Raw genomic sequence first — 59,286 nt, forward strand, 5'->3', positions numbered from 1 at the left:
CGTTATTCCCATGGGATGGGACCCCAATCCCAGACCTTTTTGGAAGTTGTCACTACATTTAACGGTAAAACATGTTTTTCAACAGTATGGTTATGAGCTAAATTTGTAAAATATATCGAAAATAAATGTTAATCGGTTAAATGTGTCGATTTTTTTAATTAAAGAAATAAGTTATTTTTGAAGAGAGTATAAAAGTGCGTCTACTTTCTTGTCAACTGAACCAAAAATGTGTTCAGCTGAATACACTTTTACACATTCTCTCCAAAAACAATATATTTTCCTAAATTTAAAAACCCTTGACCTATTTGGTCAATTAACTTTTTGTTCAACATATTCAAGTAATTTAACTTGGTTTCTTTTTATTTAATTAAATATTTATTAAATTATAGAGTAAAAATTTAAATGTTAGAATTTATTTAGATTTTCATATTTTTTTTATATATTTGGAATTTAAATTTTAAATTTTTATTTTTAAGAATTAATATCTCTATTTTTTTAATTTAAAAATTTAATTCAATTTACTAACGCTATTAATATTTTTTTTATTGAATTTGTTGGTGTGTCATTTTGAAATAATAATAAAAAACACACTTGACTCCATGTAACAAAAAAAAATATTGTAAGATCTGAATTTAATAAAAAAAATTTAAAAGTACTAACAATCCTAAAAAATTCACATAATCATTTTAATTAAAATAAAACATTTAAACTAATTAATGACATTATAAAAATTGATGTGTCAAATTATATTAAAATTACGTATATAAATTAAATCTCAAAATTGAAAGAGGTGCCACTCTTTCTCCTGCCTCGAGTAAGACAAAATATAATTATAAAAGTTGATGTGCCAAATGTTAGTGGGTCACTCTTTCTCATTTCTAATTATATTTACTTTAGAAAAACTTCATAAATGAGAAAGCTTATAGGGACGAAGATGCGAAAGAGGTCAAGATAAAACTATATTAAAGACGAAGATGCGAAAGAGGTCAAGATAAAACTATATTAAAAATTGAAAGGTTAAAATTTAAATTTTATTTTAAAATAATTATAATTTCAAGAAAGCCTAAAAATAGAAATTAAGAAACTAAAACAAGCGTAAAACAAATTATTAATATTTGATCTGTAGTTGGGTTTGGGCCTGTGGTGGGGATGGATAGCCACAGTTTCTTTTTTCTTCTTGGGTTGGTCTGTCAATTCCCTTTTCATTATAATGCCACTATTCAATCGTTGCGGATGGGAAGACTGTGCCTTCCCGGAAACCTCTTCAAAAATAAAAGTGGTTAATACGTCTGACACCCAACTCATTGAATCCACTATATAATTTTAAAAAATTATAAAATAATTTTTATCTAACTTGAACTTTTAAAATTTTTTATGAAAGTCACTAGAGTATTAAGTTAAGAAAAGAAGGAATCCAATTGATGAACTCTGAATAATGATTCGATAATCGATACAGTTGATCAATGTTCAGTTTTCATTGACAAGTAGAAAAACACATTTTAGATCTAAATCGATTTGATGATCAATGTCAGAAATCGAAAAAAAAGTTGTTTAACTTTTCTATTTACAGATTCCTAACGTTTAAAGTTGCCTGAAAAATAATGAATTGTAGAAGAAAAAAACAAAGAGCTTTCGATTGGGATAACCGGTATAAATTAGTTCATTCCTAGCCAACCATAATGACCAATAAGCAGCCGTCCAACAACAAAGCCACCATCTTCTTCTTCTTTTGTTGCCTTCTTACAGCTACTGGCCTTACCCTGGTTCATGAACTCTGCAACTTCTTTAGCTTAGCGGTTTGCTTAAATGGAACACATGGTCTTCAACTCGCCGGCTTCCCCTGCGCTCTTTCAGGATATGGAACATAATAGCAGACCAAAGGAAGGGTCACATGGTTAAAGCCTTAAGATCTAAGGAAGAGCCTTGCTAATGAAATCCTTCCCACTATTTGTAATATACTAAAGAAAAAGGAGCAAGTATAACCTGAGTTCTGGCACTTCGCTGGATTATGAGCTTAGTTTCCCTCTTCAATTCCTCGCACTCGGATTCGATGATTCCGAATTTCTCTTTCGCTTGCCTTTGCCCTTCCCTGATATTCTTTTGTTCCTCGCTTATTTCTTCATCTCAGATTTCAATCTTTTGAAGCTTTCCTCCACGGTCTTCTCCTTGACCCTCCATCATCTCCACTTCACCACCCCATCCACTGTTCTTCAACTTCAACTTTTCCGTAGTAGAATTGATCAGGTGGGGCCACCTGGTCTAGTGACAATAAGCCAGCTTAAAATATGAGATGGTTTAAATAAAAATATAAGTCTGAAAAATAAATTTAGACAAAAAAATAAGGTCATTTAAAAAACAGCCCGGGTATCAGATAATGCATTTTTGGCCCGAACTTAGTCCAATCCAACCCGAATTCACCAAAAGATAAAAAAATCTGCTCTTTTTAATATTATATTCTTATTATTTTTTCCTATTTTGCTACCATTTTACTATTATGTTGCTACTATTTTATTGTTATTATTTGAATATTGTATAAAACTTATTTTATTATTAATTTTGTTATTATTTTAGAGACATTTGCTTGTTAAGTTATATTTATCTTAGTTTTATTTAAGTCTAAATATTTTTTAAAATTTATTTTTAATTTGTTGTGATATATTTATTTTAATGTTTTTAATATTTTTGATGTATTATATATATTTAAAAATTATATAAAAATAATATAAAAATTATTACGGGCGGGTCAAGTTGGGCCCAAATTTTAACATTTTTATTCGGGCCGGGCTTAGACAAAAAATTCGACTTATTTTTTGGGACAAGCTCGAGCCTAGTAAATGAACCTGAATATTTAATTGAATCTGGCTCAAACTTAGATCAGCCCGACCCATGAGCACCTCTACTCTATAGTTGTACCAACAGATGTAGAGGAGTTCAAAATATTATTTTTCAATTTGTAGGGGACTCAAAAAATTTATTTACCAACTTTTAAGGTACTTAAAAGAATTTTTCTCCTAAGTTTTAAGGAACCTAAAACCCCAGCCTATTTCCCAAAAATATCAAAGTACCAGACCCTCTGTATCTCAGTATATCCTTTTCTGCTACACCAATTGCTAATCCCTTCCATTTTCACCCTTATGGCTGGATTCCTAACCTCATCGGTAACCGGTTCTTTGCCCCAAAAATATGGGGGGGTTAAAACAATACACACTGGATTCTCACCGTCGACCTTTTTCCTTGCTGGTTTTAATGATGATGTGGTGGGCTGTGTTGGCAACGGTGCAATCTCGTATATTAACCGAATTTTAGAACATACCTGGGAGATCCCAGGGATCAAACTTGTAAATATCAATACGTTTGATTAGGTCGATTCTGAGGGGTTTCCTGTCAACTTTTGGTCTAAGACAAAAACGCTACGAGCTCTTCCTCAGATGGATGAAATCGAAGTCCAGGAACCTTGTTATCACTAACACCTTCCCTTTCTCCCACAAATTTCTTGCTTTCTTGCTACACTTCTCCACAACCAATTCTTTTCTTTTTTGTTTTGATAAACCTTTCCATCTTTCCAAAACCAATTTTTGTTAATGTTATTAAGCAGTTCATTTCTACCAAGCCATAATGGCCACACCAATAAAACACAGTAGAAGAGCCATAGCTGCTTAGTTATTCCTTCATTATCTTACTGATCCAAATTGTTTTTATCTGTCAATATCTGGTTTTGTTCTTTCATCTATTTTGCAATGGGATCTTGTTAAAGGTGGCAACAAACAGCAGTATGTATGTTACTCGGATAAAATACATCAACTGTAAATGTACGTATTTTACCCGGGTAAAGTACGTTTTAGTGTAACAGACGACCTGTATATGATTTGACAGAAACTTTTTGACTGGATAAAGTTGGTCAAGTACTTTTCAATTTTAGACAGGTCCTAGGTTATCATTAGAAAATTTAATGTTTGTTCATTTCAACAAGTTAAAATGTTTGTTGTAAGCTCTCTATGTATATCATATATTTTATGAATCAATGTAAAAAAATACTGATCATCTTCTTGTTCTCTTAATTCCTCATTCTTTTTGCTTCTGTCTGTTCTTTTCTTTGAATAAAAAAACTTACTTCATACTTTATCAGGGAATATTACTTTGTTGCTCCAAATTCAACAAGTTGTTCATATTTTACCCGGGTAAAATAGATCTATTTTTCTTCCTGTGTGAAAAACTCAACAAATGGTATCAAGAGCCTAAGTCTTTGAGGACCTTGGTTGTGTTTGAAAGAAAAGAAGCAGAAGCTGTTTTTTTATTAGTCTGTTTGTTTGCTGCAAAATGAGTTTCACACCACCACCACTACCTGTGTTTGCTGGAAAAAACTACCACATTTGGGTAGTTAAAATGAAGACATACCTTTAAGCACATGATTTATGGAGTGTGATCCAGAATGATACTGAACCACCTCCATTGAGGGCCAATCCAACCATTGCTCAGATGAGGTAACATAGTGAAGAGTGTGCCAAGAAGTATAAAGCAATGTCTTGCTTGCAAAATGGAGTATCCGATGTGATTTTTACTAGGATAATGGCATGTGACTCACCAAAGCAAGCATGAGAGAAGCTAAAGGAGGAGTTTATGGGGTCAGACAAGACAAGGCAGCAGCAGCTGATCAATCTTAGGAGGGATTTTGAGAATCTGAAGATGAGAGAGTCAGAGACCATTAAGCAATACTCTGACAGAATAATGGCCATAGTCAACAACATTAGGTTCCTTAGTGATGATTTCAGTGAGAGTAGAGTTCTTGAAAAGGTCATTACAACTCTTCCAGAGAAGTTTGAGTCAAAGATTTCTTCATTGGAGGACTCGAGGGATTTATCAGCCATCTCGCTGTCTGAGTTGGTAAATTCCCTATATGCACTTGACCAACGAAGGGCCAATAGGCAGGAAGAGCATCCCGAAGGAGCTTTCCAAGCAAAGGCCAAGGAAGGTTCAGGTTCTAGTCAAAAGGGGAAGAAACCTTGGGTCGATAGAAGGGAGAAATCAATGAGAGATGCAGGGAAGAATAGATTTCCACCATGCATTCACTGCAAGAAAACTTCACATTTGGAGAAGAACTGCTGGCACAGACCAGATGTGCAGTGCAGGAGCTGCAAACAGCTGGGACATGTTGAGAGGGTGTGCAAAAACAGAGGAAAGGCACAAGCTCAGCAACAAATGTAAGCTAAGGCTGCTGAGGATCTTCAAGCTCAGAAGGAGCATATTTTTACAGCCTCCTATTTTGCAACCTCGAGCAAAGTTAGTTGTGATTGGCTAGTGGATAGTGGCTGCACATACCACATGGCAGCTGATGAAAGACTGTTCAAGGAGCTCGACAGAAGTTTTGTCTCAAATATCAAGATTGGCAATGGGAATCTGATTGAAGCCAAAGGCAGGGGCAATGTGGTGATCAACACAAAGTCAGGTAATAAAGTGATTTCTGATGTACTTTTTGTGCCTGACATAGATCAGAATCTACTTAGTGTTGGTTAGCTTGTAGAAAAAGGTTACTCACTTGCTTTCAAGAATGGCTCATGCATTGTTGAAGACTCTTATGGTCAGGAGTTGGTCACAGTAGCAATGACAGACAGGTGTTTTATGCTTGATGTTAATCAACTAGAGAAGAGGGCTTACACCAGCCTTGTTGATGATGCCATTCTATGGCACAGGAGATTTAGACATGTTAATTACAAGTCACTTGATCAGTTACATAAGCTGAACTTGGTTGAAGACATGTAAAAAGTTGAACCAAAAGACACTGTCTGTGAGGTTTGCCAGCTTGGTAAGCAAACCAGGTTACCTTTTCATGCTAATGTGGCATGGAGGGCTCGAGAAAGACTTGAGTTAGTCCATTCTGATGTTTGTGGACCAATAGAGACCTCTTCCTTAAATGACAGTAAGTACTTTTTGCTGTTTATAGATGATCTAACCAGGTTTTGCTGGGTTTATTTCTTAAAGCAGAAATCAGAAGTGTTTGAAGCCTTCAACAAATTTAAGGCATTGGCTGAAAATCAGTCTGATTGCAAGATTAAGGCTTTGAGAAAGATAATGGCACTGAGTATTTGTCTGAAAGGTTCCAGAAGTTGTGTGAACAAGCTGGGATTCACCATCAGCTAACAACAGTCTATACTCCTCAGCAAAATGGAGTATATGAGAGAAAAAATCGAACAGTACTTGATATGGCCAGATGTTTGTTGTTTGAGAGCAAGCTGCCAAGCAAGTTTTGGGCTGAGGCTGTCAATACCTCAGTGTACCTGCTCAACAAGTTGCCAACTGTTGTTGTGAAGGAAAAGACTCCTTTTGAAGCCTGGCATGGAATCAAGCCTTTTGTTTCACACTTAAAAGTGTTTGGCTGTGTTTGCTATGCCCTTATTCCAGCAGAAAAGAGAACCAAGCTTGAGAGAATGGCTGCTCCAGGAATATTTTTTTGCTACAACAATACCAATAAGGGGTACAGGGTGTATGATCCCTCAACTAATAAGATTCTAGTGAGTAGGGATGTGAGGTTTGATGAAGGTAGAGTATAGAGCTGGAATAATACTGGTGCAAGGTTGACTGATGAAGATCAGCAGGACAGCAGTTTGGAGCTAGCTAAAGAAGGGCCAGCTGATGAAGACTTTGATTAAGAACCTGTGAGAGGCACTAGAACCATTGCAGACATCTACTAGAGATGTAATGTTGCAATAGTTGAACCTTTAAATTTTGAAGAGGCTGCTAAAGAAGAATGCTGGAAGAAGGCCATGGAAGCTGAAATGGAGATGATCCATAAAAATGACACATGGGAGCTGGTTGATAAGCCAGTAAATAGGAAGATAATAGGTGTCAAATGGGTGTTCAGGACTAAGAACAATGCAGATGGATCTCTGAACAAGCATAAGGCCAGACTAGTTGTGAAGGGGTACAGTCAGCAGCAATGTGTTACTTATTTTGAAACCTTTGCACCTGTTGCAAGGTTAGACACCATAAGGTTGTTGTTTGCCTTAGCTGCTCAAAAGAAACGGAAAGTCCATCAGTTAGATGTCAAATCAGCATTTTTGAATGGATTTCTCAAGGAAAAAATCTTCATAGAACAACCTGAAGGATTTAAGGTTGCTGGTGAAGAACACAAGGCTTACAAGCTCAAGAAGGCTTTGTATGGCCTAAAACAGGCTCCAAGGGCTTGGTATGACAGGATTGATGCATACCTGTCAAGGCTAGGATTTGAGAAGAGCATCAGTGAGCCTACACTTTATGTGAAGAAGGCTGAGAAAGAAACCTTGTTGATAGTCTCACTTTATGTGGATGACTTGTTAGTTACTGGCTGCAGAAGTGAGTTAATTAAGGATTTTAAGAAGCAGATGCAAGATGTGTTCGAAATGACTGATCTTGGTTTGATGACCTACTTCCTTGGTATGGAAGTGAATCAGAATGAGCATGGCATTTTCATAAGCCAGCAAGCATTTGCACAGAAAGTTCTAAGCAAATTCAGCATGTCAAAGTGCAAGCCTATGAGCACTCCTGTTGCACTAGGAGAAAAACTCTCAAGCACCAGTAAGCATGATCGAGTAGATGAAAAGGAGTATAGAAGTTTGGTTGGTTGTCTACTCTACTTGACAGCAACAAGGCCAGACATCTTATATGCTGTTAGCCTTCTATCGAGATTCATGCACTGCTGTAATGTTACACATTTTAAAGTTGCTAAAAGAGTCCTAAGGTATGTTAAAGGCACCTTAGGCTATGGTGTAAAGTTTGAGAGAGCTGAGGAACTAAAGCTGGTTAGTTATTCAGATAGTGATTGGGCTGGCTCAGTTGATGATATGAAGAGTACATCGGGATACTTCTTCACTTTGGGATCATGAGTTTTTAGCTGGAGCTCAAAGAAGCAACAAACTGTTGCTCAATCAACAGCTGAAGCAGAGTATATTGCAGCTTCTGGGGCTGTTAATCAAGCCATTTGGCTTAGGAAACTTTTGTATGACTTGAATGAAGAACAAGTTGAAGCAACAGAGATCAAAGTTGACAATCAGTCAGCTATTGCAATTGCCAAGAACCCTGTGTTTCATGGCAAAACTAAGCATTTCAAGATCAAATACCATTTTGTGAGGGAGGCAGAGTTGTCAAAGAAGATCAACTTGGTTCATTGTTGCTCAGAAGTTCAATTGGCAGACATTTTGACCAAGCCGTTAGCTGCCACCAGGTTCGAGTATTTGAAGAAGCAAATTGGAGTCTGCTGTTTTGTAGCCAAGGAGGAGTGTTAAAGGTGGCAACAAACAGCAGTATGTATGTTACCCGGATAAAATACAGCAACTGTAAATGTACGTATTTTACCCGGGTAAAGTACGTTTTAGTGTAACAGACGACCTGTATATGATTTGACAGAAACTTTTTGACTGGATAAAGTTGGTCAAGTACTTTTCAGTTTTAGACAAGTCCTAGGTTATCATTAGAAAATTTAATGTTTGTTCATTTCAACAAGTTAAAATGTTTGTTGTAAGCTCTCTATGTATATCATATATTTTATGAATCAATGTAAAAAAATACTGATCATCTTCTTGTTCTCTTAATTCCTCATTCTTTTTGCTTCTGTCTGTTCTTTTCTTTGAATAAAAAAACTTTACTTCATACTTTATCCGGGAATATTACTTTGTTGCTCCAAATTCAACAAGTTGTTCATATTTTACCCAGGTAAAATAGATCTGTTTTTCTTCCTGTGTGAAAAACTCAACAGATCTCCATTAATATCATTTTCCTATTTCATAATATGCGTGCATTTAGTATAATCTTCAAAACATAAGTACAAATAAAAGGTACTCATATTCGAAACTATGTATTAAAGTATACCATGAAACTAAGGGGGATGATCCTCCGTATATATAATTAATTATACCCATACCACTGTAATAAATATTGTTCATCTCGTTTCCAATGTGTTCCTAATTCCCTGTTAACTCAAGTTGTTTCCAATAAAATCTTTTGCTTCATTGCTTTGCATCAAATATGAACACATTTGTTAATTGTCTTTGTTGGATTCTATATGTATTTATTACTCACTGACGTGTTTACTTTCACTTTCTTGAATGCCAAACAGGTTGTTATTCCGGGAAGCAGCTATTTCATGATGGGATATGTAGGAAAAATAATAATTCGTTGAATTATATCAATGAGACTTTTGTAGTAATGTTGAATTTCAGTGTGTTTATTTTGAGTTCCATTTATATGTCACCAAATTTGTATTTGGGTTGGATTTTTATGACATAAATTATTGAAATATTTGACAAGTTTAAATTGAATTTTATGTTATGTTACTCAAATTTGGATTAATAATTATTATAAAAAATATATTTGGAAATTTATTATGTTATAGAAGGGCTTTTTTATTTTGCCTTAATTAAGTTTAAATGCGAAATCTATTATTTAAAAAATTAAATATTTTATTTTAATTTTTATTTATTTTATAATTAATTTAAATAAAATGTATATTTTTATCGATAACTAGTAACTCGAGCTGGATTGAACAAATAAATATGTTTAATATAAAAAAAATTAGAAGGATTTAATGTCTGACTGTTAAAGAGAAATATAGTATAATTAAAAAATGTATAGAATTATTTGATATTATCATTATATTAAATATTATAATGTTATTGCAATTTTATTTTTTCTCTTACAAAGTAATTTAAGTTTTTCTAAAAAATAAAATTGAGGGGTCAAATATAAATCCTCCTTATTTTTAAATGTTTAAATAATTCTAAAGATTACAAAAAATTAGAGGGCAATACATTAACCTGCCTCTCTCTCTCTCTCTCTCTCTCTCTCCAGATATTGCAATTTATTTAAATAATCAGGAGCAAGCGTTAACCCTTTTAACAATCGCTGCCTCCTCATAAAATATATAAATAAATAACCTGACTTACCATTTTAAGGTGGGGAAGCTGATTTGGGCGTATACAAAAAAGATTATATCCGAATTAAATTTACTTGATTTATTTGAAATTGAGTAATTCAAATAATATTTCAAAATTAAAAAAATATATTTTCAAATGTTATGTAAATATGTCAGTTTTAGAATGTCTGAACTTCATTTAAAAAATTATTGCAACTTGATATTTTAAACTTAAAAATTGATAGCTTGGTTTAATTAGCTTTAATAAATTTTACTCTATCCATGCATATATCATTGATCATCCTAAGACATTTTGGTCATGTGGTAACTATCGTAAAATTTTTTTAAACATTGATCTTATTATAGGTATTTATTATATCTTCTCTTTTTGATATAATGTCTAGAACTACTCATAGCTCTTCCCAATCTTTAAATAAGAGGATAATACGCTTTATCGCACTCGAACCCACGTCCTCTTACACTAATAATAATCATAATTATTAAAAATGAGTTAATAAAAAATATTTAAAAAGGTAGAATTTTTATAAACTTTTATAAAATTGAAATTGATATAATTTGCTGGCTGGAAATAACACTAAACAATGTTACATTTGAAATTAAATTTTAGAAACTTGCATGATCCTTACTTGAAGCCATTCATTTGATATTTTGGTAATTGAAAAATGGGTTCAAAGATTCAACATAGTGTTAATTTTGTTAAAATTGATTACTAAAATGTTAAGTTTCTAAACTTAAAATATTGAAAACCATCACAATTTATTCAATTCTTTTAAATTAACAGTTTCGACTACATGACTTATATGATCGAAATAATTATAACAAACGAAAGTACACAAGATATACTATTAAAAAATATTAAGTTAAAAGTTGACTACTCGAAATTAAATATCACCCATACCTTTTGAAAGATATTGAAAAACCTTTTCTTTGGTACCAACAATGGAATTAAGATATTTCAATAAAAATTGAGAGGCGAAACCTATTTTTAAATATTTAAATAAATTTGGGAAAAATAGATTAGATAAGAAATTAGGGGGAATTTGAATTATAAATTATCTTTATTCCTTAATAATATAGTAAAATATTTAAACAACTTGTTAGAAACTAAAGAGGGGAATTCAGAAGCTTCTCTAGACATAAGCTCTTACCTCACGGCTTCGGGGAAGCCTCGTCTGAGCGCAGTCAGCGGTTTGAATGGCATATTCCTTTTCAGTCCTCGAGAATAACGCTCGTCGACCTTTTCAATCACCAGGCTCTGGTGGAGTTCTCCGGCCAACCTAGTAGCTGTTAGGAATCTCTTCTTCTCCTCTAACAGATCACCTGTTAGCTTTCCTCGTATAACATCAATTCATCATCTCTACCATCTGCCGATTTAACCCAAGTGAGTTTTTTTCCCAGCCAAAAAACCCACTTATTTAACCCCAAAAAGATGCTTTTTTTTATCATCTCTTTCTAATTTTTGAAAATTCTCATTAATTGTTTAAATTTTTTTTATTTTTGTTAAACTGGGGTCAAAAAGGCCAAATCCTTTGATTATTTGTTAACAATCAGTCAACTGAATCGTGACCTTTGCTAGCCTCCAAGTGTATGGGCAAATTTGATGACTTGCAGCAAAGGGTTTGATGTCCCATGGAGCCTTGTGTGTTTGGTTGAATATTTTTACTCTAATGCTCCTGCTGTTTGTTTCTAATATTTTTGCTGGTTCATGTCATGTGCTTAACCTAATCGTGTAATAGTGGAATGCTGGTGCATCTATCGTGTACTTCTCCTTTGGTTTTTAAATGTACTTCTGTCTCTACTTTGGAAGAAACCAAACCCAGCAAGCAATAGTAGTCCATCATCAGTACCGGAAATAGATTTTACTGTGAAAGAAACCCTTAAATATAGGGGGAAAACTTTGGTTCTGCTAACCCTATTTGTTGTTACCGTGGTTTTAATCACATGCAACTGCAGGTGTATCAGACGTTGTTGGAAACGTGATGGGCCGAAAATTTACTTTTTATTACACACTCAATATATTACAATACGAAGATTACAAATATTTTCTCAATGACTAGATAGTCTAGCTGCTGCTAGATTTTAACTCACTCAAGGTTTGCTAACCTTCTCACTCTCACTCACGTTGCTTCTCTTATTTCTTTTTTCTTCTCTTTTTTTTCTTCATTACAACACAAGTTCAAGCCTCTATTTATAGGCTGATAAAGTGACAACAAATGTGGCTATTAATCCACTTAATTTCTAGCCACAAAACATCTCAATAATGGAGCACTTTGTATGGCTAAAATTTCAGCACTTTGCATGGCACAAAATTGCTCCACGTCTCATGCTTCTAGATTATGCTTGGAGTGGGTTTGATTTCTAACACTCCCCCTCAAACCCAACTTTCATACCGAGTTTCTCCTTGAATTTGTTGAATGTCTCCACTTTCAACGGCTTTGTGAAAATATCTGCCAGTTGATCTTCTGTCCTGCAATGGACCAACTCCACGTTTTTGTTTTTCACTTGCTCTCGGATAAAATGATACTTCGTATCGATGTGCTTGCTTCGGCTGTGCGACACCGGATTCTTGGCAAGTGATATAGCGGATTTGTTGTCAACGTAGATGGTAATTGGACCTTCATTTGAAACACCTATTTCTCCCAAAATATTCTTCAACCACATTGCTTGGCATGTACAAGTTGCTGCGGCCATATACTCTGCTTCACATGTTGAGAGAGCAATTGTTTGTTGCTTCTTTGACGACCATGAAAAATTGCGGAACTGATGTGAAATGCATATCCGGAAGTGCTTTTCCGATCATCCAAGTCTCCCCCATAATCGCTATCTGAGTAGCCAACTAATTTTGAATCTTGTGAGTGGGTATAGAATAAACCATGGTTCATCGTACCTTTGATATATCTCAAAATTCTTTTTGCGGCAATTAAGTGGTCTTGCTTCGGCTTCTCCATGAATCTGCTCACCAATCCTACTGCATATGTAATATCTGGTCGTGTGATTGTCAAATACCTTAAACTTCCAACGAGACTTTTAAACAACGTCGGATTTATCGACTCCCTTGTCGAATCAACACTTAGCTTCATCCCTGGATCAGCTGGCGTGACTACTGGCTTGCAATCCTTCATTTTGAACTTGTTCAAAATCTGCTCCGCATACTTCTTTTGAGAGACAAAATTCCATCTTGCATTTGTTTCACCTCGACTCCAAGAAAGTATGACATCTCACCGATATCTGTCATTTCAAATTCTTTAGTCATAGCTTTCTTGAAATCATCAGACATACCTAGATTGTTTCCGGTGAAAATCATGTCATCCACATATAGGCATACGATCATGATATCTCCACATCCATTCTTCTTTGTGTACAGGGTGTGCTCGTGCGGGCTTTTGATGAATCCATTTCTTCGGAAGTACTCGTCGATCCTTGTGTTCCATGCTCTTGGGGCTTGCTTCAATCCATACAAAGCTTTCTTCAATCTGTAGACTTTGTCCTCCTTTCCTTGTATGCTATATCCAGGTGGTTGTTCTATGTAGACTTCCTCCTCCAAGTAGCCATTCAGGAATGCAGACTTGACGTCCATCTGATAGATTTTCCATTTGTATTGTGCTGCGACCGCTATGAGAAGCCTAATTATGTCTATTCTTGCGACTGGAGCAAATATTTCATCATAGTCCACTCCTTGTCTTTGCTTGTAGCCTTTGGCGACTAGTCTTGCCTTGTATTTCTCTACTTTTCCTTCTTTGTTGGTCTTCGTCTTGTACACCCACTTGACACCAATCGGGCTATGTCCTTCTGGCAGACTTGTTAGCTCCCACGTGTCATTCCTTCTTATTGCAGCAATCTCCTCGTCCATGGCCTTCTTCCATTTATTGTCTTCAATTGCTTCTTCGTATGTCACTGGATCACATTCTGTCATTAGACAGAATAGTGAATAATCGAACGGCGTCTCTACAGGTTCCGTAGAATTGTAGATGTCGTTGAGACTCCGTGTTCTTGTGGGTGCTTTATCTGAGCTGCTGCTTCCGCTGCTGCTGGTTGGTGACGAAGGGGCTGTTGTACCAGGACTTTGATCATCGCCTTGTTCTTCTTGGTTGATGACATCATTGTCGTCTTCGTTGAAAAATAATCCTTCCACTTTCTTTTCTTCTTCACTCCATCTCCAGTAATCCGCTTCATCGAACTCGACATCTCTTGAGATAATCAATTTCTTAGTAAGAGGATTATAAAGTCTGTAGGCCTTACTTCTTTTGTCATAGCCTATAAAGATACACTTCTCTCCTCTATCGTCAAGCTTTTTCCTCTGTTGCTCAGGAACGTGTGCATATGCAATGCATCCAAAAATTTTGAGGTGTCCAACTCTTGGCTTGTGACCGCTCCATGCTTCTTCTGGTGTCTTGTGTCTTACACTTTTTGTTGGACATTGATTCAACAGATAAACTGCGCATTCAACGGCTTCAGCCCAGAAAGTTCTCGGAAGGTGTTTACCTTTTATCATGCTTCTTGCCATATCCAGAATTGTCCGATTCTTCCTTTCTGCAACTCCGTTTTGTTGTGGAGTGCGTCTGGCTGTTAACTGATGAATGATTCCATGATCCTTGCAGAAACTTTCATAAAGCTTTGCAGTATACTCGCCTCTTCTATCGGATCTGAGTATCTTCAAATGTCGACCACTCTGTTTTTCCACCATTGCTTTGAACTCCTTGAATTTTTCTAGGGCTTCCGATTTTGCTTTGAGAAAATAAACCCAACATTTTCTGCTATAATCATCAATAAAAGTTAGGTAGTACCTGTTTCCACCGAGTGATTCAATGTCGTACGGACCAGATATGTCGGTGTGTACAATTTCCAATGGTCTTCTAGCTCTTCGAGATTTTCCTACTTCAAATTTCTGCCTATGCTGCTTTCCTTTGACACAGGCTTCACACAGTTGATCTGGATGATTAATACTTGGTAATCCATTCACCATATTTGTCTTCGACAACAGCTTCAAGCCAGAAAATCCGAGATGTCCGTACCTTAAGTGCCACAACCATGATTCATTCTTCAGATCCGTCTTCATGCATTTTACTTCTCCAGACTCGATGTCGAGGGTGAAAAGACGATTTCGCGTCATATCAACTCGAACAACTAATTCTCCACTTTTGTTCCTGATGGCGAGTGAGCGGTCTTTCATATGAACTTCATATCCTTTTTCTAGGAGTTGACCAAGACTGATCAGGTTGCTCTTCAAAGCTGGTACGTAGTAAACGTCTGAGATGTACTTCTTCTCTCCATTCCTTTGTGTTATAACAACCTTGCCCTTTCCTTTGATTTCTGCATGTGAGTTGTCTCCAAAAGTTATTTGTCCATGAACTGTTTCATCTAATTCTGTGAACAGCTCCTTTCTTCCACACATGTGGTTGCTTGCACCGTTGTCGAGATACCACACACTTCTCTTGCGATCTTCATTTTCTCCGTAAGTGAGAAAGACACTTGATTCCACTTTTTCGTTGCCTTCTTCTGCGACTGCTACATGGTTTCTTTCATCCACTTTGTGTGTTGATCTGCACTCGTAACTGAAATGTCCATACTTGTTACAGTTGTAGCATTGTACCTGAGATTTATTTTCTTGAAATCTGCCTCGGCCACGACCTCTAGATCCACGTCCACGGTTGGATGTTTGATAATCTTTATTTTCTTGATATCTCCCATATGATTGATTTCCACGTCCTCGTGATCCTCTTCCTCCTCTGTTTCCACCACGGTAGCCTCCACGGTATCCTCTGCGGTTTCCTCTTCCTTGGTTAAAGTTATTACTTGTTTCTCCGTCGTCGACGGACAACTTGCTATGCAAGGCTTGATCAAGATTTTCACTATCTTCATTTAGCTTCATCTTTTGCTCATGGGCTTGCAGAGAACCCACAAGTTCTTCGAGCGACATCTTTGACAAATCTTTTGATTCTTCGATGGCAACGACTACGTACTCGAATTTGCGTGTGAGTGACCGTAGAATTTTCTCCATCACTCTTACCTCGTCAAGAGTTTCTCCATTTCGTTTCATTTCATTTACCACCGATTTTACACGATTGGCATAGTCATCGATATTCTCGGAGCTCTTCATTTTTAACATTTCAAATTCAGCTCTAAGTGACTGAAGGCGTACCTTTTTAGCTTTTTCTACACCTTGAAATGATTTTTGCAAAATCTCCCATGCATTCTTCGCGTTCTTCACATCTGATATTTTCTCGAAGGTTGATTCATCCATACCTTGAAAGATACTATTCAAGGCCTTTTGATCCTTCTTTCGTGCTTCTCGTAACGCCTTCTTAGCGTCATTTGATAAAGCTGCTTCTGTAGCGGCATCTCCGGGCTCGATGTATCCTTTTTCAACGATCTCCCAACAATCTTGCGAACCGAGCAAAGCCTTCATTCGAATGCTCCAATTTCCATAATTTGTCTTCGTCAATTGTGGAACTTGTAGCTGAATTACGTCGCCCATATCGACTTGTTAGATGAACACCAAAGGTACTCCGAACTGAACACGAACCGGACACGAACCGAACTCCGAACCAAGCTCCGAACCGTAGCTCTGATGCCACTTGTTGGAAACGTGATGGGCCGAAAATTTACTTTTTATTACACACTCAATATATTACAATACGAAGATTACAAATATTTTCTCAATGACTAGATAGTCTAGCTGCTGCTAGATTTTAACTCACTCAAGGTTTGCTAACCTTCTCACTCTCACTCACGTTGCTTCTCTTATTTCTTTTTTCTTCTCTTTTTTTTCTTCATTACAACACAAGTTCAAGCCTCTATTTATAGGCTGATAAAGTGACAACAAATGTGGCTATTAATCCACTTAATTTCTAGCCACAAAACATCTCAATAATGGAGCACTTTGTATGGCTAAAATTTCAGCACTTTGCATGGCACAAAATTGCTCCACGTCTCATGCTTCTAGATTATGCTTGGAGTGGGTTTGATTTCTAACAGACGTCGTATACATGGTAGTAACGTCGATCGCCATGGCAATGGAAACGCTCCGGGAATCGAGCACTTTTAAAAAAACATAAAGCAATCAACCCTAAACATGAGTAATAAAACAAAAAAAATTATACCAAAAACAAACGTATACAAAATAAGTAAACCATAACGAAGAAAACCGAAACCCAAAACGACACCTATTGCCAATAACATTAAACAACACTTAGAAATAAAACTCAAAACCTTAAAATAAATTTTTTTACTGAATTTTTTTTTCTCTATGTATGTCTAATTATTTTCAAATTTTATTATTTTCAAATATTTAATAAAACTAAAAACCTTAAAAACTTTTCTCTTTTTTCCCTTAGTCGTTTGCTTATCTTCTATTTTGTCTGGTAGTGGTGTTAATCTCCGAGCTGGCTATTTCATACCTTTTTCTTCCTTCTACTAACCCTTTCTTTCTTTCTTCTTCTCATTCATTCTTCATGTTTTCTCTCTTTTCAGTTTATATATATTTTGTAGGTATCTTTGCTGTCTTCATAAGTTGAGATAAACATATGACAGTATCTTTCGTTCACCAAAACTTCACTGCCCACCGATAGTTTTTTTTTGGAAAGTGAATGACTCTTCGTCAGCTTCTTAATCTGTTTCTGTTTTAAGAGTATTTCAGAATAATAAATGATTTCACGAATTGATTTGAACCCGTGTTGTCTTAAGTTTTATATTTATTTTTTGTTTGTTTTTCCTTTGTGTAATAACATTTTAGTTTTAGTTTCTTTTTTTTTGCTCTTATAACACGTTTTTTAGTCTTATTTATGCATGTAACCTTAGTTTTACAAGTGATGTTAGTGATAGTTTTGTTGTCGTCCTCTCTAGTTTGGTGAATATTCGACTTTTTAACCAATTTTTACTCGCCACTTTGGACCATCCGGTTTCCTTATTGTATTAATAAGTATTTGCAATCATTCCAGATATGTCGTGCTTGAGTTGTGAAAAAGTTAATTGCCAACGTGTCATGATGTTCTATTGATGTTAAGAATAAAGCCTTTGTTGTGTTGGTGGAGATTGTCCACCATCTACAACGAGTATTTATTATTTTTTTCTCTGAATTGTATGATTCCATTCATTAAATGAATTAATGATTTTACTTTTATAAAATAAATAGCTCGAAAATATATGTGAAACAAATCGCAAAATACATCAAGAAGCCATAACAAAATAATCAAAAAGAAATGTGGGACCTCCCCCACTCTCTCTCTATCTCTATCACGATAGCTAGTGGCTTATTATTAAAACGGTGTGCCGTGTCCATGTTCATTTGAAATAGGATCTTCTTCTTGTTGTTATTAGATGCAAACCTAAGGTTTTTCCCTCCTAAATTTTATAAGAATCGTTAAATTTTAGTTTTGATCCTTTTATTATATTTGAAATTGAGATTTAATTTTAACATAAATTTGTTAATTAGCCAAATAGTTACTCCTTTATATTAAGATATTACATTATTATATATAATTTGAATGTCTTACAAGTTTTAAAGATTAACATGTAGTTTACTATTTTTATTAGGTTGCCTTTGTTAATACTATAAAATAATGACCAAATTTCAATTTTGGCCCTTGGAACATAAGATTAAATTTATTATTTTAATTTTTAACATAATTTGGTCTCTCCACTTTTATAATGTCATTAGTTAGTTAGTTAATATTATTAACTATTTCAATCAAAATGTTGACGTCAATTTTTATTAAGAACATTATTTCAATAGAAAAAAAAATATTTTATAGTGACAAGTTTGAATAGGTTTTTTTAAGAAAAAAATCTTAATAAATATTTTCAACATGATTTTTATTGTTGCAATATTACCAAGTGTTTTTTTTTAAACTTCAAAATGTCACGCCATAATTTTTAATAGAAGAAACTTAATGGTAGTAACAATTGGACCTGAATTATTAAATCTAAAAAATAAAGAGACTAAATTACTAAAAATAAATGTAAAATAAATAAATTCCAAATTTACTAAGTGCTTAAGGACTTAAAGCATATTTTAACCTTCAAAATTTATTTTATAATTTAATACAAATAAATAATTAAACCAATACCAAGCGTGAACCGAAAACTATACTAATTTATTTACACAAGGACAACCAAACTCAAGGAAGAAAAATTAGGAATTAAAACATAACTTGTATGGAATTATATAATATGATTTTTGTTTAAAAAATTGTTAATTATAATATGATTTCTTTTGTTAACTTTTATTAAATCCAAACACTTCAAATATAAATGTACAAATGTGTTTGAGAGTCAGGTTATGGAGAAGATCAATAACTTTTCAGATTAATACAAAAGTTAACTTTTGAGGATATTTTTTATACTTATTGATAAGTTTAATCTCTTTATTTTTTTTTTTAAAAATTAGGATTTGTACTTTTTGATTTGTTTATTTCCAGTTTCTCCCGTAAATTTTTTTCTCATTAACTCTATTAAAAAATTAAGTACAATTATAAATTTAGCCTCTCAAATTTTACAATTTTTATCAATTTGATCCGTATTCTTTTTAATTTTTCTTTAATTATGAAAAAATTTTAAAATTTTAAAAAAAATTTTAAAATTTTAAAATTTTTTAAATAAAGTTCTTGAATTTTTTATTTTTTTTGAAAATTAGAAACAAGATTTACTCTTTTTTCACAAAAATCGAAGAATAACCCTTAAAGAAAATGGCGCTTCATCGGGTTTCAAGACCCTTGCAATAAAGAAGGTTGCGGGTCTTTGAAAAATAGAAGGAAACCATGCAAAAGAAAAACGGATATGAAGATTTTTTTCCTTTCTGGGTATCCATTCTTTAGAACAATGGGAGAATGAAGGTTTTGTTTGTTAGTTTCAGTTATTGTGAAATATCATGAGAGTTGAGGGAATATAAAAAAAGAAAGTGCGAAAAGTTGGAAGAGAAGGAATTTTTTCAATGTTTATTAATAAGAAAATTAAATTTTCAATTGGTAAGAATAAACTCATAATTAATTTATTAATGTTATGAATATCTTATTAAGTGAATGTTCATCATGATCAAGATAAAATTTTAATGTTCTTTAAATTCTAATAGTTATTAGAATTAGATCTCTACTTCTTTTATATATTCTTCTTATACCTATAAATAGAGACTCTGATGAAACACTGTAATTACTCCTTTTTTTATCAATAAAGTACATCATCTATTGCTTTCATATTTTCTTTGTTCTTTGTTCTTTGTTCTTTATTCTCTCCATCTCTCTTTATTTTATAACACGTTATCAGCACGATCTTACTCAAAGTGATAGTTCCTTTTATCGACGATCAAATTTATCCTTCATGATTTTCAATATCTTTGATGGCAAGATGCAAAGTTTTTACATGAAGTTTCTTTTATTTAATGTTTCATATCTGATTATTATTTTTCATTCTTCTTTCATTATATGTTATCATTGTTTTGATTAACTTATTTTATTTTTTTTCTTAAGGATGGCGAAAGATTTGATAACTGTTATCTATATGAAATCGAGAAATAAGATTCACTCTCAAAGTTTACTTTTTGATATTTGCTTGGGGATAATCTCTTTTCATTCATTACAAAGGATGTTTATAATCACTACTTCTCATCTATGGTAATGTAAGTCAATCTAATCAATTTCTTTTGAAATTTGATTTGATTTCTATTAAAAAAATTCAATTTATATAATTCACTATTTGTATCTCTATGAATTTATAAAACCCTTCACATATTTAGTTATTGGGATTTTTATATGGAGATAAATATTTTTTTTCATTTTTAATAGAATTGATTGGTTTGATTTTGATTTTTGATTAAGATATATGATTATTACAGAATGTGAGTAAAAATACTTATTTATCATGAACTTTGGGATATTCATTCTGTCTGTGATAATTTCATATCATTGTAAAATTTTAGATGAAATTATGTCATAAGAGGTGGAGGTTAGAAAATGTCTATGTTTAAAGTTTTATAGCTATAAAGTTATTTTAATTTGACATTATAATATTTTATATTTTTTTGTGGTATGATATATAAAATATATATTATCTAACCATAGTGATTTATTAGTGATATGAATTTATTATTTGTTACGTTTAATATATGTTTTATTTATATCTATTCATTTTATTTTTATATGAATAAATAAAATTTTATTTAAAATAAATTAAGCATTCATTAATGTTATACAATAAAATGATTATATGCTCCTGAAGAGCTAATATTGCATCAAACTATAAAAAAATTCTTTAAAAGCTTATATTTTAGCTCCTTATGATGTAAAATTTTATAAAATATAATATTATTTTTCATATCAAGAAGATATATGTTGAATAAAATCTTCATGTGTTTTACATTAAAATCATATATATAAATAACATGAGATATTCATATATTTGTATTATATATATTCCCCGAAGGAATCTATTACACTATATGATTAAAATATCTAATGTGCTCCTGCAGTAGCAATATTGTAAAAATGCCTTTAACAGTATTTTCGAACGATCTCATACCTTCTAGTGGCTAAGCAAAATAATAAGTTACTAATGAAAAACTATGAAATTCTTCCTACTAGGTTTGCTTCATTCCCTGAAGTAAATGTAGTAGTACATCACAATTAAGAAAAAATGGAAATATAGAGATCATGATTGTTGTTGTAATTGAGGATGTAATTGGAAACTAATCACGATAATATGAATAGATAGATTTTGATTTGAAATTTATGCATGTTTTGCAATTGTGATTATGAAATAAAGAATCAATAGATACGTTTAGAAGTCTATCCTACTAGATTTATTGCATTCCTTAAAGTGAATCAAACATAAAAAATAAAATATATAATTATGGACTACTAAAAGTGGGAATATAATAATAAATAAGAAAACAATGAGAGTTCTGAAGATAACTCTTCAAAGGGTAAAGATAACTTATGTTATCAATGTGATATGAAAGATTATTAGCCACATATGTGGCATATGCTTAAATATTTTATTTCTGTTAATATTCTTTGAGGAAGGATATGAGAATGTTGTAATAAATTATATCATTATAGATAGAAAGTATTTATCTTATTTGGTATTAAAACAAACAAATATTATTTTAATATTTGATAGTACAAAATTAGTCGAAAGCTATAGATGAGCTAATATTTTAATATCTTGTGATGGTTAATCCATTGGTTCTAAAAGATATTTATAATAGATCTTATATTAAGATTGTGAATGAGAAAAATATGAATCACTATTGCTATAAATATTTATTTTGAAATGATGAAAAAGAGAGGATTGAGTTATTAATTTATATTTATTTTATAATATTAGTGATCTTCTTTTGTCATCATCCCCATTAAGAGGTTGGAAGCAAAATATTTGATTGTGAAAGATCTATTTATGAACAATAAAATATGATAATTCTATCTAAAGCTTGTTATGGTTAGATAAACATGAAGTTGCAATTTTTTTTATTTAGATATTTGAAGATTTTGACATATGCCCTAAAGCGAATATTGCATATAATTATTTGGAAATTGTATTTATTGACTTAGTGGCATTATAGACTTCACATTGATTTAGACATTTCCAATAGTAAATGTCACAATAGTATTTATATGTGAATACAAATTAAAAGGAATGATAATAAAATTATCAATTTGTTACAATTTAGTACAATTGAAGCACATGTTAAAGTAAACCAGAAGTTTACTAATACAAATGCAGTTACTACTTGGCGTGACCAGTTAGACCATCCTGGATCATATATAATGCGAAAATTAATTGATAATTCATATGGATATTCATTAAAGAACCAGAAGATTATTTAATTTAAAGAATTCTCATTTGTTGCTTGTTCTCAATGAAAATTGATTCTTTGAAACTCACTAGCTAAAGTTGAGATTTAATGTCTTGCATTTCTGAAATGAATATGGGCACGTTCATCTACCATGTGAATGATTTTGATATTATATGATTTTGGTAGATGCATCTACAAAATAATCACGTACGTGTTATCAACTTGCAGCCTGTCGTTTGCAAGATTACTTATTTAAATAATTAATTTCAAATCATGCAATTAAGACAATTCATCTTCCTAACACTGATGAGTTTATATCTCAATCTTTTATTGATTGAGTTTAAAAAACTTTTGCAAAAATTTGTTATTTATGCGTATAATGGTTTAAAGAAATTATTGATTGAACACCTCTTATTAATGTCTAAACCATTACTTATGAGAACTAAACTTTCTATTTCAACATGAGATTATGTTGATTTATGTGTTGTATGCATCAAGTCAATAAGTTATAAATACTCCCCATTACAATTGGTTTTTGATCAAAAGATAAATATTCCTCATCTTTGAATTTTTGTATGTGCGTATATGTTCCAATTGCTCCACCACAACGCACAAAGATGAGTGAATCCTCAAAGAAAGTAGGGAATATATATGTTAGTTACAATTTCTTTATATTATTAGATGTTTTGAATGTATATGAGATCAATTATGACATGATTCGTGATTACAATTTTGATTCGAGAGTTTTCCCAACATTAGGAGGAGAAAAATAATAACTTGTAATGAGTTAGGGGGAGATTAATTTGAACCAGAAGTTCAATAAGGATAACTCATTACAAGTTAACTGTTAGATGTATTTACAAACTTAATAAGAATAACCAAGTGTTAGATACCATCTAATATTTTAATTTGAATCAAAGTCTCAGTAAGATAATCAGTTAGAATAAATAATAGATTGATCGGTTCCAAAAATAAAAATTCTTCTAGATGGTCATATAGTGGAGGCGGGTGGTCCAGAAGAGACCCAAGACATAACTAATAAATAAAAATTCAGAAGAGATTCAGATACCTGAAACTGAATTTTAAAATAATGAAAATAAGAGATCTCGATAAGTTATGTCAATTCGAGAAAATGTGGAATTGAATAATAAGAGTGGTCGATATGATTTTGCATGCAATATTATTATTGAAATAATGAAATAAAAGGAGGATCTTGAATAAATCTATTGAGAAATATAGATATGGAATAAATTGATCAAAATAGAAAGACGCTACTTAAGTACAATTAAATTCGTGGAGTTTTTGGACCAGTAGTCCAAATATCCAAAGGTATAAAGCCAGTGAGGGTGAAATTGAAGTAGTTTTGCAAAAGTAGAATAAAAATATAAAGTTTTTCACTAAGTCCTCACATTGATTATGAAAAGATATAATATTCTTTTGTGGTGGATGCAATAACCTTAATTTAGATATATTATTAAATTGACAATTCATAAAAGATTTAACCTGCGTCTAAAGGTTATTGTTAGAACCTTTTATGAATCACTATATAATAAAGTTTATACTAAAATTCTTGAAGGATTTAGGATGCTGGAAGTATATTGAAATCCTTGAAAAATTGTTCATTTATATGAATTGAAATAATTTGAACATGTGTGGTAAATTTGACTTAGTGAATAGTAGTTGAAGGAAGATTATAAAATGATCCAAAATACTTATTTGTATTTTAATAAAAGAATCATGATTAAAGTTTGTTATTATTATTGAATCTCCTGACGAGATCAAAATATATTTTCCCAAATTTCCTTCACTAATTACTTTTAAAAGAATGGTAATATAAATGCTTAGCAAATACATTTAAATAGTCATTTGAAAAACTAGTATTCAAGATTGAATATGTAGAATATGAGAAAATATGTGATGTTTTCATGAGGGGGAGTAAATACGCGTTGCACTCTTTTTCCCTTAATTGAGGTTTTGTCCCATTGAGTTTTCCTGGTAAGGTTTTTAATGAGGTAGTATATTATGCATATTATAGATTGTGTACTCTTTTTCCTTCATTATGTTTTTATCCCACATGGTTTTTCCTAATAAAGTTTTAACGAGGCACATTATCTACCAATGGACATCTAAGGAGGAGTGTTATGAATATCTTATTAAGTGGATGTCCATAATGATCAAGATAAAGTTTTAATGTCCTTTAAATTCTAATAGTTATTAGAATTAAATCTCTACTTCTTTTATACTTCTTATGCCTATAAATAGAAACCCTGATTAAGCATTGTAATTATCCCCTTTTTATCAATAAAGTAAATCCTCTATTACTTTCATAAAGTTATCTAGCTTAAACGAGGTGAGTGATTAATTATTGTTGCTGTTGATTTTTAGGGTGATATTGTTTGGGTGAATATGAGGATAAGTTCTTGAAATATTAGAGATTTGGGTACAGAGGTTAAAATTGCTATGGTGAAAAGATTAGTGTGTAAGCATAGAGTAGATGTGTGTTTTTTACAGGAGTCAAAACTGGAAATTGTTTCTGGAGATTTAATTAGAAGAATTTGGGGAGATGACAACTTCGATTTTAGATATGCGACTGCCTTAGGAAGGTCGGGGGGATTAATCACAATTTGGGATAAATCAATTTTTTTGTTAATAAAGGAATATTGTGGTAACCGACATATTATGTTAGAAGGGAAATGGTTGCTTGAAGGGTGGGAGTGAGTCTTAATTAATGTATATGCGCCAAATTTGGTGTCTGAACAAAGGAGATTTTGGGATGAGATGGTGATGTTTAGAAATCAGTTCTACAAACATTGGATTACGGGAGGAGATTTTAACGCGATCAGGAACAACAAGGAAATGTGTAATTGTGTGGGGTTGTTAAAGGGTTCAACGGATTTTGGGAAGTTTATTGAAAAGTGCAAATTGATTGACTTACCTTTGATAGGGAAAAAATTTACTTGGTATGGTCTTGAAAAGAAGAAAAGTAGATTTGATAGATTCGTGGTGGAGGAAGAATGGTTGGAACTGTGTGATGATATTCAACAGCAGGAGCTTAAAAGGACTGTTTCGGATCATGTTTCAATTTTATTAACTAAAGGTTTTGTGGATTGGGGTCCGAAACCATTCAAGTTCTTCAATGCGTGGCTTAGAAACAAAGAGTGTCCGAGCTTAATTAGAAATGAATGAGAAGGGTCGGGTGTGTTGTTCCAATAGGGTCGGAAGCGTGTAAATTATTATACTAAAAAATCACACAAAGTTCAATTCCCAGGAAAGAGAGGTGGGTCACATGGATCTCTTAAATACCAAGTCTTTCCTTAGACAGAATATCCCTTCTATAGTAATTTAATAGCACAATTAAATACTACTATTATACCCTCAAATATTGAAAGAAAAATAGGACAAGAAAGAACACAAGAGTTTTAACGAGGTTCGATAAATTATACCTACGTCCTCGGGCACTAACACCAGATGATAACTTTACTATCTTCAAAGTATTACAAACAAATAGAATTCCTTAAGAATTCTCAAATGGGAGAAGAGAGAAAACTAAGAGAGAAAGATTGGTTGGGATGAATTGAAATGAGAAATGAGAAGGCCTATTTATAGTTGAGGTTTAAGGACCAAACAATAAATAGCCCATTATCTCAAGGACCAAAAAAAAATTATTCCATGCCACTTTTTCAAAGTCAACTTTAGGGTGCTAAACTTGCACCACTTTGTATTGTTTGCCATTAATGTTGTCTCCCATTAATGTTAACAGGGTGGAAGGAAAAATGGAATTATGGGGAAATTAAGAAAGCTAAAAGGTGCACTTAGGAAATGGAATGGGGAGAATTGTAACGTGTTAGAAAAAAGGATAAATGAGATTGAAGAGAGGATCCAGATTCTGGATGTAGAAAGCGACAATCGGGAATTAACAGAATTGGAGCTGGATGAGTTGAGAAGATTGAACCTTGAGCTTGGGGAAACCATGAAGTTTAAGGAATAAATTTGGAGACAGAAATGAAGAATGTCTTGGCTAAAAGAGAGTGACTCAAATTCGATTTTTTTTCATAGAGTGGTGAAATTTAGAGCAAAAAGGAAAACAGTGAATAGAATGAAAATTGGTAATCTTTGGTATAGTGACCCTATGGCGTTGAAGGAAAAGATGGTTAATTATTTTAGTGACCATTTTAGTTGTCTTTTGAGAAATTAGAAAATGAATTTTGTCTTGAATTTCAAGAGGCTGGATAATTTAGAGGCGAGGAATCTGGAACTTCATTTTACTATAGAAGAAATCAAGGACGCGGTGTGGAGTTGTGATAAAAATAAAGCTCCGGGCCCAGACGGTTTCAATATTTGTTTTTATAGAAAATGTTGGGGTGTCGTAAAAAATGACTTGTATGAGATGATAAAGGAATTCTATTTAACTGGAAAGTTAGAGCGTAGCATCAATTCGTCTTTTATTGCGCTAATTCCCAATAATGAAAATCCAATTGAAATTGTTGAAAAGTAAAAAATGGTGGGAGGTGCAATTGGCACCGAAAAAAAAAAGTTGGCAAGTTGTTTAAAGTTGAAAGGGATAATTGCAATTTTGGTCCCTAATTTTTTAGGCCATTTGAAAGTTAGTCCCTGAACTTCAACTATAAATAGGCCTAACCATTTCTCATTTCAACCATCCCAACCAATCTTTCTCTCTTAGTTTTCTCTCTTCTCCCATTTGAGAATTCTTAAGGAATTCTATTTGTTTGTAATACTTTGGAGATAGTAAAGTTATCATCTGGTGTTAGTGCCCGAGGACGTAGGTATAATTTACCGAACCTCGTTAAATCTCTTGTGTTCTTTCTTGTCCTATTTTTCTTTCAATATTTGAGGGTATAATAGTAGTATTTAATTGTGCTATTAAATTACTATAGAAGGGATATTCTGTCTAAGGAAAGACCTGGTATTTAAGAGATCTATGTGATCACCTCTCTTCCTTGGGAATTGAACTTTGTGTGATATTTTAGTACAATAATTTACACGCTTCCGACCCTATTGGAACAACAAGTGGTATCAGAGCCGAAGGTTAATCGTAGTATGCTCTGTGGTTGCAGTTTGAACTGATCTTCCACATCAGAAAAGATTTCCTTAGGTTTATTGAAAGATTATGGAGAAAACGGTCGATGTAGGAGCTTCAACATCGTCCATGTGGACAAGACCGACAATTGCAAATGCAAGATTGGCAGTGGAGATCTTTGATGGCACGGGCCATTTTGGTATGTGGCAAAGTGAGGTTCTAGATGCCCTTTTGCAGCAGGGTCTAGACATTGCCATTGATGAAGAGAAACCAGATGATGTACAGGAGAAAGATTGGAAGGCGATCAATCGGTTGGCATGTGGCACAATTTGATCATGCCTTTCTCGAGAGCAGAGGTATGCTTTTTCAAAGGAGACTTCTGCAAATAAGTTGTGGGTGGCACTTGAAGAAAATTTTTTGAAGAAAAACAGTCAAAATAAGCTCCACTTGAAGAAAAGACTGTTTTGCTTCACATACGTCCCAAGTACCACAATGAATGATCACATCACCAAATTTAATCAGTTAGTCACTGATTTGCTGAATATGGATGAGACATTCAAAGATGAAGATTTAGCTTTGATGCTGTTGGGGTCACTTCCTGAGGAGTTTGAGTTCCTAGAAACTACTCTACTTCATGGCAGGAGTGATATATCTCTGAGCGAAGTCTGTGCGGCCTTATACAGTTATGAACAGATAAAGAAGGACAAACAGAAAAACTCAATCAGAGATACAGAAGCTTTAGTAGTCTGAGGTCGTTCATACACTCGGAAGAAAACTCAAAAGGGGAGATCAAAGTCAAAGTCCAGACTCGGGAAAGATGAATGTGCTTTTTGTCATGAGAAAGGCCACTGGAAGAAAAATTGTCCAAAGCTGAAGAATAAGGGAAAAGCTGCTGTAGATGCTTGTGTTGCTAAGCATGATACTAGTGACTCTGAACTATCACTGGTTGCATCATCATCGTTGTTCCATTCAGATGAGTGGATATTGGATTCGAGTTGTACCTATCATATGTCCTCTAACCGGGAGTGGTTCTCTGATTTAGTAGAACTAAATAGAGGAGTTGTTTATATGGGCAATGACAATGCCTGTAAAACTGTTGGGATAGGTTCAATCCAATTAAAGAATCAAGATGGATCAATCAGAGTTCTGACTGATGTTCGGTACGTGCCCAGTTTGAAGAAAAATCTCATCTCATTGGGAGCCTTGGAATCCAATGGTTCAGTTGTTACTATGAGAGATGAGATTTTGAAAGTGACATCTGGCGCACTTGTGATATTGAAGGGCATCAGGAAAAATAACTTGTATTACTACCAAGGTAGTACAGTTATTGGAGCAGTCGCTACAGCTTCCGGCAACAAAGAATTGGACTCAATACAGTTGTGGCATATGAAGTTGGGACATGCCAGCGAAAAATCCTTGCAAATTCTGGCAAAGCAAGGATTATTGAAAGGTGCAAAGGCTTGCAAATTAAAATTTTGCGAGCATTGTGTTCTGGGAAAGCAAAAGAGAATGAAATTCGGTACTGCTATCCATAATACAAAACGTATTTTGGAATATGTTCACTCAGATGTGTGGGGGCCTTCCAAGACACCTTCATTGGGAGGAAAACACTACTTTGTTACTTTTGTTGATGACTTTTCCAGAAGAGTTTGGGTGTATACCATGAGAACTAAGGATGAAGTGCTTAGAGTTTTTCTTAAATGGAAAACTATGATCGAAAACCAGACTGGCAAGAAAATTAAGCGGCTTAGGACGGACAATGGAGGGGAATATAAAAGTGATCCGTTCTTCGATGTGTGCCAAGAGTATGGTATTGTTCGACACTTCACAGTTAGGGATACACCACAGCAGAATGGATTGGCAGAGCGTATGAATCGAACATTGCTTGAGAAAGTTCGATGTATGTTGTCCAATGCTGGGTTGGGCAAGCAATTTTGGGCTGAGGCTGTGACATACGCTGGCCATCTTATTAATCGTTTGCCATCATCTGCATTAGAAAGAAAAACTCCTATGGAGGTATGGTCTGGAAAACCGGCTACAGATTATGATTCCTTACATGCGTTTGGATCCACTGCATATTACCATGTGAAGGAGTCAAAGTTAGATCCGAGGGCAAAGAAAGCTCTCTTTATGGGAATCACTTCTAGAGTGAAGGGATTTCGTCTTTGGTGCTTAAGCACAAAGAAAATGATCTGTAGCAGAGTTGTTACCTTTGATGAATCTGCCACATTGAAAAAGGTAGCAGATAAAGATATTCAGACGAGCAATACTCCACAGCAGGTGGAGTGTACTCCAAAACAGGTGGAGTTTGAGCAGATGGGGATTTGCCCAGTTAATAAGTCTAATTCTCCAGCCACAATGGAGGAATTAGAGGTTGAAGAGGTTCTGACCCAAGAACCACTAAGTACACCAGAACCAGTTGTAGTTGCAAGGCCACGGAGAGAAATTCGTAAACCTACTCGATTTACTGATATGGTGGCCTACGCCCTTCCTGTTGTTGATGATATTCCTATCACTTATCAAGAAGCAATGCAAAGCTTAGAAAGTGATAAATGGAAAAGCGCCATGGATGAAGAAATGCAGTCTTTTCGGAAGAACAATACTTGAGAGTTGGCGCAATTACCGAAAGGTAAAAGGGCAATCGGATGCAAGTGGGTATTCGCAAAGAAAGATGGATCTCCTAGCAAGAAGGATATTCGCTACAAGGCAAGATTGGTAGCTAAAGGCTACGCTCAGAAGGAGGGAATTGGCTACAATGATGTATTTTCCCCTGTTGTGAAGCATTCCTCCATTAGAATTTTGTTGGCTTTGGTAGCACAGTTGAATTTGGAGCTAGCTCAACTTGATGTTAAGACGGCTTTCTTGCATGGTGAGTTAGAAGAGGAGATCTATATGACTCAGGCAGAAGGATACACAGATGCTGGTGGTAGAAATTGAGTTTGTAAGCTTAACAAATCGCTATATGGATTGAAGCAATCCCCGAGGCAGTGGTACAAGCGATTTGATAGCTTTATGAGAAGGCAGAAGTACACAATAAGCAAATATGACAATTGTGTATATTTGCAGAAGCTGCATGACGGATCTTTCATTTATCTACTCTTGTATGTTGATGATATGTTAATCGCTTCGAAGAGCCAAAATGAGATAGATAAACTGAAGGCTCAGTTGAATCAAGAGTTCGAGATGAAAGATCTAGGTGAGGCCAAGAAGATTCTCGGCATGGAGATAAGTAGAGATAGACAGAGAGGCAAGCTTTGTTTGAATCAGAAGCAAGATCTGAAAAAGGTATTACAATGTTTTGGTGTAAATGAAAACACAAAACATGTAAGTACCTCACTTGCTTCTCATTTGAAACTTAGTGCTCAATTATCTCCGAAAACTGAAGAAGAAAGATAATATATGGAAAAAGTCCCATATGCTAATGCAGTTGGGAGTTTGATGTATGCGATGGTGTGTACGAGGCCTGACATTTCACAAGCTGTTGGAGTTGTGAGCAGGTATATGCATGATCCTGGAAAAGGACATTGGCAAGCTGTGAAATGGATTCTACGGTATCTTCGAAAAACCGTAGATGTTAGTTTAATTTTTGAACAGGATGAAGCACTTGGTCAGTTTGTAGTTGGATATGTTGATTCCGACTTTGCTGGTGATTTAGATAAACGTCGTTCAACTACGGGGTATCTGTTTACTCTTGCGAAAGCCCCAGTGAGTTGGAAGTCTACCTTACAGTCTACAGTAGCTGTGTCTACTACAGAGGCAGAATATATGGCAGTTACAGAAGCTGTTAAGGAGGCTATTTGGCTTAATGGATTGTTGAAAGACTTAGGAGTTGTTCAAAGTCACATAAGTTTATATTGTGACAGTCAGAGCGCTATTCATTTAGCGAAAAATCAAGTCTATCATTCAAGAACCAAGCATATCGACGTAAGATATCACTTTGTGCGGGAAGTCTTTGAAAAAGGAAAAATTCTACTTCAGAAGATTCCGACAGCAGATAATCCCGCAAATATGATGACCAATGTGGTAACAACAATCAAGTTTAATCATTGTTTGAACTTGATTAACATCCTGAGAATTTGAGCACCTTTAGGTGTATGGCGCTTGAGAGCGCATTTGGAGGCACTACAAAAGATAGCTTTATCGAATTTGGGGAGTTGAAGGAAGTATGTGAAGATGTGATTATCCTAATCAAATCTTCAAGGTGGAGATTGTTGAAAAGTCAAAAATGGTGGGAGGTGCAATTGGCACCGAAAGAAAAAAAATAGTTGGCAAGTTGTTTAAAGTTGAAAGGGATAATTGCAATTTTGGTCCCTAATTTTTAGGCCATTTGAAAGTTAGTCCCTGAACTTCAACTATAAATAGGCCTAACCATTTCTCATTTCAACCATCCCAACTAATCTTTCTCTCTTAGTTTTCTCTCTTCTCCCATTTGAGAATTCTTAAGGAATTCTATTTGTTTGTAATACTTTGGAGATAGTAAAGTTATCATCTGGTGTTAGTGCCCGAGGACGTAGGTATAATTTACCGAACCTCGTTAAATCTCTTGTGTTCTTTCTTGTCCTATTTTTCTTTCAATATTTGAGGGTATAATAGTAGTATTTAATTGTGCTATTAAATTACTATAGAAGGGATATTCTGTCTAAGGAAAGACTTGGTATTTAAGAGATCCATGTGATCCACCTCTCTTCCCTGGGAATTGAACTTTGTGTGATTTTTTAGTACAATAATTTACACGCTTCCGACCCTATTGGAGCAACAGAAATCTCTTAATTCAGACCAATATGTTTGGTGAGTACGCTATATAAAATTGTTGCAAAGGTATTATCAAGGAGATTACGCGAAGTTATAGGGGAAGTGGTAAGTGATGCTCAATGTGCTTTTATCCGTGAAAGACAAATTTTTTATGGTATTCTAATCGCAAATGAGATTATTCATTCAATAAAGAAAAAAGGCCGTTGAGGGGGGTTTGTTGATTTTTAAACTGGATTTTCTATGGCCTACGACTGTGTGAGATGGGACTTTTTGGAGCTGGTCCTATTGAAAATGGACTTTGGTGTGAGGTGGACTGGATGGATGCTCGAGTGTGTATCAACAGCGAGAGCTGCTGTTTTGATTAATGGGGCGGTCACTAATGAATTCAAATTCTTTAGAGGTCTTAGGCAAGGGGATCCATTATCTCCTTTCCTATTCATTGTGGTGACGGAAGCTTTGCACTTAATGCTGGTGGAAGTGGAGGCGTTGGGATTATTAAGGGGATAAAAATATTATTCCTGGAATGTCTATTTCTCATTTGCAATTTGCGGACGATACAATTTTATTTTTAAGGGCAGATGAGGATGTGGTGAGAAATTCGAAATATATCCTCTGATGCTTTCAAATGTTCTCAGGACTGAGTATTAATTTTAGTAAATCTTGCATTGTGGGGTTTGATATTGAAGAAGAGTTTTTGTATCGAATGGCGGCTATTTGCAGGTGTAGGATTAGGGAATTACCGTTCAATTATTTGGGAATTCCTCTTGGGGCTGATCCGAGGAAGATTTCCTCGTGGAATGAAATTATTGATAGAGTAGAGAGGAAACTGTCGGGTTAGAAGTGTCGATCACTCTCCTGGGCTGGTCGTGTGATGCTTGTTAACGTAGTGTTATCGTCATTTCCCATGTATTTCATGTCTATTTTTCAAGCTCCTGCTGCTGTGGTAAAGAAAATTGATAAAATTAGAAGAAACTTTTTGTGGGGGAACATGGGTGGTTGTAAAAAAATGGCAAGAATTAGGTGAAAACAGATTTGCTTACCCAAAAATAAGGGAGGTGCGGGGGTGGTTGATATCAGAATTAAAAATAAGGCTCTCCTTGCTAAATGGAGTTGAAGATTTGCAATGGAAAGGGAAGCTTTGTGGAGGAAGATTATTGCAGCAAAGTATGGTTCTCGAGAGCTTAGTTGGAGATTTAGAACAAACAACACAAAATATATGTCTGTGGTTTGGAAGGGTATTGTGGAAAATTCTAAAGACTCGTTAGTGGCAAAGTGGATGGAGATTGATTCTTTTCGATGGGAGATTGGGAAGAGGGATAAGTGTTTGTTCTAGGAGGACATTTGGTGTGGGATGCGTCCTTTGAGAGTGGAATTTCCTAGGTTATTTCGGTTAGCAAAATTAAAGAATAGATTGGTAAAAGATTATTCACACCAATATGGGTTTAAGAACGTTAATTGGTTGGATTTTTTTACTAGACCATTATTGGATAGGGAGCTGGTTTTGCTTAATGGGTTAAAGGAAAACTTTTGTAAGAAGGTGTTGGTGCCGGATGTCGAGGATAGATTAATTTGGGTCAATGACAAAAAGGGGGTGTTCTCGGTGAAGAAAGTATCGGAATTATTAATTGAGGAGGGAGTGGAAGACTTGAGTTTTAATTTTGACAAGATTTGGAAGTTGAAGGTGCCTCCTAGGGTGAGAAGTTTTCTTTGGATGATCTCAATTGATAAACTCCCTACTAAAAATTTCCTGAGTCGAAGAGGTTTGCATTTTAATAATTTGGAGAGGAGTTGTCCTTGGTGTAATGGAGAAACTGAGAAAGTGGAACATCTTTTTTTCGAATATAAGTTTATTAAAGAGTTTTGGAGAAGAATTTTTGAATGGTGGGACATTAAGTGGTTTCTTGTGGAAGGTTTTTTTTTTATTTTTTCTCCTTATGCAATAATGTTTCTTATTCTAGAATGGTGAAAAGTATATGGTTGATTTCTATGACTGTGGCATGTTGGTCTATTTGGCTGGCCAGAAATGAGTTGGTGTTTGATTCCAAATGTCCTTCAATGAATGTTTTGGTGTTTCAATCCAAATTACGGGCTTTGATATGGGTGAAGATTGTCAAAGATGATCTAAGAGGGGAGGAGAGACTTTGGTGGTTTTGTCCAATTAGAAGTTGGAATGGCGCCATAAAAGCTGGGTTGAGTGGTAGATTATGGTTACCTCCGAGAAAGGGTTGGGTAAATTTTAACTTATGTGGGATTGTGAATGAGGATGATGTTGGGTTTGGTGGGGTTTTAAGAGACGAGGATGGGGTGGCAAGGGCTGTTTTTTCAGGTCCAGTGGTTGCTAACGACTCCTATGCTGCTGAAGTGGGTGCGATTAGTATTGCTTTGGACATATTTACAGCTATGGAATGGATGAGTGAAAGCTCTTTATCTATTGAACTTGGTTCTAAGGAAGTATTTCGCTGGATTGAGAACAAAGGGTTGAGATTGTGGGAGCTGGATCCTAGCTTTAGGGAAATCGATTCAAGGTTGTCTAGATTAGGCAATGTCTGTTTTGTGATGGCTGACAAGAATGGAAATGATTTGGTGTTTATTCTGGCGGTTGCAGGTATTAGAAGACTGGGTTTGTACAATGCTTGGTAGTGAGTTCTCATTTTGGTTTATGGTAGCAGATTCGGTCTCAGCTGTTTTGAAATAGCTGGTTCCTGCTTCTGGTCTGCTGATTAGATGCTGGTTTTTGTTTTGTGCTCTATTTTTTTGAAGGTAGTGTTTATATGGGAGTGTGATGACTTTAGTGGTTTTTCTATTGTATTTAGTTTGTGAGTTTGGATTATGAATTGGGTGTTGGTTTATTCGTGGGGGTGGTCGGTTCTTGTTGCTTGTTTCTCTTAGTTTTGCTTTTTATGTATGATTTTTGATCGAGCGAAAAAAAATGTTTACACAAATGTATGTAGTTGTTCAAGTAATAAATAAGTAAAAATGAGTTATCGTCTCCACTAAAACTATATAAGCTTAAACAATTAATTGCAAAATTATAATTAACAATTTGATGTAAAAAAACTCAATAAATTTGGATAGTGATGACTAGATTAATTATATGCAAGAGTGATCCCTAATGCAATTTCTAATCTAAATGCAATTTACCTAAATGTATGAATGAAGACCTTAACAACAACAATAATCAACATTAAATGAGTTACGATAATTATATTAATCAAATCAACTTTTATTGGTTTCAGATATGGAGAATAAGTGGTGTTGGGTTAATGATTAAAAATGAAAGCTTTAGGTGAAAAAATGTTCTGAATTATTGATTAGATGGAGGGGTGGATTTTAATTTCTTTTGCGACAGGTTTTGGGACTTTAGGTCCTTCCATAAGTGCGTAGCTTCTGGTGGATGTTAGCTATTAACAGAATTCCCTCTAAGGAATTTTTGGTTTATAGAGGGGTGATCTTTCAAAATCTTTCGGTAAGCTGTCATTGGTGTGAAAAAGAGCCGGAGAGCGCTACCTTTTTGTTCTTCTATGCAGATTTATTGAAGGTTTTTGGTATAAAATTTTTGATTGGTGGGAAGTGGCTTGGAAATAGGTTAAAGGTTTTGTGGAATTCTTCGAATTCTGTAACAAAGTTAAATTGGCCGATATTTGGAAGTTGTTTCTGGTTGACTTAAATATTGGCAATCTGTTGGTAGGTTTGAATTGTATGAAATGGGGTGGGGTTCGAAAGCAAGAGGATGTCTATGGAAATTTTGGTTTTTCAATCTAAGATGAAGGTTCTATTGTGGATCAAGTCGGTGTATAATGATGTCAATTTACAGGAGAGTTTTTGGTGGTTTTGTCCGAACAGGTGCGGTTTAGATTCTTGCAAAACCAAATCAGCAGCTTTTTTCGGCGACCTTATTCTCTTGGATGGTCAAAGTTTTATGTGTGTGGGGTGGCAAAAGTAGGTAGAGCAGGATGTGGTGGAAATTTGAGAGATAAGGAGAGTGTTGCATGAGCATTATTTTTTGGTTCGGTGGCTGCTTATGATGCTAATGTAGTCGAGGTTAGAGCGGTAAAGGTAACTCTGGAAGCATTATTAACTATGGATTGGAATCGATAGAGATATGTTTAAGGCTGGAAATGTTGTATTCTCGGTAGATTGTAAAGGTAACAAAATGACATCTTCCTTGGCGTTTGTTGGCATTTATTGGAAGAAAATATTTAAAGCTTGGTGGTGAATTTTAGTATTGTTGCTCTTTTGCTGTTGTAATGTTGGTTTATGACTTTTTTAATATGTTGAATTCCTGTATTTCTATTTGCTGTTCTGTTTGTCTTTTGACAACAAATAGTTCGAATGTTGTAAAAAAAAAGAAAAAAAAAGAAAAGAGAGGGGATGGACGGCTATGCAAGGGAAAAATGGAGAAAGAATTGAGAGAAAACTAATGTGAGTGAGAGAGGAATGTTGAGAAATGAGGGATGATTTGAGAAGTGAGGATGACAAGGTATTTATTAGGTCATGTAGTCAAACCCATGCCCAAAATTGCATGGTCTTGTCGTCCACATAGATAATTTGTGCATGACCATCTTTTATTTATTTAAATCATGTCTCCAATGGACCTCCTACATAGTGAAAAATACATACATTAATAAATTAACATGAATTAATATAAAATATATATGGAAATCGTGTAATTAAGCATAATTTCACATACTTTCTAAATTCATGTCTAAAATTACTAATATAGCGACATAAAAATTTTTGCTTTTCAGTCGCTAATGGAGGTGACTTATTGGAAATTTGAAAATTTATTAAAAAGAGGGAGTCGCCACCGATCTTTTTCTAGGTGCGATCGGACACCTAATAAATCATCTTTTTTTGAAAAGAAAATTTATTCTTGAACAAAATGAATGCCAAATTTGGGTCTACGTGAAAAACAGAGTATAGTAAGGTTCGGGAGTCGGTTACGCGCGAGGAAGGTATTAGCACCCTCGCGACGCTCAAAATTGGTATCTTGTGAAACACACGTTGTCTTAATTTTTAAAAATACGAGTTTAATTTAAATTTTAATCGTGATCTGACCAAAACACGAGAAATTTTTTTTATAATTTCGATCTCTTTTGAGAAGGACGTTCCTTTTTTAAACGAGCCGATGATATTCACCCAATATAGCGATGAAATCAACGACTACTTAATGTTAAATCGGCACGTTGCCTTATTTATTGAAATTAATTTAAAGACATGAATGAAAAATATTTCTAGATAAAACAAATAAAAGAAAAAGAAAACTAAAATTGATGTTACACTATGGCATGAACTACTAATGCTAAACTCGGAACAGACAAATATTAATAAAAAGTTAAGAATATATGAAACAGATAATATATAGAACATTAACAATATACATGCAATAGTAGTAGTATAAAACAATAATAATGCATATGATATTAAACATGATAGTAATAGCATTAAACACGAAATAAAATCATGAATATATATAAACATATAATAATAATAAATGAAGTGACGTAAACATAATATTAAAAATACTAATAGTGCTATATATATATTAAAGTATGTGTAATAATAGGGATGAAAAGTGTATACATAATAATACTAAAATACATACATAATATATATACATAATATATATAAAATGAACATATACCATATATATTATAAATACTAATAACATAAAAATATATATTAATAATACTACATAAATATGTACATATATATATATATTAAAAATAAATACGTAATAATATTAAAAAGTATGTACATAATATAATGAAAAATATATATACATAATATAATATGTAAAAATATAATATAGTATTCGAAATATATACATAATATATAAAAATACAATATTAAAAAGTATACACACGTAATATATAAAAATGCATATATAATATAACATTAAAATATTTACATAATATATACATATTGGAAATAATGATGTTAAAAAACCTATTAATAATATTACATAAATATATACCTATATATATTAAAGATATATAATAAAACATATACTAAAATTAATAATAATAATAAGGATAATATAGAAATATATACATGAAATAGTATAAAAAATATATAACTAATAATATTAAAAAAATAAAGAATATACATGATATATATATATATAAAAACATATACAATATATATATATATATTAGAAATGATAATTATATAAAAAAATTTATTAATACAATACATAAATACGTACATATATATACACATATAAATATTAAGTGAAAATCAATACTAGTACTGATAATATTATTAATAAATATAATAATAATAATAGTATGTTAATAACAGCAATAATATATAAAATAATAATAATAATATAAATAATAATATATGTATGCAAATAACGATGGTAAAAAATATATATATGTATATAATAATAACAATAATAAATAGTAATAATGACTGTGACAATACTAATGTATTTAGATGGTATAGAAGAATAATTATAGCAATAATAATATATTAGCTTAGTTAGTTTAATATATGTAATATTAAAAATAACAAAAAGGGAGTAAATTAGATTAAAATGAAGGTTCAGGGCCAATTTGCAAATAAACAAAGAAAAAAGGGACTGACTTAAAATCTCAAAAAACATAGAGGGCTTAGAATGGGAAATAACCCCCACCCTCTAAAACGAGCGTTAAAAAAGGGACTAGATTGAAATCCGAAGTAATCTGTTGGGTCAAAATTAGGAATTAAAAGGAATTTAATTGCAAATTAAAGTAAAAATGGAAGGACTGCGCGCATAAATATCCCAAAAAACAAAAACACGCGGATCCTCTTGTGGAGTGAGTCGGGTCCTCGGGTTGGCCACGCCAAACGGTGTCGTTTTTGGGTCTGGGGCCTAGGCACGAAACGGTGCCGTTTTAAAAGGATATAAAAGTCAAAATTTTTTTTTGAGAAAAATCATTTCTGCCATCTTTCTTAAAAAAAACTTAAATGCTCTCTCTCGCCTTCCGATCGGACCCAAAGTCCGGTGAGTAAGCCGCCGTATGTCGCCGCCGGTCACCATCGCCGGCCACCGCGTCCAAAAGGTAGAAAATTTTCTTTTTTTTAGTATTATTTTTTATGTATTTATAATGTATATATATACAAATCAGTAGAATAAAAAGAAAAATAAAAATAAAATAATAAAAGTAAACAAAATCACCTTAAATGCTTTCTTTTCGATTTTTTATATTGGGTTCTTTGATTTGATGCTATTCTTGTATTTCTTGTTGATAGAATTGCTATTTTTTTTAAAAGTCGAATATTTTTCTTATTTTTTTTTTTGCTTAAACTGCCGAACCATCTACAATACTTTGTTTGGCTTTTTATAGCCATTTTTTACACTGTTTGTTTCCCTAGATTTTACTGTTTGCGTGTTTTCTTTATCTTGCAGGGTATGGCCGGTGGCAGAGGGCAGGTGACCGGTGCTGGTGGCGGTTGGTGGCCTTGGCAGAGGCAGAGGCAAGTGAGGAGGGTGGTTGCGGAATCGTTTTAGGGGCTAGGGTTAGGGTTGAATTTTTTTGTTTCTGATTTGTGTAATGGGTCTTGGGTGTTGGGTTTAGTTATTGGGTTTAAGTGTGGGTTATGGGTTGGTCTGTGTTGGGTGAGGTTGTGGGTTATTTGTAATGGGTTAGGGATTTATTTTAGATAATTGGGTTTGATGTATGTTGGGTTGATAAGTAGGGTTGTAATGGGTTAATGGTTTTTTAATGGTTTTGTAAGGGGTTTGGATATGTTTTAGGTTAATTTGGGCTGGTGTTATTTTAATTCGGTGGGCCAGATAATTTGGGCTTTTACAGCTGCCTCTCTTTGCTCATTGTTGTGCAACGGGAATAGAGCAAAGACTTTCAAAGAAGACCAAATTTTCCCGGTCTTGCTGAGTCTTGACTTGCTTTGGAGCTCCTCTTGCTCAGGTAGTCTCTTTCCAGTCCACCGTATCTTGTAGCTTTGGTTCAATCTATTGTATCTTCCGACATATGCCTTGTAGCTTCAATCCGCTTCACTGTAACTTCAGAAAGATAAGATCTACAGCTTCAATTTGTTCTTCTATCGCTTCAGTGAGATAAGGTTTTGGTCTTCTCTTCTGCCCCTTTAGAAAGGCAAGATCTGATATCCTCGATCAACTCTACTGTAACTTCAGGGAGACAAGTTCTGGTGTCTTCAATTAGCTCCAATCTTTATTCTTTACTCGGCATGTGATCCTGAGCTCAACTCATTTCTCGCAATATGAATTGACTCTTTAAAACAGACATTAAAACAGAAATTGAAAATAACTCAGCACAAGAGCTGAGGCTCAACTCACCTCTCGCAATATGAGCTGAATATAAATTGAAAAAACAGAAATTGAAAATAGCTCAGCACTAGAGCCGAGGATCAACTCATTTCTCGCAATATGAGTTGATTTTTGAAAAGCAGAAATTGAAAATACCTCAGCGTGTGAGCCAAGGCTCAACTTACCTCTAGCAATATGAGTTGATTGATTTTTTTGATGATAAATTGAGAATACCTCAATGTGACTTGATGCTCAACTCACCTCTCGCAATATGAGTTGATTTTTGAAACATAAATTAAAAAACAAAAATTGAAAATACCCCAGCGTGCCTCGAGGCTCAACTCACCTCTCGCAATATGAGTCGATTTTTGAAAAATAGAAATTAAAAATACCTCAACGTGACTTGAGGCTCAATTCACCTCTCGCAATATGAGTTGATTTTTTGAAACATAAATAAAAAAAACAAAAATTGAACATACCTCAGCGTGCCCCGAGGCTCAACTCACCTCTCGCAATATGAGTCAATTTTTGAAAAATAGAAATTGAAAATACCTCAGTGTGACTTGAGGCTCAACTCACCTCTCGCAATATGAGTTGATTTTTTGAAAAATATAAATATCAGAATACCAAAACAAATCATCTTGTGGAACTCAAGTGTCTCTTCCTTGATCCAGTATAACTATCATTCAAAATTTCTTGCTCTACTGGAGTACCTGTATATGTCATGCATGATGTTATCATGATATGCACATGTTGGTCTTAAATGCCTTTATGCCTATATGATCATGCTATGAGCCTTGGGCTTGTTTGTCATATGTCCCTTTCCGTCATGATTTTTGATGATCTGCGTTCATTGCTTTGACTCTTGACTTTCTCTTCAGGCCCTGTACCCGTCCTCAAGCTTCACGAATAATCTGCGTTTCTCAAATATCGCTCTTTTGCCCCTGGTTGAACTTTGTCCTTGCGTTGAAGCTCTTGTACTTATCAAATTCTTATCCGGGTAATGCTTAACATTTCTTTTGTTTAGAGTATGTCATTTCACTATTTATCATGTAAATAAACCATCTAATAAGATGCATGAAGATGGTGAGGTAGGAACAAAAGGGATACCTCACATTTATTTATTTCAAATGTAGCAAACAAAGAAAGTTAATCAATGATAGTAAAAAAATGTCATAAAGAGAAAAGGGATCGCATTCAACGAATACAAATGTTCTAGATATTCAACGCATGAACTCTTCCACGTTCCTCAATCAAGAATCTTTTCGAGCATGGCTTCTTGCGTAGAAGATTTCGAGCTTTCAGAAATGCTTCAAATCCTGTAGTCTCGCTGTTTGACCTACCGTTCAACCGCCTTACTCTTTAAGCTCGGGTTTGCTTCATTAGAATGCCCTTTCGGGTTTTTATCCTAATCTTTTGTGTTAATCAAGACGCCCTTTTCGGGTTTTCACCTTGATCTTTCTTCTTCTTCTTCTTTTTTTAGGCATAATATTTCTTCATAGCATCTGAATTCACTGGATTAGGTAACTCATTCCCATCCATCTCAGTGAGAATCAAAGCTCCACCTGAGAATGCCTTCTTTACGACGTATGGTCTTTCCCAATTTGGTGCCCATTTTTCTCGGAAGTCCTTTTGTATTGGGAGAATCTTTCTCAGCACGAGTTCTCCTTCGTGGAATTCTCTTAGCCGTACCTTCTTGTCATGGGCCGCGATCATTCTCTTCTGGTACATTTGTCCTTGACAACTTGCCTTTAGACGTTTTTCCTCGATGAGGTTTAATTGGTTATATCGAGCTCAAACCCATTCTGCTTCTTCTAATTTCGACTCCATTAAGACTCGTAGAGAAGGAATCTCAACTTCGATAGGTAACACAGCTTCTATTCCATAGACCAGAGAGAAAGGGTTGCTCCCGTAGATGTCTGTACAGATGTGCGATATGCATACAAAGCAAATGGTAGCTTCTTGTGCCAGTCTTTATGTGTCTCAGTCATTTTCCCAATAATCTTGTTAAAATTCTTGTTGGCCGCTTCAACAGCTCCGTTCATTTTCGGGAGATAGGGTGAGGAGTTATGATGCTTTATTTGAAATTGCTCACACTTCCTTTATCATATTGTTCTTCAGATTCAATGCGTTATCTGAAATGATTCTTTCAGGCAAACCATATCGACAAATGATTTCCTTTTTCAAAAACCTGCAAACTGCAGTCTTCGTCACATTGGCAAACGAAACGACTTCTATCCATTTTGTGAAGTAACCAATAACCACAAAGATGAATCGGTGTCCAGTAGAAGCTTTTGGGGAAATTGGCCTTATGACATCTATGCCCCACATAGAAAAAGGCCACGGAGAAGTCATGACATGAAAGGGCGAAAGGGCTACATAAATCTTATCACCATAAATTTGACATTTGTGGCATTTTCTTGCATAACTAATGCAGTCACTTTCCATCGTCAGCCAGTAATAACCGAGTCTTATAATCTTTCTGGCCATAGTGAAGCCATTGGCATGTGTCCCACAGATTCCCTCATGGACATCTTCAAGTATTTTTTTGGCTTCAACAGCATCCACGCATCTCAAAAGCACCTGATCTTTTCCTCTTTTTTACAGGATGTCCCCATCAAGAACGAATCCCGCTGCCATTCTTCTGATTGTTTTTTTGTCGTTCTCATTTGCTTGTTCGGGATACCTTTGATTCTTGATATATTCTAAGATATCATGGAACCATGGCCGTCCATCTGGCTCTTTTTCAATGCTGAAATAATATGCAGGGACTTCATATATGCTCATTTGAAGAGGCATTATTTCTGTTTCTCTGTTTGCTTTGAACATTGAAGCCAAAGTGGCCAGGGCATCAGCCAATTGGTTTTCTTCTCGTGGGAAGTAATTAAAAGTTATTTCTTTGAATTCTTTAATCAGTCCTGCCACTAGGTCGCTGTATTTGACTAATTTCAAATCCCTCACTTCCCAATCTCCACGGATTTGGTATATCACCAACGCTGAGTCTCCGTACACCTCTAAGATTTTGACGTTTCGTTCAATGGCTGCACGAAGTCCCATCATACAGGCCTCATATTCCGTTATGTTATTAGTACAAAAGAAGTTTAATTTGGCAGTGAATGGATAATGGTTCCCTTCTGGTGATACTAAGACTGCTCCAATCCCATGCCCCAATGCGTTCGATGCACCATCAAAACTCATCTTCGATGACTTCTCTTTTGGTAACTCACACTCTTTTTCTGTAATGCACATTAAGTCTTCATCCGGAAAATCAAATTTCAATGGCTCGTATTCATCCATTATTTGAGTTGCTAAGAAGTCAGCTATTGCGCTTCCTTTTATCGACTTTTGGCTCGCATAGACAATGTCGTATTCTGATAGTAAGACCTACCATCGTGTCATTCTTCCTGAGAGTGCACGTGATTCCATCATGTACTTTATTGGGTCCAGCTTTGAAATCAGCCATGTCGTATGATACAACATATATTGCCTGAGTCTCCGAGCTACCCAAACCAGAGCGCAACAATATTTTTCAATGGACGAATACTTTGCCTCATAGTCAGTGAACTTTTTGCTGAGGTAGTAGATCACTTTTTCTTTCTTTCCTGACTCGTCGTGTTGCCCCAGTACGCAACCCATTGAATTTTCGAACACAGTCAAATACAATATCAATGGTCTTCCCGGAGTCGGCGGTACTAGCACTGAAGGACTAGACAAATATTGTTTTATCTTATCAAAGGCCACCTGGCATTCCTCTTTCCATTCTCCCGGGTTATGTTTTCGAAGAAGCAGAAAGATTGGGTCGCATTGGTTGGTAAGTTGAGCGAATGAATCGGGCGATGTAGTTTAACCGCCCTAAAAATCCTCTGACTTCCTTTTACGTGCGCGGAGGTGGTAATTCTTAAATGACTTTTATTTTATCTGGATCAACCTCGATACCTCTTTCACTGACAATGAAGCCTAGCAACTTTCCCGAGGTAACCCCAAACGTACATTTGGCTAGATTAAGCTTTAGCTGAAACTTTCTCAGCCTTCCGAATAACTTCTTAAGGTTCACTACATGCTCTTCTTCCTCTCGGGATTTAGCAATCATATCGTCGATGTAGACCTCTATTTCTTTATGCATCATGTCATGAAATAACGTCACCATAGCCCTCTGATATATTGCCCTATCATTCTTTAACCCAAATGGCATCACCTTGTAACAGAATGTTCCCCACATCGTTACGAAAATAGTTTTCTCCATATCTTCAAGGGCCATCTTGATCTGATTATACCCCGAGAATCCATCCATGAAGGAAAACAATGAATGTTTTGCTGTGTTATCCACCAACGTATCAATGTGTGGTAAGGGAAAATTATCTTTAGGACTTGTTCGATTCAGGTCGCGATAATCCACACACATTCGTACTTTACCGTCTTTCTTTGGTACCGGGACTATGTTAGCCACCCATTCTGGATATTTGGAGGCTTGTAGGAAGCCAGCATCAAATTGCTTCTTGACTTCCTCTTTTATCTTTAACAGCATTTCAGGTCTCATTCGTCTTAGCTTTTGTTGAATAGGTTGGCATTCTGGCTTTAATGGGAGCTTATGGACCACTACATCTTCATCCAATCCTGGCATATCCTGATATGACCATGCGAATACATCTTTGTACTCGCGGAGCAAAGCAATCAAATTGTGCCTGGTGCCCCCTGAAATAGAGGTCCCAATCTTCACTTCTTGCTTCTTTTCTTCAGTTCCCAAATTTATTGTTTCAACAGATTCTTGATGAGGCAAAATCTGTTTATCCTTTTGTTCTACCATTCTTAGCAAGTCAGGAGACGAGACATAGTCTTCAGTATTTTCTTCGGCTTCGAATTCTCCTAAACAAACAGCCTTCTCAAAATCGATTTCAGGACTCGTAACGGGTTTGTTCATGCCGTTGATATCTAAGCACCTGAAAGTTGAATGGAAAAGGAAACTATAGAGAAGCATCAAAGTATTGGGACCAACAGGCATGATGTGAGATATATGCAATGACAGGCTGTGAGAATAGGGAAAAATTATGAAGTTAATGAGAATGTAAAGACTATGACAAAATGCATCTTCCTTACTGTTCATTTAAATGATAAAGAGCAAATCATAAGCTCTTACAAAAGAATCCCTCTATTACTTAGGGACACACAAAAAGAATAATGTTAATATTGAACATTACTCTGGAGAAAATTTAGAAACTACAAGGAGCTCTACAGCAGTCCAATTGTTCAAAACAAATCTAGGAGGACAAGGGTGTATCGTTGAAACATCTTTAATTGCATCACTTCCTTTGTCAATGACATTTATACTGACATTCTGAAGACCCCTTTCAATTAATAACATCGTGCTTCGTGGATTATCTTCCCCGGGGTATATCATTCCTGCAGATGTAAATGTTTTTGACAAAGGAGGGTACGTTATGGGCTCCAATTCCAATTCTCGGCCTAAGGTTCTTGCAATCATTCTTTCTTAATCTTTCTTCCATTATTTTCTTCTTTGACGCACATCCGGTTGGAACCCTAAACCGTATCGAGCTTTGTGATGTACTGGCTTTAAAGCCCTGACTATTCCTTGCAGGTACCTTCCCAAACCTTTCCTTGCTCGGGCTCCTCTTCCCATAGTCATCTTGATGTCTATCCTGGTATTTCTCGATAGTTTTGGCACGGGAATTCTGTTTCCCTCAGCGACGAATGTGGCATTGACAAATTCAAGGGATCGGAAGAAACATTCTATAGCATCTTTACTCACTTCAATGTATGGTGCGTCGGTAGAAATAGATGTTACAATGTCTTCTTCTCCCTCGACAGTGACCAAACAGCCATCCATGATAAATTTCACCTTTTGATGGAGGGATGATGGGACTGCTCCAGCGGAATGGATCCAGGGTCTTCCCAAAAGGCAGTTATATGAGGGTGTAATGTCCATGACTTGAAATTCAACATCGTATATATAAGGGCCCACTTCCAGAGGGATCTCAATCTTTCCCATGACTTTACGCATTGTCTCATCGAATGCCCTTACCGTGGAATGCAGGGCCTTAAATAGGACAGATCCATCAGAATTCTGGAAAGCGTGGCCAAAGGCATGACGTTGAGTGCCGACCCATTATCAATGAGCACGTTCGGTATTATGTAACCCTTGCAGTGGGTTGTGATATGCAATGCTTTCACGGAGCCTCTACCATTGGGTGGTATTTCATCATCACAAAAAAATGAAATTATCCGCATTTAGATTATTCACCTATCTGTCAAGCTTCTCAATGGATATATTGTTTGCCACATAAGCTTGATTCAACACCTTTAACAAGGCGTTCCGGTGTGGTTCTGAATTTAACAGTAGAGATAAAATCGAGATTCGTGCTGGTTGCTTATTCAATTGTTCTACCACATTGTACTCACTGTGCTTGATAAATTTCAAGAACTCCTGTGCTTCCTCCTCATCCATAGGCTTTTTAGTTTCTTGCACAGGTGGAGTTTCCTGCTCGACTTCGGCCTCATATATCACTGCCTTTCCTTTTTGCTTCCAGTCACTGTTCTTCTTTATCGGCTCAATCTCTTTAGAATAACACCGCCCACTGCAGGTAAAATGGCCTACCTCCCCAACATCTCTAGTTGTGGTTTCAGATTTTTTACCTTCAGGTGTGACGATGTTGATATCGTATTTCCAGGGTACCGCCTTGTCGTCCTTGTAAGGGAAAGGAGATGGTACTTCAATGATCATCTTTAGTTTTACTGGCTCCTTCTTCGCGTCGTAATAAATTATTAACGATCGGTTGGCGCTATACGGGAAACCTGATAATTGATTATCAGAGGCACATATTTCTCCTCTATCGTCCTCTTCGCCTTTATAAAAAATCTCAATCTCCTTATTATCCATCATATTTTGTAGTAATCTCCTGAACTCCTCGCAGGACTGAATGTCGTGCCTTCAATACCATGGAATTCGCAAAAACTTTGACCTTTTGCATTTCTTCCTTCGAATACTCTGTTAAGATGACAGAGCAACCCCTTTTCAACTAGTACCTCCCAGATTTTCTGCAGAGGTGTTCTTATTTCAGAAACCCATCTTCTACTTTGCCGTTTATCCTCCTCTCCTACTGCACTCACATTCCCTTCGGTGTGGTTTGGGAATGGGTTCCTTGCCGTACCGCCAGTATCATCAAATCGCAGAATGCTCGTATCGATGAGTCCTTGAACTCTCCTTTTGAAGGCAAGGCAGTTTTTCGTAGAGTGCCCCTGGTTCCCGGCATGGTATGCACAACTAGCGTTTGGATCGTACCATTTCGGGTATAGAGGCTTAAGGGGTGCCATGTAATGGGGAGATGTTAATTGCTTCTCTAAGAGTTTTGGGTACAGTTCTCCATACGACACAAGAATATGAGTAAATTGCGGTTTCTCAGGATTAGGTCTTGCTGGCATTTGTTCGTTTCTGGGTTAGCTTTGAGCGGGTACATTTCTTTATGGGAATGTGGCAACGGGTCTTTGGTTGTTCGTAGCATATACGGGGTAGGAAGGAGGTGGTACTTGGTAGTAAGGGTTTTGAGGAGGATAATAAAAATTCGGAGGTGGATAATTTCGAGGTCGGGGTTGGTTCGGATATGGGTTTGGAGTGTAATGGCTTCCAGCTCCCACCATATGGGTTTTTGGCTCTCTTTTCTTTACGGGTGCTGCCCTTTTTGAACTATCAGAACCTTCCATTCTTTCACTCTTTATGGCATTTTCAATAAGTTCCCCGGATATCACAATCTCCGCAATGTCCTTTGTGGTACTTCCTACCAACTTGTCATAGAATGACGCGTTCAACGTGTTGATGAAAATGACCGTTATCTCAGTCTTAGTTAGTGGAGGCTCCACTTGGGCCGAGATATCTCTCCACCTTTGCGCATACTGCCTAAAGGTTTCTGCTGGTTTCTTTTCCATCATTTGTAGACTCATTCGATCAGGCACCATATCCGATACATGCTTGTACTGCTTACAGAATACTGATGCCAAGTCCTTCCAAGATCGAATCTTTTTTCTACTAAGCTAGTTGTACCACCGAAGAGCCGACCCTACTAGACTATCCTGAAAACAATGTATGAGTAGCTTATCTTCGCTCACATAACCGGTCATTTTCTGACAAAACATGACAAGATGCGCTTTTGGACATCTTGTCCCATCGTACTTTTCAAAATCAGGCACTTTGAACTTTGGAGGCAGAATTAAATCGGGTACCAAACTGAGTTCTTTAGCACCTAGTGCGGAGAAAACTTCAGTACCTTTTATCGTTTTGAGTCTTTCCTCTAAGCTCCTATACTTCTCTTGAGCCTCGTGATCATCGGTTTTCAACTTGGCTATTTCTGCTAGATCGTCCAAATTTGGAATAAGTGGATCAGCAGGACTAGCCCCCGGGTTTGATACGAACATTCTTTGCCCCAGATTAGCAGGTGGCACCGGTCGTTGCTCCAGGCCTGTAGGTTCCCATTGAGCGTACCTTCTTTGTGTTGCGTAGGTGTGCGGTAGAGTAAATCCTGGAGGATGGAACGGATCTTGATCGAGGTTAGCCCTTAACTGTGGTTCCACAACGTCAGGATTCATAGGTCCTTTTTTTTACCAGAGTTGACATCATTTCCATCATCCTGGCCATTTGATCCTTCTGTTCGAGCGATTCTTCTCGAGATCTCACCATTAAGTCTCTTGTCTCTTGCTGCGACTTGGCCAATTGCTCTTGTAATTCCCTTTGGATTCTTTCCATCCTTTCAATCCTTTCATTGAATTCAGCCTCTATTACTCTAGCTTATCAGCGTGTCCTATACAAATGACGTGGTTCCAATCTTGTGGTATTACAACTGCGAATTGTATGTTTTAACCTCAGCGAACAATTATAGGATATATAATGAATGAATGAATGAATGCATAAATGTCAAATGAATGTTAGTCATGAATGAATATGCAAGAATTTAGTGTTGATTTCAAGACGGCCCCTATTTAGGCATTTCATTTATCAAAAGAGTCCATTACAAAACATTTTGCCATTTTCAATTCAGCCATTACACAAACTTCCTAGCTATATCGCCATATTTCTTCACTCGTGCTAAGAATTCTGATATGTTTGATCTTCGACTTAGAGGGAATTGGCACATGAGAATTTTAGCTTCTTCCGATAGTTGTACCACGTGCATGGCTACCCCACGAATTTCATTGGTCAAATAGCTAAGTCGCATTTCTTTTTTCTTGGAGGCCCTCTTCGTAAGCACGAATGTCTCTATCATACTGACTATTCTTTTCTTCCAAAGCCTCCAAAAGAGTATCTAGCTGTTGTTGACGATCTTCCAGCATGTCTTCTAGATCCCGTATCTTCTTTTATAGTTCTTGACGTTTAGATCGACTAGTCATTACCTCGGCAGACACAGCTTCATATTCGACGTTCTTCTTCCTTAGCTCTATCATAGCCCGCGCAGCCTTTTCTTCTTCTTTCTTCGCTTTCCCTTTCCAGAATTCCATCCCTCCTTTGATGTTGCTAATTTCCTCCTTCCATTCTGCTGACGATTTGCCCAACCCACTGTTTTTTATTATGCCTCTTAACTTTTTATTTTCCAGATGGAGGTCCTTTAAGTCATTTCTTACGACTTTAGCTTTTTTTTGCACTTTCTCGGTTCTGGATCTTTCAATCTGAACGTCGATCTTCAGTTGGTAGTTTTCCTCTTGAAGAGCACTAAGGTCTCGAGACATCTTGGCCTTTTCTCGTTCAAATTCTTGTCTTGCCATTTCTAGCTCAGATGGCACTTCTTCCGAGAAAGGATTCTGGATGGTGTAATTTATCGACGAGACGTACTGACTATTCACTCATTGTTTTCTCCATATGACATAATCTTGGGTAAGAGTGTCAGCGTATAGAGCTAACTCCATAAGATGAATTCTTTTCCAAGACTTTGCGGTATCTCGGACCCTCTTCATATATCCCTCACCCGCAAAAGTAAACTCAGATTGTGCTAATCCTCTGGTTGCGGGTATGAATTGTCGTGAAGAAAATTACCTTTAGACCATTAACGGAGCGTATCCAATTCCTCCCCATAACCCTAGTAGTGGCACCCAATCTTGACTTCCAACCTTGTATAACATAATCGAAGGGCAGATCTATGGTGCTCTCCAAGTTACATCTTCAGCTCGAAAGTTCTGAAAAACTGAAACCCAATGCTCTTCGGTGACATCCTTTGGCCATTCTCTCTCAAGATAGGCTTCCAACAGGGCGAAGGTTTTTGAAAACATGAGGTACGGTGTGCGCTCTACTTTCCAGAAATGGCTCAAAATCCAGACATTGAGTAACTGTGCGCATCCGATAAAGTGTCATTTCCCCATTTTCCTATAACTGTTTAAGGATCTGAAGGTCTCGGCCAAGATGGTCGGGACAGGGTTGATTCATTGCTTTAATCTTTCGAAGAAATCTACCACCGCAACTTCTATGTGTCCAAGGACCTTCGGGAAAACGATCAATCCATAAATGGCCAAAGCGAAAAGATTCACTCTCTTCAACACATCGGGATGGCTTAGAACCAAATCTCGCAGGGAAAACCACGGGATATAGATGACTTCATTCTTCTTCTTTATTTGTTTTTCGGCCCATGTATCGGTCATATCTGTCAATTTCACTATTTTTTTCTTGAAGGTCATCGGCTTGGGCACTTTCACATATATTTTGTGGAATTGGACATTATCGATACGAAGTAAAGTAGCGTATTCTTCTATAGTCGGGGTCATGTCTTCCTGATTGAAAGTAAAACATTGATAGGCCGAATCCCAAAATCTGATCATGGCTTGAATCAAACGCTCGTCTATGTTGATAGTGATCAGGTGGGCTATATCTCCGTACCTCTCAGTGAAGATAACCCTAGTGTCCGAGTCCCACTGATTCCAAACCCGAACCAAATCTTCAAGGTTATTCTAGCGAACATTCACAGTTACGTGCTCGGGCAAATTGGCAATACATCATTCCATTAAACTATCCCCTTTTTCTTTCTGGGTTTTTGAAGACCAATCCCGGACCACGGTATTTTTCTCGATTGTTTGTACAATCAACTCTTCCATCAGAAACCCGTTTTTTTTTGGCAACCGATCTCTAGTCAACACTTTTCTAATATGATACCTATAATGCATGATGAAAAATAAAGCAAAGACGAACAACCCTGGTTAGTAGTCAAATATAGGCAGAAAAATTATGGAAAATTTATCAAATTACGCTACTCGATCTAGTTTCTTAAACAACCCAATCCCCTTGCATACAAAGTGAAAGTGCAAAAAATAAGAGGTGTTTCTCCCGTGTACTTATTTTGGTGACTACTAAACGAATGGAGGTTCGACATGGCTCTAGTTAGGTGGTTCGTATGGTTTACTATATGCAGTTTCGGTTCTAGACAGATACTCGAATTGTTCGTACTATCGTCTACTAAAACTAGTACGAAGCCTCGGTCGTAGCCCATCACAGGCTCACGAGTTCAATTTGAGGGATTACATTTACTTATGCCTATGCGGAGGGACAAGTTAACTCACGAAAACATAAGTCGTATGTAACCCAAAAGTATTCACTAGCTTGTGCGAAGGGACGAGTTAACTCACGAAGGCATAGCGTTTACTTCCACTTAAGCGGACGGAGCCTGGGTAGAGAGCTCATGTTATGCAAAAATGCAAGTGCACGGTGTATGGAGAGAAACTCACAAACCTTTCATCTTATTTAAAACTACGAAACTTAAAAGAGCTGAAAAGCAAAAGATAAAACAAGTTAGAAAAACATTTACGACATGATGCAAATGCATGATTTTTTTTTAAAACAAAATTTGAAGATCACGACTAAACATTAATTTGAACAAAGAAAATTCGCAAATTTTGACAACACGTGTTTAATTTGACTCGACTCTCAAGAATGGGTCCCCAGTGGAGTCGCCAGTTGTAGCGACGTAAAAATTTTTGCTTTTCGGTTGCTAATGGAGGTGACTTATTGGAAATTTGAAAATTTATTAAAAAGAGGGAGTCGCCACCGATCTTTTTCTAGGTGTGATCAGACACCTAATAAATTATTTTTTTGAAAAGAAAATTTATTCTTGAACAAAATGAAGGCCAAATTTGGGTCTACGTGAAAAACAGAGTATAATAAGGTTCGGGAGTCGGTTACGCGCGAGGAAGGTATTAGCACCCTCGCGACGCCCAAAATTGGTATATTGTAAAACACGCGTTGTCTTAATTTTTAAAAATACGAGTTCAATTTAAATTTTAATCGTGATCTGACCAAAACACGAGAATTTTTTTTTATAATTTCGATCTCTTTTGAGAAGGACGTTCCTTTTTTACACGAGCCGATGATATTCACCCAACATAGCGATGAAATAAACGACTTAATGTTAAATCGGCACGTTGCCTTATTTATTGAAATTAATTTAAAGACATGAATGAAAAATATTTCTAGATAAAACAAATAAAAGTAAAAGAAAACTAAAATTGATGTTACACTATGGCATGAACTACTAATGCTAAACTCGGAACAGACAAATATTAATAAAAAGTTAAGAATATATGAAACAGATATATAGAACATTAACAATATACATGCAATAGTAGTAGTATAAAACAATAATAATGCATATGATATTAAACATGATAGTAATAGCATTAAACACGAAATAAAATCATGAATATATATAAACATATAATAATAATAAATGAAGTGACGTAAACATAATATTAAAAATACTAATAGTGCTATATATATATTAAAGTATGTGTAATAATAGGGATGAAAAGTGTATACATAATAATACTAAAATACATACATAATATATATACATAATATATATAAAATGAACATATACCATATATATTATAAATACTAATAACATAAAAATATATATTAATAATACTACATAAATATGTACATATATATATATTAAAAATAAATACGTAATAATATTAAAAGTATGTACATAATATAATGAAAAATATATATACATAATATAATATGTAAAAATATAATATAGTATTCGAAATATATACATGATATATAAAAATACAATATTAAAAAGTATACACACGTAATATATAAAAATGCATATATAATATAACATTAAAATATTTACATAATATATACATATTGGAAATAATGATGTTAAAAAACCTATTAATAATATTACATAAATATATACCTATATTTATTAAAGATATATAATAAAACATATACTAAAATTAATAATAATAATAAGGATAATATAAAAATATATACATGAAATAGTATAAAAAATATATAACTAATAATATTAAAAAAATAAAGAATATACATGATATATATATATAAAAACATATACGATATATATATATTAGAAATGATAATTATATAAAAAAATTATTAATACAATACATAAATACGTGCATATATATACACATATAAATATTAAGTGAAAATCAATACTAGTACTGATAATATTATTAATAAATATAATAATAATAGTATGTTAATAACAGCAATAATATATAAAATAATAATAATAATATAAATAATAATATATGTATGCAAATAACGATGGTAAAAAATATATATATGTATATAATAATAACAATAATAAATAGTAATAATGACTGTGACAATACTAATGTATTTAGATGGTATAGAAGAATAATTATAGCAATAATAATATATTAGCTTAGTTAGTTTAATATATGTAATATTAAAAATAACAAAAAAGGGAGTAAATTAGATTAAAATGAAGGTTCAGGGCCAATTTGTAAATAAACAAAGAAAAAAGGGACTGATTTAAAATCTCAAAAAACATAGAGGGCTTAGAATGGGAAATAACCCCCACCCTCTAAAACGCACGTTAAAAAAGGGACTAGATTGAAATCCGAAGTAATCTGTTGGGTCAAAATTAGGAATTAAAAGGAATTTAATTGCAAATTAAAGTAAAAATGGAAGGACTGCGCGCATAAATATCCCAAAAAACAAAAACACGCGGATCCTCTTGTGGAGCGAGTCGGGTCCTCGGGTTGGCCACGCCAAACGGTGTCGTTTTTGGGTCTGGGGCCTAGGCACGAAATGGTGCCATTTTAAAAGGATATAAAAGTCAAAAAATTTTTTGAGAAAAATCATTTCTGCCATCTTTCTTAAAAAAAACTTAAATGCTCTCTCTCGCCTTCCGATCGGACCCAAAGTCCGGTGAGTAAGCCGTCGTATGTCGCCGCCGTATGTCGCCATCGCTGGCCACCGCGTCCAAAAGGTAGAAAATTTTTCTTTTTTTTTAGTATTATTTTTTATGTATTTATAATGTATATATATATATATACAAATCAGTAGAATAAAAAGAAAAATAAAAATAAAATAATAAAAGTAAACAAAATCACCTTAAATGCTTTCTTTTCGATTTTTTATATTGGGTTCTTTGATTTGATGCTATTCTTGTATTTCTTATTGATAGAATTGCTATTTTTTTTTAAAAGTCGAATATTTTTCTTATTTTTTTTTGCTTGAACTGCCGAACCATCTACAATACTTTGTTTGGGTTTTTATAGCCATTTTTTACAATGTCTGTTTCCCTAGATTTTGCTGTTTGCGTGTTTTCTTTGTCTTGCAGGGTATGGCCGGTGGCAGAGGGCAGGTGACCGGTGCTGGTGGCGGTTGGTGGCCTTGGCAGAGGCAAGTGGGGAGGGTGGTTGCGGCGCTGCTTTAGGGGCTAGGGTTAGGGTTGGATATTTTTTGTTTCTGATTTGTGTAATGGGTCTTGGGTGTTGGGTTTAGTTATTGGGTTTAAGTGTGGGTTATGGGTTGGTCTGTGTTGGGTTAGGTTGTGGGTTATTTGTAATGGGTTAGAGATTCATTTTAGATAATTGAGTTTGATGTATGTTGGGCTGATAAGTAGGGTTGTAATGGGTTAATGGTTTTTTAATGGTTTTGTAAGGGGTTTGGGTATGTTTTAGGTTAATTTGGGCTGGTGTTATTTTAATTCGGTGGGCCGGATAATTTGAGCTTCTACAACTAAGTAAGTAAAATTCACTCATTTTAATAATAATTACTCGAGATAAACACAATAATTAAGTAAAAAGGTGGTAAAAATATGTAGCAAAACCTTATATAAATTCAAGTTTACAATTACATTAATCAATCGCCAGTCTATACTATTATATATATCATATTATATATACTATTATTTAAACCTCTGACTGAGTTAGTATCACAAGTTAACTGGACACCAACTCAATTAATGAAATTATGAAAACACAAACTCATATTTAAAATAAGTTATATTATTTAATGGTACTTCAATCTTCTTCTTCTTTTGTCTTTTTTAAAAAGTCAATAAAAATTGCATGTTGTAAGTTTTGATCTAACACAATTACTTTGATAATACCTTAATTTTACCACACACCTAAAACTTTATTTTTATATATTTTATTATGCATACTTTATTACCACCATCAAATGTATGTCTATATACTATTATATATTATTATATTATTTAAACCCCCTGATTGAGTTGATATCACAAGTCAACCGAGCACTACCTCAATTAGGGAAATTACGGAAACGTAATTTCTATTTAAAATAAGTTATATTATTCAAGAGTATTTTGATCTTTTTAAATTTTAAAAAAGCCAATAAAAATTGCCTGTGGTAAGATTTGATCCATTCTCGTTACATTGATAATACCTTAAATTTACCACTTTGGTACATTTTAATTCTAGGGAAAATATATCAGCAATAACTCAACTTTAATTAAAATAATATTTCAGCCACTAAACTTTAAAAAGTTACAAATTAGTCACATGAGCCCATTTTCCATTACAGTTGATGTAGCCCGTTAGGGGTGCCACGTTGGATAAGGTCTCACCATCAAATTTTCCTTTTTTTTTCTTTTAATTGTTATTGTTAATTTTCTAAACAAATACAACCAAAACTTCTTCTTTTTTTCTTTAATATTTTCTTTTCCCTTCTCTGTACCTTCAAATTTTTCTCTATTCTGAAGCAACCCAGAAACAACAACAAAAAAACCCAAGAATCGACGTCGAACTGTCGCAACAGCTTGCCAACGATGGTCGAAAAACTCCAAACTCTTATCTAGTCTCTTTTTGACCCTTTGAACATGAATCTGGAGTCGGATTCTCCAAAAATTGCTCCAAACTATTCGAATATATGCTTGAACAATCTCATTATAAGTTCTGGTCATATCTATTCTTTTTGACATAATGCCTAGAACTACCCATAACCTCTCCTTAACCCATAAATAGGGGGATAATGTGCTTCAACATACTCGATTCCACATCTTTCTATATTGAGAACAATACCCACATAAATCAAATTAAAAACTCAATCCGTACATAATCAACATTATTAATCATATCCATATATTACAATGACATCAATTATTCTTAAATCTTTTTATTTTTAACAATTTGAAATGGTTACGACTACTTCCATATATATTTAAAATGTATTTGTTAATTTATTATCTTTTAATATTTTAAAGATTAATTTATTATTAACCATTAAAAGAAAATATTTAAAATAATATTTTCTTGTCAATTTTTATTTTCAAATCATGAAAATCAATATTATTTGGTAAAATTTAATTAAAAATCAAGATTAAAGACAAAATTTATTATAATTTAAAATTTAATAATAAAATTTAATAGCATAATAATATTTGGTGAAAATTTTGCATATTAACCTAAATTATTTTTGTTTACTTAATTTTATTAAAAAATGTTTTTTCTTTTAATTTAATATGAAAATTTAGATTTTGCTTATGTTTTGTTTAATATAAATTTAAATGAAAATAATGATGCATACTTGTGGTCCTACTCCAAAATACTTTAGGGGAAAATCGCCAAAACTCTCAAAATACTTTTGGGGAGAATCCCCAAATCTCTCAAATACTTTTGTGTTCCCTCTTGATTCAAATTGGGACCCCCATTCTCTACCTCCTCTCTTCCCTTTTATTTGCATCAAACTGCATCTTGGAGTACGGCAAATATTTTCTCTTAGTTTTAAGCAGTAGAGTTGCGAAAGCATTTTGTGATGGATTCAAATAATGTATCACCTGCAACGACGAGTGTTAGCATCGAGGAGAGCTTCAAGTTTAATGGGAAGGGGACACCTTTGGTTCTGCTTCTGGTTGTCATGCTTGGGTTGATCATATATGCAACTGTGTATAATTGTAAGAGAGGCTGTGCAGATCCCAAAGTCGAAGCTGAAGTTGAGCTTGGAGAATGATATTATCCGATGGACGTCTCTCTGCTTCATGGTATGTTGTACCTACCTGTGTTATCACTTTAATCAACTTTTGGTGCTGCTTACCTTTCCTAATGACATTTGCTTTGTCACAACAAGCAGCTCTCCCCATTTCTCTATATAATCCTTCAGCTTAGAGTCATTTTTTTGTCACAACAAGGAACTCTTCCCATTTCTCTGTATAATCCTTCAGCTTAGAGTCTTTTTCAGGAGACCATGGCCCTTTCTTCACATTTGTTTTGTCACAACAAGGAACTCTCCCCATTTCTCTATATGATCCTTCAGCTTAGAGTCTTCTTCAGGAGACCATGGCCCTTTCTTGGCATTTGCTTTGTCACAACAAGGAACTCTCCCCATTTCTCTATATGATCCTTCAGCTTAGTCTTCTTCAGGAGACCATGGCCCTTTCTTGGCATTTGCTTTGTCACAACAAGGAGCTCTCCCCATTTCTCTATATGATCCTTCAGCTTAGCGTCTTCTTCAGGAGACCATGGCCCTTTCTTCACATTTGCTTTGTCACAACAAGGAGCTCTCCCCATTTCTCTATATAATCTTTCAGCTTAGAGTCTTTTAGGAGACCATGGCCCTTTCTTCACATTTTCTTCGTCACAACAAGGAAATCTCCCCATTTCTCTCTATCATCCTTCAGCTTAGAGTCTTCTTCGTGAGACCATGGCCCTTTTTTCACATTTGCTTTGTCACAACAAGGAGCTCTCCCCATTTCTCTATATAATCTTTCAGCTTAGAGTCTTTTTCAGGAGACCATCGCCCTCTCTTCACATTTGCTTTGTCACAACAAGGAACTCTTCCCATTTCTCTATATAATCCTTCAGCTTAGAGTCTTCTTCAGGAGACCATGGCCCTTTCTTCACATTTGCTTTGTCACAACAAGGAACTCTTCCCATTTCTCTATATAATCCTTCAGCTTAGAGTCTTCTTCAGGAGACCATGGCCCTTTCTTCACATTTGCTTTGTCACAACAAGGAGCTCTCCCCATTTCTCTATATAATCCTTCAGCTTAGATTTACTCACTAAGATGTTTACTTTCATTTTCTTGAATGCCAAACAGGTTGTTATTCCAGGAAGCATCCATGCTGGGTTATGTACGAATTAATGAGTAGTTGAATTATATTAACGAGACTTTTGTAGTAATGTGGGTTTGAAATTTAGTACATTGAATTATATCAATGAGTTGTTGAATTTCAGTGTGTTTATTTTAAGTACCATGTATTTCTATGTCATCACGTATGTATTTGGGTGGATTTTATAAATAAGTTCT

The 59,286-nt window shown here is 34.8% G+C and overlaps 1 protein-coding gene and 1 long non-coding RNA gene across 2 annotated transcripts; both read right to left on the reverse strand.

Moving 5' to 3' along the window:
- Window positions 1-1,451: 1,451 nt before the first annotated feature.
- Window positions 1,452-2,280, reverse strand: LOC121215327 (uncharacterized). Its single transcript, XR_005911127.1, has 2 exons — window positions 1,984-2,280; window positions 1,452-1,847 (listed from the first exon to the last, which is right to left on the reverse strand). It is a non-coding gene; the product is annotated as an uncharacterized lncRNA (long non-coding RNA).
- A 12,255-nt stretch (window positions 2,281-14,535) lies between these two features.
- LOC107961000 (uncharacterized) lies at window positions 14,536-16,581 on the reverse strand. The gene is made up of 3 exons (XM_041083152.1): window positions 15,893-16,581; window positions 14,967-15,427; window positions 14,536-14,652 (listed from the first exon to the last, which is right to left on the reverse strand). Exons 1-3 carry the CDS (start codon window positions 16,374-16,376, stop codon window positions 14,536-14,538), a joined length of 1,062 nt encoding a protein of 353 aa, XP_040939086.1. The 5' UTR covers window positions 16,377-16,581.
- Between the last annotated feature and the right edge of the window lie 42,705 nt (window positions 16,582-59,286).

Source organism: Gossypium hirsutum, chromosome A02 (genome assembly GCF_007990345.1).
Source record: "Gossypium hirsutum isolate 1008001.06 chromosome A02, Gossypium_hirsutum_v2.1, whole genome shotgun sequence".
In the NCBI taxonomy this organism is placed as follows: Eukaryota; Viridiplantae; Streptophyta; class Magnoliopsida; order Malvales; family Malvaceae; genus Gossypium; species Gossypium hirsutum.

What these genes read in the sequence shown, in the direction of transcription:
- LOC107961000 (XM_041083152.1), bottom strand. Translation starts at nt 16,376, where the DNA reads ATGGGCGACGTAATTCAGCTACAAGTTCCACAATTGACGAAGACAAAT. An exon ending in CGAGGTAAGAGTGATGGAGA is followed by an intron (nt 15,428 to 15,892) that starts AAATTCTACGGT and finishes CAACACACAAAG; the next exon opens with TGGATGAAAGAAACCATGTA. An exon ending in TCGACATCGAGTCTGGAGAA is followed by an intron (nt 14,653 to 14,966) that starts GTAAAATGCATG and finishes TGATTATAGCAG; the next exon opens with AAAATGTTGGGTTTATTTTC.